The 72089-nt window shown below is 31.8% G+C and overlaps 4 protein-coding genes across 5 annotated transcripts; 2 read left to right on the top strand and 2 right to left on the bottom strand.

Moving 5' to 3' along the window:
- Positions 1 to 18031: 18031 nt before the first annotated feature.
- LOC142226388 (uncharacterized) lies at positions 18032 to 25963 on the top strand. The gene is made up of 3 exons (XM_075296386.1): positions 18032 to 18512; positions 18582 to 19118; positions 24427 to 25963. The coding sequence occupies exons 1-3, from the start codon at positions 18089 to 18091 to the stop codon at positions 25959 to 25961; spliced, it is 2496 nt and encodes an 831-aa protein (XP_075152501.1). The 5' UTR covers positions 18032 to 18088; the 3' UTR covers positions 25962 to 25963.
- On the bottom strand, positions 24410 to 63950 carry LOC142226391 (uncharacterized). Of its 2 annotated transcripts, XR_012719675.1 has the most exons (8): positions 63826 to 63950; positions 63494 to 63757; positions 59329 to 59471; positions 58777 to 59251; positions 26294 to 26694; positions 26104 to 26202; positions 24987 to 26037; positions 24410 to 24888 (listed from the first exon to the last, which is right to left on the bottom strand). XR_012719675.1 is itself a non-coding variant. In XM_075296388.1 (7 exons), the coding sequence occupies exons 2-7, from the start codon at positions 63626 to 63628 to the stop codon at positions 26010 to 26012; spliced, it is 1281 nt and encodes a 426-aa protein (XP_075152503.1). In that variant the 5' UTR covers positions 63629 to 63757; positions 63826 to 63950; the 3' UTR covers positions 24410 to 26009. The 2 variants fall into 2 exon arrangements, 1 of the variants encoding a protein (XP_075152503.1); XM_075296388.1 differs by having other exon boundaries at positions 24410 to 26037.
- LOC142226389 (thiamine transporter 1) lies at positions 39960 to 56292 on the top strand. The gene is made up of 2 exons (XM_075296387.1): positions 39960 to 40803; positions 55460 to 56292. The coding sequence occupies exons 1-2, from the start codon at positions 40131 to 40133 to the stop codon at positions 56155 to 56157; spliced, it is 1371 nt and encodes a 456-aa protein (XP_075152502.1). The 5' UTR covers positions 39960 to 40130; the 3' UTR covers positions 56158 to 56292.
- A 3064-nt stretch (positions 63951 to 67014) lies between the features above and the next one.
- spict (magnesium transporter spict) lies at positions 67015 to 71372 on the bottom strand. Its single transcript, XM_075296385.1, has 3 exons — positions 71183 to 71372; positions 70773 to 71088; positions 67015 to 68176 (listed from the first exon to the last, which is right to left on the bottom strand). Exons 2-3 carry the CDS (start codon positions 71062 to 71064, stop codon positions 67320 to 67322), a joined length of 1149 nt encoding a protein of 382 aa, XP_075152500.1. The 5' UTR covers positions 71065 to 71088; positions 71183 to 71372; the 3' UTR covers positions 67015 to 67319.
- Between the last annotated feature and the right edge of the window lie 717 nt (positions 71373 to 72089).

The following is a 72089-nucleotide window of genomic DNA, read 5'->3' as shown; positions in this document are numbered from 1 at the left end:
GACCACCCCCCAAAATTCAAAATTTTGATGAAAATCCTCGAAAAATCAAATTTTTCATATGAAAAACTTAAATTGGCCATATCTCCTTAAATATGCGTCCTAGAGCGAAAAGAAGGTTAATTCGTGACTACCCCCAAAAAATCAAAATTTTGATGAAAATCCTCGAAAAATCAAATTTTTCATATGAAAAACTTAAATTGGCCATATCTCCTTAAATATGCGTCCTAGAGCGAAAAGAAGGTTAATTCGTGACCACCCCCCAAAATTCAAAATTTTGAGAAAATCCTCGAAAAATCAAATTTTTCATATGAAAAGCTTAAATTGGCCATATCTCCTTATATATGCGTCCTAGAGCGAAAAGAAGGTTAATTCGTGACCACCCCCCAAAATTCAAAATTTTGATGAAAATCCTCAAATTTTTCATATGAAACACTTAAATTGGCCATATCTCCTTATATATGCGTCCTAGAGCGAAAAGAAGGTTAATTCGTGACCACCCCCCAAAATTCAAAATTTTGATGAAAATCCTCGAAAAATCAAATTTTTCATATGAAAAACTTAAATTGGCCATGTCTCCTTAAATATGCGTCCTAGAGCGATAAGAAAGTTAATTCGTGACCACCCCCCAAAATTCAAAATTTTGATGAAAATCCTCGAAAAATCAAATTTTTCATATGAAAAACTTAAATTGGCCATATCTCCTTAAATATGCGTCCTAGAGCGAAAAGAAGGTTAATTCGTGACCACCCCCCAAAAATCACAATTTTGATGAAAATCCTCGAAAAATCAAATTTTTCATATGAAAAACTTAAATTGGCCATATCTCCTTAAATATGCGCCCTAGAGCGAAAAGAAGGTTAATTCGTGACCACCCCCCAAAAATCAAAATTTTGATGAAAATACTCAAAAAATCTAATTTTTCATATGAAAAACTTAAATTGGCCATATCTCCTTAAATATGCGTCCTAGAGCGAAAAGAAGGTTAATTCGTGACCACCCCCCAAAATTCAAAATTTTGATGAAAATCCTCAAAAATAAAATTTTTTATATGAAAAACTTAAATTGGCCATATCTCCTTATATATGCGTCCTAGAGCGAAAAGAAGGTTAATTCGTGACCACCCCCCAAAATTCAAAATTTTGATGAAAATCCTCGAAAAATCAAATTTTTCATATGAAAAACTTAAATTGGCAATATCTCCTTAAATATGCGTCCTAGAGCGAAAAGAAGGTTAATTCGTGACCACCGCCCAAAATTCAAAATTTTGATGAAAATCCTCGAAAAATCAAATTTTTCATATGAAAAACTTAAATTGGCCATATCTCCTTAAATATGCGCCCTAGAGCGAAAAGAAGGTTAATTCGTGACCACCCCCCAAAAATCAAAATTTTGATGAAAATACTCAAAAAATCTAATTTTTCATATGAAAAACTTAAATTGGCCATATCTCCTTAAATATGCGTCCTAGAGCGAAAAGAAGGTTAATTCGTGACCACCCCCCAAAATTCAAAATTTTGATGAAAATCCTCAAATTTTTTATATGAAAAACTTAAATTGGCCATATCTCCTTAAATATGCGTCCTAGAGCGAAAAGAAGTTTAATTCGTGACCACCCCCCAAAATTCAAAATTTTGATGAAAATCCTCAAAAAATCAAATTTTTTATATGAAAAACTTAAATTGGCCATATCTCCTTAAATATGCGTCCTAGAGCGAAAAGAAGGTTAATTCGTGACCACCCCCCAAAAATCAAAATTTTGATGAAAATCCTCGAAAAATCAAATTTTTCATATGAAAAACTTAAATTGGCCATATCTCCTTAAATATGCGTCCTAGAGCGAAAAGAAGGTTAATTCGTGACCACCCCCCAAAATTCAAAATTTTGATGAAAATCCTCGAAAAATTAAATTTTTCATATGAACAACTGAAAATAGAGCGAAAAGAAGATTAATTCGTGACCACCCCCAAAAATCAAAATTTTGATGAAAATACTCAAAAAATCTAATTTTTCATACGAAAAACTTAAATTGGCCATATCTCCTTAAATATGCGTCCTAGAGCGAAAAGAAGGTTAATTCGTGACCACCCCCCAAAATTCAAAATTTTGAGAAAATCCTCGAAAAATCAAATTTTTCATATGAAAAGCTTAAATTGGCCATATCTCCTTATATATGCGTCCTAGAGCGAAAAGAAGGTTAACTCGTGACCACCCCCCAAAATTCAAAATTTTGATGAAAATCCTCGAAAAATCAAATTTTTCATATGAAAAACTTAAATTGGCCATATCTCCTTATATATGCGTCCTAGAGCGAAAAGAAGGTTAATTCGTGACCACCCCCCAAAATTCAAAATTTTGATGAAAATCCTCGAAAAATCAAATTTTTCATATGAAAAACTTAAATTGGCCATGTCTCCTTAAATATGCGTCCTAGAGCGATAAGAAGGTTAATTCGTGACCACCCCCCAAAATTCAAAATTTTGATGAAAATCCTCGAAAAATCAAATTTTTCATATGAAAAACTTAAATTGGCCATATCTCCTTAAATATGCGTCCTAGAGCGAAAAGAAGGTTAATTCGTGACTACCCCCAAAAAATCAAAATTTTGATGAAAATCCTCGAAAAATCAAATTTTTCATATGAAAAACTTAAATTGGCCATATCTCCTTAAATATGCGTCCTAGAGCGAAAAGAAGGTTAATTAAATTGGCAATATCTCCTTAAATATGCGTCCTAGAGCGAAAAGAAGGTTAATTCGTAACCACCCCCCAAAATTCAAAATTTTGATGAAAATCCTCGAAAAATCAAATTTTTCATATGAAAAACTTAAATTGGCCATATCTCCTTAAATATGCGCCCTAGAGCGAAAAGAAGGTTAATTCGTGACCACCCCCCAAAAATCAAAATTTTGATGAAAATACTCAAAAAATCTAATTTTTCATATGAAAAACTTAAATTGGCCATATCTCCTTAAATATGCGTCCTAGAGCGAAAAGAAGGTTAATTCGTGACCACCCCCCAAAATTCAAAATTTTGATGAAAATCCTCAAATTTTTTATATGAAAAACTTAAATTGGCCATATCTCCTTAAATATGCGTCCTAGAGCGAAAAGAAGGTTAATTCGTGACCACCCCCCAAAATACAAAATTTTGATGAAAATCCTCGAAAAATCAAATTTTTCATATGAAAAACTTAAATTGGCCATATCTCCTTAAATATGCGTCCTAGAGCGAAAAGAAGGTTAATTCGTGACCACCCCCCAAAAATCACAATTTTGATGAAAATCCTCGAAAAATCAAATTTTTCATATGAAAAACTTAAATTGGCCATATCTCCTTAAATATGCGTCCTAGAGCGAAAAGAAGGTTAATTCGTGACTCAAAAAATCTAATTTTTCACATGAAAAACTTAAATTGGCCATATCTCCTTAAATATGCGTCCTAGAGCGAAAAGAAGGTTAATTCGTGACCACCCCCCAAAATTCAAAATTTTGATGAAAATCCTCAAAAAATCAAATTTTTTATATGAAAAACTTAAATTGGCCATATCTCCTTAAATATGCGTCCTAGAGCGAAAAGAAGGTTAATTCGTGACCACCCCCCAAAATTCAAAATTTTGATGAAAATCCTCACAAAATCAAATTTTTTATATGAAAAACTTAAATTGGCCATATCTCCTTAAATATGCGTCCTAGAGCGAAAAGAAGGTTAATTCGTGACCACCCCCCAAAATTCAAAATTTTGATGAAAATCCTCGAAAAATCAAATTTTTCGTATGAAAAACTTAAATTGGCCATATCTCCTTAAATATGCGTCCTAGAGCGAAAAGAAGGTTAATTCGTGACCACCCCCCAAAATTCAAAATTTTGATGAAAATCCTCGAAAAATCAAATTTTTCATACGAAAAACTTAAATTGGCCATATCTCCTTAAATATGCGTCCTAGAGCGAAAAGAAGGTTAATTCGTGACCACCCCCCAAAAATCGAAAAAACTTAAATTGGCCATATCTCCTTAAATATGCGTCCTAGAGCGAAAAGAAGGTTAATTCGTGACCACCCCCCAAAATTCAAAATTTTGATGAAAATCCTCAAAAAATGAAATTTTTCATATGAAAAACTTAAATTGGCCATATCTCCTTAAATATGCGTCCTAGAGCGAAAAGAATGTTAATTCGTGACCACCCCCAAAAAATCAAGATTTTGATGAAAATCCTCAAAAAAATCAAATTTTTTATATGAAAAACTTAAATTGGCCATATCTCCTTAAATATGCGTCCTAGAGCGAAAAGAAGGTTAATTCGTGACCACCCCCAAAAAATCAAAATTTTGATGAAAATCCTCAAAAAATCAAATTTTTCATATGAAAAACTTAAGTTGGCCATATCTCCTTAAATATGCGTCCTAGAGCGAAAAGAAGGTTAATTCGTGACCACCCCCAAAAAATTAAAATTTTGATGAAAATCCTCAAAAAATCAAATTTTTCATATGAAAAGCTTAAATTGGCCATATCTCCTTAAATATGCGTCCTAGAGCGAAAAGAAGGTTAATTCGTGACCACCCCCCAAAATTCAAAATTTTGATGAAAATCCTCGAAAAATCTAATTTTTCATATGAAAAACTTAAATTGGCCATATCTCCTTAAATATGCGTCCTAGAGCGAAAAGAAGGTTAATTCGTGACCACCCCCCAAAATTCAAAATTTTGATGAAAATCCTCGAAAAATCAAATTTTTCATATGAAAAACTTAAATTGGCCATATCTCCTTAAATATGCGTCCTAGAGCGAAAAGAAGGTTAATTCGTGACCACCCCCCAAAATTCAAAATTTTGATGAAAATCCTCGAAAAATTAAATTTTTCATATGAACAACTGAAAATAGAGCGAAAAGAAGATTAATTCGTGACCACCCCCAAAAATCAAAATTTTGATGAAAATACTCAAAAAATCTAATTTTTCATACGAAAAACTTAAATTGGCCATATCTCCTTAAATATGCGTCCTAGAGCGAAAAGAAGGTTAATTCGTGACCACCCCCCAAAATTCAAAATTTTGAGAAAATCCTCGAAAAATCAAATTTTTCATATGAAAAGCTTAAATTGGCCATATCTCCTTATATATGCGTCCTAGAGCGAAAAGAAGGTTAACTCGTGACCACCCCCCAAAATTCAAAATTTTGATGAAAATCCTCGAAAAATCAAATTTTTCATATGAAAAACTTAAATTGGCCATATCTCCTTATATATGCGTCCTAGAGCGAAAAGAAGGTTAATTCGTGACCACCCCCCAAAATTCAAAATTTTGATGAAAATCCTCGAAAAATCAAATTTTTCATATGAAAAACTTAAATTGGCCATGTCTCCTTAAATATGCGTCCTAGAGCGATAAGAAGGTTAATTCGTGACCACCCCCCAAAATTCAAAATTTTGATGAAAATCCTCGAAAAATCAAATTTTTCATATGAAAAACTTAAATTGGCCATATCTCCTTAAATATGCGTCCTAGAGCGAAAAGAATGTTAATTCGTGACTACCCCCAAAAAATCAAAATTTTGATGAAAATCCTCGAAAAATCAAATTTTTCATATGAAAAACTTAAATTGGCCATATCTCCTTAAATATGCGTCCTAGAGCGATAAGAAGGTTAATTCGTGACCACCCCCCAAAATTCAAAATTTTGATGAAAATCCTCGAAAAATTAAATTTTTCATATGAACAACTGAAATTGGCTTTATCTCCTTAAATATGCGTCCTAGAGCGAAAAGAAGGTTAATTCGTGACCACCCCCCAAAAATCGAAAAAACTTAAATTGGCCATATCTCCTTAAATATGCGTCCTAGAGCGAAAAGAAGGTTAATTCGTGACCACCCCCCAAAATTCAAAATTTTGATGAAAATCCTCAAAAATAAAATTTTTTATATGAAAAACTTAAATTGGCCATATCTCCTTATATATGCGTCCTAGAGCGAAAAGAAGGTTAATTCGTGACCACCCCCCAAAATTCAAAATTTTGATGAAAATCCTCGAAAAATCAAATTTTTCATATGAAAATCTTAAATTGGCAATATCTCCTTAAATATGCGTCCTAGAGCGAAAAGAAGGTTAATTCGTAACCACCCCCCAAAATTCAAAATTTTGATGAAAATCCTCGAAAAATCAAATTTTTCATATGAAAAACTTAAATTGGCCATATCTCCTTAAATATGCGCCCTAGAGCGAAAAGAAGGTTAATTCGTGACCACCCCCCAAAAATCAAAATTTTGATGAAAATACTCAAAAAATCTAATTTTTCATATGAAAAACTTAAATTGGCCATATCTCCTTAAATATGCGTCCTAGAGCGAAAAGAAGGTTAATTCGTGACCACCCCCCAAAATTCAAAATTTTGATGAAAATCCTCAAATTTTTTATATGAAAAACTTAAATTGGCCATATCTCCTTAAATATGCGTCCTAGAGCGAAAAGAAGGTTAATTCGTGACCACCCCCCCAAATACAAAATTTTGATGAAAATCCTCGAAAAATCAAATTTTTCATATGAAAAACTTAAATTGGCCATATCTCCTTAAATATGCGTCCTAGAGCGAAAAGAAGGTTAATTCGTGACCACCCCCCAAAAATCACAATTTTGATGAAAATCCTCGAAAAATCAAATTTTTCATATGAAAAACTTAAATTGGCCATATCTCCTTAAATATGCGTCCTAGAGCGAAAAGAAGGTTAATTCGTGACCACCCCCCAAAAATCAAAATTTTGATGAAAATACTCAAAAAATCTAATTTTTCACATGAAAAACTTAAATTGGCCATATCTCCTTAAATATGCGCCCTAGAGCGAAAAGAAGGTTAATTCGTGACCACCCCCCAAAAATCAAAATTTTGATGAAAATACTCAAAAAATCTAATTTTTCATATGAAAAACTTAAATTGGCCATATCTCCTTAAATATGCGTCCTAGAGCGAAAAGAAGGTTAATTCGTGACCACCCCCCAAAATTCAAAATTTTGATGAAAATCCTCAAAAATAAAATTTTTTATATGAAAAACTTAAATTGGCCATATCTCCTTATATATGCGTCCTAGAGCGAAAAGAAGGTTAATTCGTGACCACCCCCCAAAATTCAAAATTTTGATGAAAATCCTCGAAAAATCAAATTTTTCATATGAAAAACTTAAATTGGCAATATCTCCTTAAATATGCGTCCTAGAGCGAAAAGAAGGTTAATTCGTGACCACCGCCCAAAATTCAAAATTTTGATGAAAATCCTCGAAAAATCAAATTTTTCATATGAAAAACTTAAATTGGCCATATCTCCTTAAATATGCGCCCTAGAGCGAAAAGAAGGTTAATTCGTGACCACCCCCCAAAAATCAAAATTTTGATGAAAATACTCAAAAAATCTAATTTTTCATATGAAAAACTTAAATTGGCCATATCTCCTTAAATATGCGTCCTAGAGCGAAAAGAAGGTTAATTCGTGACCACCCCCCAAAATTCAAAATTTTGATGAAAATCCTCAAATTTTTTATATGAAAAACTTAAATTGACCATATCTCCTTAAATATGCGTCCTAGAGCGAAAAGAAGGTTAATTCGTGACCACCCCCCAAAATACAAAATTTTGATGAAAATCCTCGAAAAATCAAATTTTTCATATGAAAAACTTAAATTGGCCATATCTCCTTAAATATGCGTCCTAGAGCGAAAAGAAGGTTAATTCGTGACCACCCCCCAAAAATCAAAATTTTGATGAAAATCCTCGAAAAATCAAATTTTTCATATGAAAAACTTAAATTGGCCATATCTCCTTAAATATGCGTCCTAGAGCGAAAAGAAGGTTAATTCGTGACCACCCCCCAAAAATCAAAATTTTGATGAAAATACTCAAAAAATCTAATTTTTCACATGAAAAACTTAAATTGGCCATATCTCCTTAAATATGCGTCCTAGAGCGAAAAGAAGGTTAATTCGTGACCACCCCCCAAAAATCACAATTTTGATGAAAATCCTCGAAAAATCAAATTTTTCATATGAAAAACTTAAATTGGCCATATCTCCTTAAATATGCGTCCTAGAGCGAAAAGAAGGTTAATTCGTGACTCAAAAAATCTAATTTTTCACATGAAAAACTTAAATTGGCCATATCTCCTTAAATATGCGTCCTAGAGCGAAAAGAAGGTTAATTCGTGACCACCCCCCAAAATTCAAAATTTTGATGAAAATCCTCAAAAAATCAAATTTTTTATATGAAAAACTTAAATTGGCCATATCTCCTTAAATATGCGTCCTAGAGCGAAAAGAAGGTTAATTCGTGACCACCCCCCAAAAATCAAAATTTTGATGAAAATCCTCGAAAAATCAAATTTTTCATATGAAAAACTTAAATTGGCCATATCTCCTTAAATATGCGTCCTAGAGCGAAAAGAAGGTTAATTCGTGACCACCCCCCAAAATTCAAAATTTTGATGAAAATCCTCGAAAAATTAAATTTTTCATATGAACAACTGAAAATAGAGCGAAAAGAAGATTAATTCGTGACCACCCCCAAAAATCAAAATTTTGATGAAAATACTCAAAAAATCTAATTTTTCATACGAAAAACTTAAATTGGCCATATCTCCTTAAATATGCGTCCTAGAGCGAAAAGAAGGTTAATTCGTGACCACCCCCCAAAATTCAAAATTTTGAGAAAATCCTCGAAAAATCAAATTTTTCATATGAAAAGCTTAAATTGGCCATATCTCCTTATATATGCGTCCTAGAGCGAAAAGAAGGTTAACTCGTGACCACCCCCCAAAATTCAAAATTTTGATGAAAATCCTCGAAAAATCAAATTTTTCATATGAAAAACTTAAATTGGCCATATCTCCTTATATATGCGTCCTAGAGCGAAAAGAAGGTTAATTCGTGACCACCCCCCAAAATTCAAAATTTTGATGAAAATCCTCGAAAAATCAAATTTTTCATATGAAAAACTTAAATTGGCCATGTCTCCTTAAATATGCGTCCTAGAGCGATAAGAAGGTTAATTCGTGACCACCCCCCAAAATTCAAAATTTTGATGAAAATCCTCGAAAAATCAAATTTTTCATATGAAAAACTTAAATTGGCCATATCTCCTTAAATATGCGTCCTAGAGCGAAAAGAAGGTTAATTCGTGACTACCCCCAAAAAATCAAAATTTTGATGAAAATCCTCGAAAAATCAAATTTTTCATATGAAAAACTTAAATTGGCCATATCTCCTTAAATATGCGTCCTAGAGCGAAAAGAAGGTTAATTAAATTGGCAATATCTCCTTAAATATGCGTCCTAGAGCGAAAAGAAGGTTAATTCGTAACCACCCCCCAAAATTCAAAATTTTGATGAAAATCCTCGAAAAATCAAATTTTTCATATGAAAAACTTAAATTGGCCATATCTCCTTAAATATGCGCCCTAGAGCGAAAAGAAGGTTAATTCGTGACCACCCCCCAAAAATCAAAATTTTGATGAAAATACTCAAAAAATCTAATTTTTCATATGAAAAACTTAAATTGGCCATATCTCCTTAAATATGCGTCCTAGAGCGAAAAGAAGGTTAATTCGTGACCACCCCCCAAAATTCAAAATTTTGATGAAAATCCTCAAATTTTTTATATGAAAAACTTAAATTGGCCATATCTCCTTAAATATGCGTCCTAGAGCGAAAAGAAGGTTAATTCGTGACCACCCCCCAAAATACAAAATTTTGATGAAAATCCTCGAAAAATCAAATTTTTCATATGAAAAACTTAAATTGGCCATATCTCCTTAAATATGCGTCCTAGAGCGAAAAGAAGGTTAATTCGTGACCACCCCCCAAAAATCACAATTTTGATGAAAATCCTCGAAAAATCAAATTTTTCATATGAAAAACTTAAATTGGCCATATCTCCTTAAATATGCGTCCTAGAGCGAAAAGAAGGTTAATTCGTGACTCAAAAAATCTAATTTTTCACATGAAAAACTTAAATTGGCCATATCTCCTTAAATATGCGTCCTAGAGCGAAAAGAAGGTTAATTCGTGACCACCCCCCAAAATTCAAAATTTTGATGAAAATCCTCAAAAAATCAAATTTTTTATATGAAAAACTTAAATTGGCCATATCTCCTTAAATATGCGTCCTAGAGCGAAAAGAAGGTTAATTCGTGACCACCCCCCAAAATTCAAAATTTTGATGAAAATCCTCACAAAATCAAATTTTTTATATGAAAAACTTAAATTGGCCATATCTCCTTAAATATGCGTCCTAGAGCGAAAAGAAGGTTAATTCGTGACCACCCCCCAAAATTCAAAATTTTGATGAAAATCCTCGAAAAATCAAATTTTTCGTATGAAAAACTTAAATTGGCCATATCTCCTTAAATATGCGTCCTAGAGCGAAAAGAAGGTTAATTCGTGACCACCCCCCAAAATTCAAAATTTTGATGAAAATCCTCGAAAAATCAAATTTTTCATACGAAAAACTTAAATTGGCCATATCTCCTTAAATATGCGTCCTAGAGCGAAAAGAAGGTTAATTCGTGACCACCCCCCAAAAATCGAAAAAACTTAAATTGGCCATATCTCCTTAAATATGCGTCCTAGAGCGAAAAGAAGGTTAATTCGTGACCACCCCCCAAAATTCAAAATTTTGATGAAAATCCTCAAAAAATCAAATTTTTCATATGAAAAACTTAAATTGGCCATATCTCCTTAAATATGCGTCCTAGAGCGAAAAGAATGTTAATTCGTGACCACCCCCAAAAAATCAAGATTTTGATGAAAATCCTCAAAAAAATCAAATTTTTTATATGAAAAACTTAAATTGGCCATATCTCCTTAATTATGCGTCCTAGAGCGAAAAGAAGGTTAATTCGTGACCACCCCCAAAAAATCAAAATTTTGATGAAAATCCTCAAAAAATCAAATTTTTCATATGAAAAACTTAAGTTGGCCATATCTCCTTAAATATGCGTCCTAGAGCGAAAAGAAGGTTAATTCGTGACCACCCCCAAAAAATTAAAATTTTGATGAAAATCCTCAAAAAATCAAATTTTTCATATGAAAAGCTTAAATTGGCCATATCTCCTTAAATATGCGTCCTAGAGCGAAAAGAAGGTTAATTCGTGACCACCCCCCAAAATTCAAAATTTTGATGAAAATCCTCGAAAAATCTAATTTTTCATATGAAAAACTTAAATTGGCCATATCTCCTTAAATATGCGTCCTAGAGCGAAAAGAAGGTTAATTCGTGACCACCCCCCAAAATTCAAAATTTTGATGAAAATCCTCGAAAAATCAAATTTTTCATATGAAAAACTTAAATTGGCCATATCTCCTTAAATATGCGTCCTAGAGCGAAAAGAAGGTTAATTCGTGACCACCCCCCAAAATTCAAAATTTTGATGAAAATCCTCGAAAAATTAAATTTTTCATATGAACAACTGAAAATAGAGCGAAAAGAAGATTAATTCGTGACCACCCCCAAAAATCAAAATTTTGATGAAAATACTCAAAAAATCTAATTTTTCATACGAAAAACTTAAATTGGCCATATCTCCTTAAATATGCGTCCTAGAGCGAAAAGAAGGTTAATTCGTGACCACCCCCCAAAATTCAAAATTTTGAGAAAATCCTCGAAAAATCAAATTTTTCATATGAAAAGCTTAAATTGGCCATATCTCCTTATATATGCGTCCTAGAGCGAAAAGAAGGTTAACTCGTGACCACCCCCCAAAATTCAAAATTTTGATGAAAATCCTCGAAAAATCAAATTTTTCATATGAAAAACTTAAATTGGCCATATCTCCTTATATATGCGTCCTAGAGCGAAAAGAAGGTTAATTCGTGACCACCCCCCAAAATTCAAAATTTTGATGAAAATCCTCGAAAAATCAAATTTTTCATATGAAAAACTTAAATTGGCCATGTCTCCTTAAATATGCGTCCTAGAGCGATAAGAAGGTTAATTCGTGACCACCCCCCAAAATTCAAAATTTTGATGAAAATCCTCGAAAAATCAAATTTTTCATATGAAAAACTTAAATTGGCCATATCTCCTTAAATATGCGTCCTAGAGCGAAAAGAATGTTAATTCGTGACTACCCCCAAAAAATCAAAATTTTGATGAAAATCCTCGAAAAATCAAATTTTTCATATGAAAAACTTAAATTGGCCATATCTCCTTAAATATGCGTCCTAGAGCGATAAGAAGGTTAATTCGTGACCACCCCCCAAAATTCAAAATTTTGATGAAAATCCTCGAAAAATTAAATTTTTCATATGAACAACTGAAATTGGCTTTATCTCCCTAAATATGCGTCCTAGAGCGAAAAGAAGGTTAATTCGTGACCACCCCCCAAAAATCGAAAAAACTTAAATTGGCCATATCTCCTTAAATATGCGTCCTAGAGCGAAAAGAAGGTTAATTCGTGACCACCCCCCAAAATTCAAAATTTTGATGAAAATCCTCAAAAATAAAATTTTTTATATGAAAAACTTAAATTGGCCATATCTCCTTATATATGCGTCCTAGAGCGAAAAGAAGGTTAATTCGTGACCACCCCCCAAAATTCAAAATTTTGATGAAAATCCTCGAAAAATCAAATTTTTCATATGAAAATCTTAAATTGGCAATATCTCCTTAAATATGCGTCCTAGAGCGAAAAGAAGGTTAATTCGTAACCACCCCCCAAAATTCAAAATTTTGATGAAAATCCTCGAAAAATCAAATTTTTCATATGAAAAACTTAAATTGGCCATATCTCCTTAAATATGCGCCCTAGAGCGAAAAGAAGGTTAATTCGTGACCACCCCCCAAAAATCAAAATTTTGATGAAAATACTCAAAAAATCTAATTTTTCATATGAAAAACTTAAATTGGCCATATCTCCTTAAATATGCGTCCTAGAGCGAAAAGAAGGTTAATTCGTGACCACCCCCCAAAATTCAAAATTTTGATGAAAATCCTCAAATTTTTTATATGAAAAACTTAAATTGGCCATATCTCCTTAAATATGCGTCCTAGAGCGAAAAGAAGGTTAATTCGTGACCACCCCCCCAAATACAAAATTTTGATGAAAATCCTCGAAAAATCAAATTTTTCATATGAAAAACTTAAATTGGCCATATCTCCTTAAATATGCGTCCTAGAGCGAAAAGAAGGTTAATTCGTGACCACCCCCCAAAAATCACAATTTTGATGAAAATCCTCGAAAAATCAAATTTTTCATATGAAAAACTTAAATTGGCCATATCTCCTTAAATATGCGTCCTAGAGCGAAAAGAAGGTTAATTCGTGACCACCCCCCAAAAATCAAAATTTTGATGAAAATACTCAAAAAATCTAATTTTTCACATGAAAAACTTAAATTGGCCATATCTCCTTAAATATGCGTCCTAGAGCGAAAAGAAGGTTAATTCGTGACCACCCCCCAAAATTCAAAATTTTGATGAAAATCCTCAAAAAATCAAATTTTTTATATGAAAAACTTAAATTGGCCATATCTCCTTAAATATGCGTCCTAGAGCGAAAAGAAGGTTAATTCGTGACCACCCCCCAAAATTCAAAATTTTGATGAAAATCCTCACAAAATCAAATTTTTTATATGAAAAACTTAAATTGGCCATATCTCCTTAAATATGCGTCCTAGAGCGAAAAGAAGGTTAATTCGTGACCACCCCCCAAAATTCAAAATTTTGATGAAAATCCTCGAAAAATCAAATTTTTCGTATGAAAAACTTAAATTGGCCATATCTCCTTAAATATGCGTCCTAGAGCGAAAAGAAGGTTAATTCGTGACCACCCCCCAAAATTCAAAATTTTGATGAAAATCCTCGAAAAATCAAATTTTTCATACGAAAAACTTAAATTGGCCATATCTCCTTAAATATGCGTCCTAGAGCGAAAAGAAGGTTAATTCGTGACCACCCCCCAAAAATCGAAAAAACTTAAATTGGCCATATCTCCTTAAATATGCGTCCTAGAGCGAAAAGAAGGTTAATTCGTGACCACCCCCCAAAATTCAAAATTTTGATGAAAATCCTCAAAAAATCAAATTTTTCATATGAAAAACTTAAATTGGCCATATCTCCTTAAATATGCGTCCTAGAGCGAAAAGAATGTTAATTCGTGACCACCCCCAAAAAATCAAAATTTTGATGAAAATCCTCAAAAAAATCAAATTTTTTATATGAAAAACTTAAATTGGCCATATCTCCTTAAATATGCGTCCTAGAGCGAAAAGAAGGTTAATTCGTGACCACCCCCAAAAAATCAAAATTTTGATGAAAATCCTCAAAAAATCAAATTTTTCATATGAAAAACTTAAGTTGGCCATATCTCCTTAAATATGCGTCCTAGAGCGAAAAGAAGGTTAATTCGTGACCACCCCCAAAAAATTAAAATTTTGATGAAAATCCTCAAAAAATCAAATTTTTCATATGAAAAACTTAAATTGGTCATATCTCCTTAAATATGCGTCCTAGAGCGAAAAGAAGGTTAATTCGTGACCACCCCCCAAAATTCAAAATTTTGATGAAAATCCTCGAAAAATCTAATTTTTCATATGAAAAACTTAAATTGGCCATATCTCCTTAAATATGCGTCCTAGAGCGAAAAGAAGGTTAATTCGTGACCACCCCCCAAAATTCAAAATTTTGATGAAAATCCTCGAAAAATCAAATTTTTCATATGAAAAACTTAAATTGGCCATATCTCCTTAAATATGCGTCCTAGAGCGAAAAGAAGGTTAATTCGTGACCACCCAGCCAAAATTCAAAATTTTGATGAAAATCCTCGAAAAATCTAATTTTTCATATGAAAAACTTAAAATGGCCATATCTCCTTAAAATCAAAATTTTAATGAAAATACTCAAAAAATCAAATTTTTCATATGAAAAAGTTAATTTGCCATATTTCCTTAAATATGCGTCCTAGAGCGAAAAGAAGATTAATTCGTGACCACCCCCAAAAAATCGAAAAAACTTAAATTGGCCATATCTCCTTAAATATGCGTCCTAGAGCGAAAAGAAGGTTAATTCGTGACCACTCCCCAAAAATCAAAATTTTAATGAAAATCCTCAAAAAATCAAATTTTTCATATGAAAAACATAAATTGGCCATATCTCCTTAAATATGCGTCCTAGAGCGAAAAGAAGGTTAATTCGTGACCACCCCCCAAAATTCAAAATTTTGATGAAAATCCTCGAAAAATCAAATTTTTTATATGAAAAACTTAAATTGGCCATATCTCCTTAAATATGCGTCCTAGAGCGAAAAGAATGTTAATTCGTGACCACCCCCCAAAATTCAAAATTTTGATGAAAATCCTCAAAAAAATCAAATTTTTTATATGAAAAACTTAAATTGGCCATATCTCCTTAAATATGCGTCCTAGAGCGAAAAGAAGGTTAATTCGTGACCACACCCCAAAAATCAAAATTTTAATGAAAATCCTCAAAAAATCAAATTTTTCATATGAAAAACTTAAATTGGCCATATCTCCTTAAATATGCGTCCTAGAGCGAAAAGAAGGTTAATTCGTGACCACCCCCAAAAATCAAGTTTTGGTGAAAATCCTCAAAAAAATCAAATTTTTCATATGAAAAACTTAAATTGGCCATATCTCCTTAAATATGCGTCCTAGAGCGAAAAGAAGGTTAATTCGTGACCGCCCCCCAAAAATCAAAATTTTAATGAAAATCCTCAAAAAATCAAATTTTTCATATGAAAAACTTAAATTGGGCATATCTCCTTAAATGTGCGTCCTAGAGCGAAAAGAAGGTTAATTCGTGACCACCCCCATCAAAATTTTGATGAAAATCGTCAAAAAATCAAATTTTTCATATGAAAAACTTAAATTGGCCATATCTCCTTAAATATGCGTTCTAGAGCGAAAAGAAGGTTAATTCGTGACCACCCCCAAAAAAATCAAAATTTTGATGAAAATTCTCAAAAAATCAAATTTTTTATATGAAAAACTTAAATTGGCCATATCTCCTTAAATATGCGTCCTAGAGCGAAAATGATTTTAATTCGTGACCACCCCAAAAATTCAAAATTTTGATGAAAATCCTCGAAAAATCTAATTTTTCATATGAAAAACTTAAATTGGCCATATCTCCTTAAATATGCGTCCTAGAGCGAAAAGAAGGTTAATTCGTGACCGCCCCCCAAAAATCAAAATTTTGATGAAAATCCTCAAAAAATCAAATTTTTCATATGAAAAACTTAAGTTGGCCATATCTCCTTAAATATGCGTCCTAGAGCGAAAAGAAGGTTAATTCGTGACCACCCCCAAAAAATTAAAATTTTGATGAAAATCCTCAAAAAATCAAATTTTTCATATGAAAAACTTAAATTGGCCATATCTCTTTAAATATGCGTCCTAGAGCCAAAAGGACTTTAATACGTGATCACCCTAAAAAATTAAAAATTCCATCCAAATCGTAAAAAAATTAAATTTTTTATATGAAAAACTTCTTCTTTGGGCCATATCTCTGAAACTAAGCGTCCTAGAGCCAAAAGGACGTTAATTCGTGATCACCCTCAAAAAATTGAAAATTCCATCCAAATCCTAAAAAAATCAAATTTTTATATGAAAAACTTCTTTTGGCCATATCTCTAAACTAAGGGTCCTAGAGCCAAAAGGACGTTAATTCGTGATCACCCCCAAACATTGAAAATTCCATACAAATCCTAAAAAATTCAAGTTGTTATATGAAAAACTTCTTTTAGCCATATATCCTTAAATATGCGTCCTAGAGCCAAAAGGACTTTAATCCGTGATCACCCCAAATTAAAAATTCCATCCAAATCCTAAAAAATAAGTTTATATGAAAAGCTTCTTTTGGCCATATCTCCTTAAATATGCGTCCTAGAGCCAAAAGGACGTTAATTCGTGATCACCCTCTAAAAATTGAAAATTCCATCCAAATCTAATTTTTATATGAAAAACTTCTTTTGGCCATATCTCCTTAAATATGCGTCCTAGAGCCAAAAGGACGTTAATTCGTGGTCACCCTCAAAAAATTGAAAATTCCATCGAAATCCTAAAAAAATCAAATTTTTATATGAAAAACTTCTTTTGGTCATATCTCCTAAACTAAGCGTCCTAGAGCCAAAAGGACGTTAATTCGTAATCACCCTCTAAAAATTGAAAATTCCATCCAAATCCTAAAAAAATTCAAATTTTTATATGAAAAACTTCTTTTGGCCATATCTCTAAACTAAGGGTCCTAGAGCCAAAAGGACGTTAATTCGTGATCACCCCAAACATTGAAAATTCCATACAAATCCTAAAAAATTCAAATTGTTATATGAAAAACTTCTTTTAAGGCCGGTATGCACCTCTAGCGAAATTTTCGGTAGCAAAAATTTATTTAAGTCTACAACAAAAAACAGGGCTGTGTACACAAATTTTAAACCAGCTAATCGCTTTTAAAAATTGTTAATATATGTTCCAAATATTCCTCAAATAAATTGTTTATTATTTACAGACCTTTTAAAACTTTTACGCACACAATGATTGTAATAAATTAAATGTTTGCTGCCAAAATATGCTTTTGACAACCCTGTTATTTTCATTAGAGGTGCGTACAAGCTTACGAAATTGAACGCTACCGAAAATTTCGTTAGCATAAATAGCAATGCATTTCTTATGGGAATGAAATTTTTCGCTAGAGGTGCATACCGCCCTTTAGGGAAATACCATTAATTTATTACAGCCCATTTATTTAGCCAATAAGAATTTGGAAATACCACTTCATTAAGATTATTTTTTTAAGTGAAAGCTAAACTATAATATTTGCCTAGATTAAGTTGATGGTAGGGTTCGTTACAAAATATTGTACAGAAGTCCGGACAATTTAGTAATTCGGAAAAATGTCAATTTTTTGCAGAAGAAACAACCCCATCTGCAGTGTAGAGACAAACTACAGCGCTGTGATTTCTTTTGAGACACCTATACATTGCTTAGTCTATGGCAACAGCTGATTGACAAAATCAAAACAAAAACACATGGTGTGGTTTATGGTGTGGTAAACACAAACATAGTGCAACACATTTGTTGAGCCGGTTGGATAAACTCTGTGCAAGATGCCTCCAAAATCGTCCAGTAAGAAAAGTGCAAACAAAGCTGCCGCTATATGGTATTATTGTGAAAATTGTGAGGCGCATATAACAGCTAATGATAGGGATAGACATGAACAAATTTGTCCTATTGGAGATGGCCAAACCGAAACAGAAAAGGGAGAATCCATTGAGTATATACGAAGAGGAATTTTCTACACGAGCAGCTTGGAAGTCAGGAAATTCGAGATCGAGTTTTTAAAAGAGATGCCACAAAAATATTTAAATAATTTGATATACTTATCCGAAGGTGCAATGCGTTTGTCTGGATTACATATTGGCCAAGAAATACTAATCAGTTCCAACGATAAAGTACAGCAAGTGAATTTTATACGTAACGTATGGCCAATTCCAGATAAGTTTTTAACCACTGTCTTCATTAACGATGATGGTATGTTGTTAATATGCTAATCTGAGAAACCGTGGGTTTAATATCTCTTTGGTTTTCGATATTTTCCAGATTATAAAAATAATTGGCTTGGATTTAAGGGGCACATGTGGCAAATACAGGCATTGCCAAAAGGTCAGCCTATAACAGCAAAATCAATCCTATTGCAAATCCTAACAGAGGATCAAGAAAAGGGATGCAATTTAAATTTGCAACAAATCACAGATTTGGAGCGTCTTCTGAAATTTGAACTAAAAAATCTTTGTTTTGTGAAAGACTCATTGATAAAATATGATTTTTTCAATAAAAGTCTCAAACTTAAAGTTCTTAATGCAGCGAGTGTCTGTGAAGATAATGCCTGCGATCTTGATAAAGCTTTTGACAAATTAAGTTTGGATAAAAATATAAATCGAGGAGATATATTTAAAATTACAATTTCTACTGATATTAGGATAATTTACGAAAATTTAGAAACATCAGATGAAACCAGTGACGGAGGCGGCATGAGTCACTTAATTACAAAAGATGACATTGGAGGTCTAAGCAAACAATTGGAAATAATCGAAGAGTCTATGGATTTTGCTTTGGGATTACGAGCTGTTCCAAAGGGTAAGTATGCGGCGAACAATTTTCACTCAATTCCTATTTATAATAAAATACCAAATAAATCAAACAATATCAGTATGATATAAGACCATCCATCATGATATATGATCATCTATTATTCTGCTAAAGTTAATCGGAAATGCAAATTAGTTTCATGTCGGACTAGCCCTCTTTAAAACGATTTTAAATTGAGAACATTCCATCCAAATCCTAAAAACATCAAATTTTTATATGAAAAACTTCTTTTGGCCACATCTCCCAAACCAAGTGACTTTTGTATCTAGAAATACAGAATACGGAAATCAATTTTCGGCCATTAGACGTTTCGCCCAAAAAAAGTAGGAAGGTGTTTAGTGATTAATCAATTTTTTTAGGATATTTAAAATCGAATTTGATTTGGCAAAAATCTATGAAACAATTATTTTTTATGTAGATTTTAAGAATATGAAGGTCGTTATTGAATTGAGAGATCTTTAAATTACTATGATGATTTGGAAAGACAAAATAAACAACTGCAAAAACTTTGGAAACCCCGAAATAACACTTTTTAAATACTCAATAACGTGCAATTTAACGCCTATGTCCTATGTCGTTTTTTCTAAGTTATAAGAATAGACGTATCCAAAGATTTTCTAAAGATCTGTAGTTAACAAAATGAATTATTTAGTAATTTACTTTAATGCTATATACTTTAATTGTAAATAAGAAACGGAAAATTAGTAAAGATTTTTCAATGAACACAGAAGTAGATTTTTAAAACTTTAACTATGTTATTCCAAACATCAACTTTTTCTCTTTTTTTGTAAAATCGAAATCAATAGTTACTTTTTTGAAATGCTGTGGCTTTCCGTTTTTTTTTAATTTTCTTATTTTTTTTCAATGTTTCGCAATGTTTGATGTATGGAATTTATTAAATTATAATTCAAAGTTTAATATTGTCCTATTTTATACATATTTATTGACACAGGGGCCGCGAGGCTCAGTCAAGTAGTTATTTCGATTATTCACATGAAAATTTGTAAATTATGGCCTGCATTACAGGGTAGTTGAACACCACAATAAATTTAAAATTTAGTGTTTTTCACAGTCGGGGATTTCAATTTTTCAATTTCAATTTATTTTGAACAAAGTTTCACCCACAATAAGATATTGTAATTTTTAATCACAATATGTGATTTGATGGGGTTGTATTGCAATTTTAAATTTTAAAATACAAAAAAAAACATTACAATTTGGAGGTATTTTATGACCATAAATAGGTGTGCCACAAATGGTGAGTATCGGTCCATGTTTACGTATAGCCCCCATATAGACTGATCTCCCGATTTTACTTCTTGGGCTTATAGAAACAGTAGTTTTTATCCAATTTGCCTGAAATTGGAAATCTAGAGGTATTTTAGGAACATAAAGAGGTGTGCTGAAAATGATGAGTATCGGTCCATGTTTTGGTATAGCCCCCATATATACCGATCTCCCGATTTTACTTCTTGGGCTTATAGACACCGTAGTTTTTATCCTGGAGTAGTTTTTATCTGGAGGTATTTCGGATCATAAAGAGGTGTGCTGAAAATGATGAGTATCGGACCTTGGTATAGCCCCCATATAGACCGATCTCCCGATTTTACTTCTTGGGTTTCTTGAATCCGCAGTTTTTATCCAATTTACCTGAAATTGGAAATCTATAGGTATTTTAGGACCATAAAGAGGTGTGCTGAAAATGGTGAGTATCGGTCTATGGTTTGGTATAGCCCCCATATAGACCGATCTCCCGATTTTACTTCTTGGGCTTATAGAAACCGTAGTTTTTATCCAATTTGCCTGAAATTGGAAATCTAGAGGTATTTTCGGACCATAAAGAGGTGTGCCAAAAATTGTGAGTATCGGTCCATGTTTTGGGATAGCCCCCATCTAGACCGATCTCCCGATTTAACTTCTTGGGCTTCTAGAATCCGCAGTTTTTATTCAATTTACCTGAAGTTGGAAATCTAGAGGTATTTTAGAACCATAAAGAGGTGTGCCAAAAATGGTGAGCATTGGGCTATACCAAAACATGGACCGGTCCATGTTTTCTTGCACACTTTTGCACACGCGATTGGTAAATTGCAATCGTAAAACATTTTTCACTTGTTGTTTACATTGTAAATAGTAAATATATTAGTTTAATTGTTGCTAGTTTGTGGTAAATCTACATATAATGAACATATTTTGAATATTTAGGACTAATGCAACTCCAATAAAAGTTAAACAAAAATTGGTCATATTCGAGTTCGGCAGCGAGCATCCTAGCTTGGCAAAGAACCATATATAAAGTGCACATGATAGATCGATATCTAAGAGATTGTGATCAACCAAATACCGTACCATTCTGTGACAACATAACGCCTCTGGGCCACCTTGTAAGAATAGTGAATTATGAAGGCTTCCACTCGCAAAAAGTTTTAAGACGGCAGACAATTGTAAAGTGATAGAATTGACGTTGACATGCCACCAAAAATTATTTTCCATTTGAACGCCACATTCGTCAGCCGAAATCGTCTATTGAGCCAGTAAAAACTGGCTTTCTAACAGTGCACACCATTTCAATCCCATGTACTTACACCAATAACAATGTGAACTTTTATTCCTTATTTGTCGCCGAATTATTTTATATTCATCTCATCCTCCAATTAGGAAGGAATTCGGAGGAATGTAAAAAGAGATATGGGTCCATAAGATACAATGCAATACAATTTACTTTAAAACCTCCAAAAACATGTTTTTTCTACATTCTATTTTGTGACGCTAACTAATTTTGTCATTTCATTTTGTTCTGCTTTTTTTGTTTTTTGCTGTTGGCAACGCTTGAGAAATTGCATCAAATTTCGATCGAATCCCGTGATCCAAACTTTTAATCGTATCGACATTTTTTCGATACGATTCTGAATTCGATATCGAATGCCGTGATTAGCGCCCTGCTCTGCTTGATCTGTCCTCAAACCCCCCTGAAATTTCAAAGGAAATCCTAATTTTGATTCATGATGGTGGGTATTTAAGATTCGGCCCGGCCGAACTTACTGCTGTATATACTTGTTTTTTTTTTCATTTTTTCAAGGGTTTCGCAATATCCACTTCATGGCATAGTTTTGAACCTATATTGCTCTTATTTTATAGAGTCATAATGATACAACGGTTAACTATCCCACCTTGTAAAAGAAAATGTTAAATAGACAGTGAGAAAGGGGAAACAGTCAATGTTTGCTGAAATATAAAACATTGTTTGCTATTGTTTTAACCCTTCTGTGGTCCCGCTGGACCTTTTTGATTTTTATTCATACATAACTTTATCTTTTATATGAATTTCAGCTTGATGGTTTATGACTTCTTGTACTGAAGTGTTTTAAGTTGAAAATTTTAAATTTTTATGTGATTGAATCATTAAATCGGTTTTTATAGGTATTTGAAAAAGTTTAGTGCGATTCTGCGTGATGAGGTCCAATGGGACCTATTAATAATTACATTAGTGGTTTTAGCACAGTTTAAAAAGCAGTGTAAAGATATTGCGATTTTCGTATTTGGAACAATTAATAACACTAACATCCTTTCAGAAAATACCGTTATTTGGAAGAATTTGTCATTTTTGAAGTTTCCATTGGTTTCGTTGCTTGGTAGTACATAATTTTATGTCTTCCGTTGATATATCCAATATAGTGAGAGTAAAAGTGCAAAAAAAGTTATTTGAACTTCATGGAAATCGTGGTCGAAATAAGTTTTTATATTTCTATACATTTTTCAGGCCTATCGGCTCCTGGAATTTGGCAAGATGTGCCTCAATTTGGACCAAGTTTGAAACAACCACTGTGCACATAATACTGCGAGCAAAACGAACGCCACTAAAAAAAATCGTATTGTTTTTCCTTCAAAAATCCAGTTTGTTAACAACATTCAACTACAAAAACAATATATTGTTGCTTGGTACGTATAAGGATACGTATAGGTACCACGCCTGCGTCAAACATCAGGGCCACTAGTATACTAATCAAAAATTTTAACATTATCTGTATCCTATTAAAAATTAAATAAAACTCTATATTTACAACCAAATGTTTATATATGCAATTTGTGCATTATAGAAGAGTCCACCTACAGTAAATGATCGAAAAATATCGTAGGGATAACCTCTCTACCATCCTTTTTTTATTGTAGGTCCCACGGGACCTCATCACGCTGGTATCGCTTCCAGTGTTATCACATACACAAGGGTTAAATCGATTAGGTTGGCTGAAACAAACAAAAACTTTATCTAGGGATTATACGATAGCATTAAAAACACAACACATTAAGAATATTACTTGTATTTATGTATGGGTATTAACAAGAAGTTTACTGAGCTTTGGAGGATATTATATGCAGCAATATATAAAAAAAAATATTTTTGGTTCTTGAAAATACTTTAAGTAACTTTTCAGACCATAAACATTGAAGATTTATTGTACACTCGATCGATTTTCTTTTTTCTGTACTTCTTGTATTTGTATGTATGTCAAAGATTCACAAAAGGGGTTTGGGCAGCACTCACTGATAAGAGTGAAGTTCAAAAGATATTATATAGCCTAAATATGTCTACAGGGGCTATCTATCTAATCTATCTTAGTCTCGACCAAACACTAAAAAATTTTTCAAAGGTTGTCCGCTTTTAGAACAGGGCAATACTAATACCCTGTTTCTGTATATCGAACGAAACCTCATTCGAAAGAAAAGCAGTCACTCGAGTTCGAATCATTTGGGGTTCTCTATTTTCGAAAATTCATTTCGTTTGTATGAGAATACATTGATTATAAAAAATTAGTATTCTCGATTTTTTGGCCTGAGAATTCAAATTTTAACAATGTTTTTACTTTGTTTTTGACACATATTGTATACGTTTGTTTCCTACTCGACAACAAAATATGAAATTGCCTTTCGAAATAGAGAAACAAAAATCAATTTTCTTTTGAAAATGTATTTCAATTTGAAATACAAAAATAGCTTCTGTTCTATATACAGGACCAGGGCGGGCATTAGTTCTTTCTTCACTATGTTATTTTAAAGTAAGAAAACTAAACGAATTATTCTCTGGATCAGGTACATGAACTGCAAATTTCATCTAAGTGTTACAAAAAGGGAATCCCTTACCATTGGACTTAATATGTATTGATGACACTACAACGGACCTACAAATTACCTTACTTGAATATAAAGTTGTTTTTATATTATTTTTTTTTTTCTTTTTATATCTTTTTACAGAAATCAAAAATAATTGGATACATATACATATCTTCTTTTTGTTTTTCAGGTGTAAAAATTTCTCGTGCTTTATTGATTTATGGTTCTTCCGGCTGTGGTAAAAGCCTTATTTGTGAAGCTATGGCTACTAAACTTCTACAAACTCAACATCAAATGAAGTCGGTATATCAACCATTAATATTAAAATTAAATACCAGCGAATTATTTAGTAAATTTCTGGGAGAAACTGAGAAAAATTTAACAGCCCAATTTGATAAGGTATTCAATCACTATCCACAAGCATCCTTGGTGATTATCGAAGATGTTCACAATCTTTGTCCAAAACATGAATCAAATGAAGTTGTAAAACGAGTTGCAATTGCATTTTTTAATTTACTCGATACGTTGGCCAATAAGAGAGAAGCACAACGGTGTTTTGTCTTGGCCACCACATCAAATGTGGAATTATTGAATCCTAGCCTAAGACGATGTGGCCGTTTAGATTGTGAAGTAGAAGTGGCTGCTCCATCACCTGAGGGAAGAAAGGAGATATTACATTGCATATTGCGAAAAATGGAAAATCATAAACTAAGTGAGGAGGACATAAAAGAAATTGCACAAATTACTCACGGTTTTGTGGGAGCCGATTTGGCTAACCTTATCTACAATGCCACCTTGAAAGCAATGAAAAAATCTTCCAGCTTAGAATCACTAGAACTTCGATTGGCCCATGTCAGTGAGGCCCTAACGATTGTGAAGCCCTCAGCTATGCGTGAGGTTTTAATAGAATGTCCCAATGTAAGGTGGTCCGATATTGGAGGACAAGATGATTTGAAATTAAAATTGAAACAGGCCATTGAGTGGCCTTTGAAACATGCCGAACAATTCAAACGTTTAGGCATTAAACCTCCCAGAGGTCTTCTAATGTATGGTCCTCCTGGATGTTCAAAAACTATGATAGCTAAGGCTTTGGCCACAGAAAGCCAATTGAACTTTTTATCCATTAAAGGTCCCGAGTTGTTCTCCATGTGGGTTGGCGAATCGGAGAGAGCTGTTAGAGAAGTTTTCCGTAAAGCTCGTCAAGTAGCTCCTGCAATTGTATTCTTTGATGAAATTGATGCAATAGGTGGTGAACGGGCCGAAGGATCTTCAGGTGGTTCAGGGAGCTCAGTTAAGGAACGAGTTCTTACACAACTCTTAACCGAAATGGATGGTGTGGAATCCTTGGAAAATGTTACCATTGTAGCTGCTACAAATCGACCCGATATGATTGACAAAGCTCTTCTCCGTCCTGGTCGTATCGATCGTATAATCTATGTAGGCTTACCAGATGACGAGGCAAGACGACAAATTTTCCAAATCAAGCTACAAAAAATGCCTTTATCGGAGAATGTTGATCTCCGAAAATTGGTTGATTGCACTAAAGGCTATTCGGGTGCCGAAATCCAAGCTGTGTGTCATGAGGCTGCCTTAAAGACACTGGAGGAAAGTTTCGATGCTACCGAAGTGACAATGTCCGAATTCGAATATGCCTTAAAAGTTGTTCAACCGCGAACAAGTCCAGATTTGTTACGTTTATATGAAGAATATATGAAGAAAACATAAAACCTCGGTCTATATTTTTTTTTCATTCCAGGGAGACGGACATTCATTTTATATTTTCTCGTTATTGTTTGGTGAACTACAAATATAAGATAGCCATTATTAAAAATGTAAATAATTTTGAATTGGAAAATTCTTTTCTTACCTTTTCAAATGTGTTTTCATGTGCCTTTTCAAAGCAGATGATTGTGTAAATTTCCAATAACACAATCCACATTCAAACGGTTTCTCCCCACTGTGAATTCTGAAAGTGAAAGTATGAGAAATTTCATCATCATCTCACCTCTCTACTTGGTTGTTATATGTGATGTCTCTCGCTTAGAATTCCAACCTACCTCATGTGATTTATAAGATTTGATTTTTTGCCAAAAATCTTATCGCACTCGGTACATTTGTGTTTCCTTATTCGCCGGTGAACCATCGCCAGATGGGCATTTAACGATGAGTGCTTAGTGAACGATTTTCTACAAATCTCACAAAAGACATCACGTATTGTTTTGTGCATTGGTTCATGACGTTTCAGATCTCTTTTCGATTTAAATGTCATTTTGCATTGTTTGCAATTGTAATTGCGTTGAGTAGAGTGTGTGAGCCTATGCGATTTTAGATTTGATGACGTGGCAAAAAATGCCGAACAGAATTCACACTGAAAACGTTTGTTTTGTGCTTTATCAGTACTATGTATTCGTTGATGTAATACAAGTTTATTTGATGTAATAAACTCTCGTGAACAGACCTGTAAAACAAATGAAAGAGAAACGAGGCGGTTAATGATGAGTCTGTTTTCTCTACCATTTAATTGGGGGGAATTTTAATTTTTTCATTGTGTTTGGGTTGAAATATAGCTTTGAAATCCCCTATAAAAGAAAAGTTATATTCATGATCGTGATGAAATTATGAGTATATCTAGCCATGTGCGTCCGTCTGAATGTATGTTTAAATCACGCTAGCACTTTCGTCCGAAAAGAGATAACGGATCGAAATTCCGGAATTATGGGTCAAAAGTTCGTTTGTTTTTGTACCACGATAAATCCCAAAAGAAACCATAAAAACTTCGATCTGTAATTGGATATAGTTTAGTTGTTTTTTGACGAAATGACAATTGTGCGTTTATATATCAAGACTGATTTCTCTTTATCTCGGCAGACATATTCAGAAATATACAACTTTTTTACATCCAAGGAAATTTGTTAGTATAAAGTATGCTAAAACAGCAGAAATCTGCTGAGAAAGTGAAAGTTCTTACATTTAAACATTAAACATTTTTCAAATTTATTGAGAAAAAATTATAAGATCTGGTCAATCAAAGTATTGTCCATCGCCACTAGCCACTACTCTACTTTCCCATCTTTATGACAACATATGGATACCGCGACAGAAAAAAACTTGTCTTTTGATACAATTCGAATTGACCAAATTGTTGGCTTCCTCAAAAGAGCGTAAATGATGATCAGCCATGGCAAGCGTCATGGATCGGAGCAACTCATAATCAGTGTTTCCAAATAAGAAGAAGCATAGGCTTCTCTCTATGAGTGTTGTTGTTCTAGCAACTTGGAGAAGCTGATGGGATAATCCTTAACTACATATTGACTTTGCTCTGGCTTCCTCGCATAGATTATCGCGGGAGTGGGTGTTGGTTGAGTTTCGCCACTATTCTCCATTGAAAGTGCTGCTAGTTAGTTCTATTTATTGCTTCTATGTTGGTTACCACTGGAGCTAAAAAGCATCTACCAACATTTGGAGAAAGTTTTACCAAAAAACTACCAAACAAAATCTTGTTTTGCAAAATTGTATTTCTACAGAAAATTTTGTCAAATTTTTATTTCTATAGAAAATTTGTCAAAATTTTATTTCTATAGAAACTTTTGTCAAAATTTTATTTCTATAGAAAATTTTGTCAAAATTTTATTTCTATAGAAAATTTTGTCAAAATTTTATTTCTATAGAAAATTTTGTCAAAATTTTATTTCTATAGAAAATTTTGTCAAAATTTTATTTCTATAGAAAATTTTGTCAAAATTTTATTTCTATAGAAAATTTTGTCAAAATTTTATTTCTATAGAAAATTTTGTCAAAATTTTATTTCTATAGAAAATTTTGTCAAAATTTTATTTCTATAGAAAATTTTGTCAAAATTTTATTTCTATAGAAAATTTTGTAAAAATTTTATTTCTATTGAAATTTTGTCAAAATTTTATTTCTATAAAAAATTTTGTAAAAATTTTATTTCTATAGAAAATTTTGTCAAAATTTTATTTCTATAGAAAATTTTGTCAAAATTTTATTTCTATAGAAAATTTTGTCAAAAATTTATTTCTATAGAATATTTTGTCAAAATTTTATTTCTATAGAAAATTTTGTCAAAATTTTATTTCTATAGAATATTTTGTCAAAATTTTATTTCTATGGAAAATTTTGTCAAAATTTTATTTCTATAGAAAATTTTGTCAAAATTTTATTTCTATAGAAAATTTTATCAAAATTCTATTTCTATAGAAAAATTTTGTCAAAATTTTATTTCTATAGAGAATTTTCTCAAAATTTTATTTCTATAGAAAATTTTCTCAAAATGTTATTTCTATAGAAAATTTTGTCAAAATTTTATTTCTATAGAAAGTTTTGTCAAAATTTTATTTCTTGTTTTGTTTTTTTATTGTGGGTTTGTACTTCAATCATATTTGTTGTTTTGATCTCAGCTTTAAAATCATTGTGTTGACTAAACTACAAGAGTAGCTTAACCCAGCCAACTGTACTCAAATCGATGATTTGATGGTAGCAAAGGAAAAGAGAAATGTTTGTATGAATTTATTTCGGCCTAAGCCGGCTATCATAAAACTTTTTTCGGAAGGTTCAAGTGTGGTTCACCATGGGTTTAGTGAACTGCCTGAATTTAGTCTGATAATTGGTTGATAGTTTTGCTGCAAGTAGAGGATGCTGATGAGGAATGTGGTAGTTCTGAAACGTGCGTCCATCCAACCATCTTGCAGTCTATAGGGCTTTGCCCAAATAAATTTGACAAACATTATTTTCCTCTGTTGGTTAAGCTACTCTTGTAGTTTAGTCAACACAATGGTTTTAAAGCTGAGATCAAAACTACAAATAAAATTTTGTTTCTATAGAAAATTTTGTCAAAATTTTATATCTATAGAAAGTTTTCTCAAAATTTTATTTCTATAGAAAATTTTGTCAAAATTTTATTTCCAAAGAAAATTTTCTCAAAATTTTATTTCTATAGAAAATTTTGTCAAAATTTTATTTCTATAGAGAATTTTATCAATTTTTTTTTCTATAGAAAATTTTGTCAAAATTTTATTTCTATACAAAATTTCAATAGAAATTATTTCTCAAAATTTTCTTGCAATAGAAATTTTTGTTTCTACAGAAAATTTTCTCAAAATTTTTTTTCTATAAAAAGTTTTGTCAAAATTTTATTTCTATAGAAAATTTTGTTAAAATTTTATTTCTATAGAATTTTTTTTTTTTCAAAATTTTATTTCTATAGAAAAATTTCCAAAAATTTTATTTCTATATGGAAAATTTTTGTCAGTATCACTCCGGCCGGGAAGCGAGCCCGGTACTTTCGTCATGCAAGACTAACGTACTTCCACTGTGCTACCGAGGGTCACCGTTTCATTGATATTCGGCTGTTCGTCAATGTTGAGGTAACCATATGATTTTCTTTTCACTTGGGATTGGCGTAGTGAATCCACTTTTTATCTTCAATAAGTATGCAAAAGACCATTCCTTTTTGCCTTTGGAGCAGCTGTTCCGAAGCTGTTTATACTTCGGGCTAATGACACATACTGAAAACGAAATCTATGGAAAACAGTGCTTTGAATATAGTTTTAGTATCTGTTGATGGGTTTATTCCAAACTATGCTATCTGTTGTCAATACCGCAATATTAATTTGTATACCCAATACTTGATTAAAATAATAATTAATTTCTTCGGTACTTTCAAGTAATTTTTTTATTGATTCAAATAGAAATGTAATTGATTTTGTCCCAAAACTCAATTATTTTATTTTTATTTAAATAAATAAATAAATTGGAATATGTAATTAATATTTTAATTGCAAACGTAAATATATGCAATAATTGTTTAACTCAATTTATTTTTAATTTGACTAAAAAGATAATGGTATCAGTTGTTTTTTTAAAGATTGATATTGTGGTGATATTTTTTTCTGTGTACGCACGAATGTGTTTCGCCTGGAATTTTTTTTTTATAACTGAACATATTATATTGCTCCAATAATAAATACAATGAAAGATTTGTTGTTAATTAATATTTTACAAAGACAGGCAAAGTGATCGCATTTACAATGTTTTATAAAACTATACAACTTTAACCCATTTAGATACGTAAGTGAATAATCATCATATATTTGTATTGCATTTTGTTTTTTATGACGAAAATGTTTATCCAGATAAAATTACAAATAATACTTGTATAAAATCATGCAAGTTCATCAGGTAAAATTTATAAAAAATTTAAGAAGCCAATGCAGTTTATGCAAATGTTCATATGCTCCAGTCTTGTCTCTGGCGAAAAACAAATAATTTGTTTCTTTGGAAGAAAATCAAGATTGCTTCCAATTTGTGTGAAAACATCAGAAAGGGTTCTGAAGAACTCTAAGGATTGAATTAGTTCACTTTAATTAGTGATATATTTCCGCTTGCACTGAAAAAACAGCATGTCCGGTTCCAAAGATTTTATTTTATTTATTTATTTTTATTTTCATCATGTAATTTGAAGCCACATAGCGGCCAATTTATATATAAATTACAACGGACTACTAACTATGAATAAAGTACAATTCAAGCTATGACAATGTGAGAACATATGCGTGTACATACACTGAAAAAAAGCATACCCGGTTCCAAAGATTTTGTCTTTACTCTAAAAATTTTGGTAATGATTCCAAGCCAAAGAAGCGGAGAATGCAAGTAAGGACACTTTTAAGACACAATTATCTTTTAAATTTTGGTTTTGTGAACTTGTTTCTAGGAAGCAAATTTAAAATTTTCGTTTTTTCAGGTTTTTTTCTTCATATGCTATCAAAGTCCTTTAATAACGAGTTAACGACAACTTTATTTTCCAAATTCAAACTCGACTTCCAGTAGAAATTATGCTATGTTTGAACGATTTTTTGCTTTGTAGTAAAGATGTAAGAAGACAACAAATTTAAAGAAAATTTCATTAATTTTCAAGAATTTTTCTGAATTATTAAAGTCAAGTTGACCTTAGCCCAAAAATTTTTTCTTTCATGTTATGATACCTATTTTTAATTCAAATCACTTAATTATAAGGGCAATACGACTTCATTGAAAAGTTTATCGTCTTGTGGACAAGGAAAAAACTTTATATTAGAGAAATGCGTCTTCTATGCTAAGCAAAATTTGCATTCGTATTTTAAAGACATGAAATCTTTGACCTCACGACAATATTTTTTTCAGTGTAATAAGTATAAATATGTATATAAGATAGTATAAAAATAAATTAATTAATAATATGAAATATGACAAAACATTTTCCAATTCCCAATATAATTAAAAGAAGACAAAATAAGAAAAGATTATTTACAAAACCAACCACAAGAAAGCAACACTACTAACACTAACAGATTTTGTCTTTAGACTAATAATTTGGTATTGATTCCGAGCCAAAGAAGCGGAAAATTGAAGTAAGGATACTTTAGAGACACAATTCTATTTTAAATGTGAGTTTTGCGTACTTGATTCTAGGGAGCAAATTCTAATTTTTCGTTTATTCAGCTTTTTTCTTCATATGCTATCAAAGTCCTATAAAAACGTGTTAACGACAACTTTAATTTCCAAATTCAGACTCGACTTCCAGTAGAAATTATGCTATGTTTCAAGTAAAAACGCCTTTAAAATAAAGTATTTGAAAAACATGTCCTATTTTGAGCACTTTTTTGCTTTGTAGTCAAAGATGCAAAAAAAAAAAACAACAAATTTAAAGACAATTTCATTAATTTTAAAGAATTTTTCTGAAGTATTAAAGTCAAGTTGACCTTAGTCCAAAAAAATTTCATTCATGTTATGATACCCATTTTTAAGTCGAATCACGTAACTATACTGACAAAACGACTTCTTTGAAAAGTTTACAGACTTTTGGACAATAAAAAACTTTATATCAGAAAAATGTGTCTTCTATGCTAAGCTAAATTTCAGTTCGTATTTTAAGGACATGAAATCTTTAGCCTCATGACAATTTTTTTTGTCAGTTTGGTGACAAAGTAAATTTTTCTGGCTTTTTGTATAGTAAATGTTCAAATTATATATATATATATATATATATATATATATATATATATATATATATATATATATATATATATATATATATATATATATATATATATATATATATATATTTTTTTTTTTTTTTTTTTTTTTTTTTTGAGATCTTTTTACAATAAAATGTAAAAGTGGCAGCCCGATTAAGATTCAGGCTCACTTAGACTATTCAGTCCATTGTGATAATCTTTTTACAATACTCACAAACCACAACGGGTTTATATCGAATTAATTAAATAATATGACATTTGAGTAATTGATCGCGTTTTCTATTATCACTTAGAATTAAATGGCATTTATTGGCCCTTAGTATATGAGACGATTAAATGAAATCAATAATTGCATAGTAATAACCAAACAGATATATACGTACTGACAAGCATACAATTGTACATTCATGTGGAAGCATTTAAAACCAATTTAATTTATTTCTCAATAGTTTTGTTATTGTTTAAAGAAAAGGAAAGCGATAATAGAATGACGAGGATTATTTTCTGAGGGAGTTTCGTAAATGAAAATATTTATTTGGGTTTGATTATTTTAAAACTTCTGGCAGGTGTTTCTTTTCTTATGAATTAGTTGATCGAATTGTCTGTAGAATTCATCTGTAAATACTCTACGACAATGATTCAAAACTAAATAGAAAACAAGCCGACAATACTTACATACATACTCGCATAGCAGCAAAATCTGCTAAAATCAGCACTCGATACACGCAAAAAAAACGTTTATCGAAAACGTTGAGTTTTTTTAATTTCTTCGAAAAATTTTAAACTTTTATCACGCAAAAAATGTTTGTTACAAATTTTTTGGAATGTATTTAAAATTACATTGTTTCCGTTTCCAAAAATTGTATTTTTAAGAAAGTGGTCAAGTAACTGTGTGTTTCCGTAAAATAAAGTTCCTTTACACCGGCTCGTGCACGCAAAGAAAAAAAACGTTTGGAAAACATGTACCGAAAACGTTTTTCTTTTGTTAGAGTTTTTTGAATTTCTTCGAAAATTTTAAACTTTTATCACCAAAAAAATTCGATTGTTACAAAATTTTTATTTTTTCAATAAAAAAATATTTTTGAACCAACAACACAGTCGATTTCGTTTATAACAAGCACTGTTCTTTTCTAACTTTAAGTCTTTAATAAGACACATTTTACAGTTCATGGTAAAAATTTAATATAGTAGTATGTAACGTTGAACATCTTTTCGGAATTTTCCGAACATATCCGGAATATATGTAAAAAAAAAAGTTCGGTCGAAGTAGGGCTCGAACCCACGACTCTTGGCATGCAAGTTGGACGTAGCAAACACTGATCCACGGTGCCAAACTAAATGTTTGTTTCTGTTAAATAAACTTTGTTTATTCGGTTCGTGGGCGCCGCAAGCTATGCTATATAAATATAACTTATATGGATATTTATCTATTGATGACCATAACAGGTACATAGCTCAGTGGTTAGTGTGTTGGCTTACAAAGTGTATGGCCCGCGGTTCGATTTTCCGTCCAGGTGAAAGGTAAAATTTAAAAAAATTGTACAATCTAATAATTTCTTCAACATTGTTTGTATTACAGAAAAAGGGGCCCCGTGGAAGTGAGAAAAGCCCCGTGGAAGTGAGAAAAATGTGAGGGAAAATGCAATTAACCAGAAAATATTGTTTTTTGACTTAGTCTTTATGAAATTGTTTATACATCCTGGAAAAGAATAAACGTTTATCACAAAAAGTATATACTTTTCTACCAAAGAAACTTCCTTACAGCGAAAAGCAAATGAGAAACGAACTATGTTTGTCTAAATTTTCGTTTGAGAGGAAAGAATTATTTTTTTTTTTTTGCGTGTGGGCTCCCTAAATTATGTCCCATAAATATAACTGCTAGACTATATGCGTTGCATGAGCTCTAATGGCTATAGCTATAATTGTCTGTTGATGACAATAAAAGCTGCACACAAAAAAATTTTTTTCTGATTCAATCACGAAATTAATTGATCCAATTAATTTTTTAATTGAAATGTCTTCAATCACGAAAATGATAGTATCAATCACAGTTTTAATTGGGCATAGAAAAAATTTTTGATTAAAAAATTAATTGATTTCATTGCCAAATTTCAATTAATTTTTTAATTGATTCAATTAAAAATTTAATTGATGTTGATTAATTAAAAAAAGTAACTATTTTCAATTACATTCTGAATTGGCTTAGAATTTTTATTTGGATTAACAATTGATTGTTTGAAAAAAAATCTTAATTAAAAATTTAAAAAATATGTTCATCATCATCATAAACTGACTTAGTCTTCCGAATTTGATTAAAAGTTAATTGTATCAATTAACTTTTTAATTAAAAATTTTAAAATGTTCAATCATTGACTTAATTAACTTAATGTTTCTATCTTGATTAAAAAGTTAATTGTACCAATTAATTTATTAATTGAAAAAAATTTCAACTTCAATTAACTTTCTAATTGGAAATATTTTGGTGATATTTTTTTCTGTGTGCATAGCGCAGTGGATATTGTGTCCGCTTAAAGACTGCGTGGTCCACTGTTAAATTCAATTTATTCGACAAATTAATCACAATAAATTGTTATTATGAATCGAGAATCGACTCATAATCGATTTGCGCTGATGAGATGTTCTGGATAGACACCAGTGCAACGATGTTCTGGATAGCTCAAACTAATGTTGCATCGAGTACTAAAAGAAAACAGGCCTATTGTTGACTTTATTTCATTCGAAAATGTAAACAAACTGCATATCAATCATGCATTGGAAAACGTTATTCTGCTAATGCAACAGAGCAGCTGATACCGACATGAATTACTGTGCATAAATGCAGTGCCGTGCTACATTACAGAATAGGGCCTTTATTACCCAGCAAAAAAATTTGGAAGTTCTTCTAAAGGCACAACTTTAAAAGCACTTCCAGAAATGTCTTTCCAAAGATGTTCTTCATTTGAAGTGCATAGGTAGTTCATTTGAGTAATTTTTATGACTCGCTTTTTTCAAATTTGTAATGGGAAATTTTAACTTTTTTATTTCAAATTAAAGACAAATTAAGAATTAATAAATGGTACAAAATATTTTAATTTTGCAGAAAAAATGCTAAATCAATTCTAGAAAAATTACGAATTTTTTAAAATATTTGCATTAGCGTTAGAATGTATTAAAAATCATAAAATTAAAAATTATTTATTTGTCAACATATCACAAAATTTCTTAATTCACATCCAAAATATTGAATTCGCATCACAACTTAAGAAGTGATGCAAATTCAGTGCAACGGGTATGCCTACCCAGCAAAAAAGCGACGTCAAAAAAATAATGAAAATGTTCTTTTTGTATCCGGAAGTGTAGCAAAGCGATACAACATGGGCTTGTGATAGGACGGATGTCCACCATTTCAACAGGCGTTGCACTGGATTTGCATCACTTTTTTAAGGTGTGATCCGAATTAAAGAAAATTGTCATATTTTGCCAATGAAATAACTTGTATAATTTTTTTATGATTTTTAATTCATTCTAGCTTGTTAACGTTTGCCTCAAATATTTTAAAAATTCGCAATTTTTCTAGAATTAATTTTGGATTTTTTTGCGACAAAATTAAAATAATTTGTATCATTTTAGTAAATCTTACTCTGTTTTAAACCTTTAAAAAATCAAAATAAAATATAAAAAATTAATTAAACGAACTTCCTGCGTACACGAAAAAAAAATAATTCTCTCCTTAAAGTGGAAACAATAACTTAGTGTGCTAATGGAAGGAAGCTGGAAGTTAAGTTATTTTGCAAAAATCGTCATTGTACGGAGAGTTTTTTTTGATGTAGAAAACAGTTTCCGCTATATGGTTGCTCAATTATATTGTTGCCATCAAACTGAAATTGTTAACGCAAGATAATGCTTTATAATGTAATTACTTTCATTGTAATTTCCTTTTTTTTCGTGCACTTCTTCTACGGAGACTTTTTTGATTCAGTGTAGGTCGAACAAAATTCGTTTATACCTTTCCCCCATACTATGGAGAAGGGTATAAAAAAACTTTAAACCAGAGATACAAAATTCAATACGTCTTAACCTATATTTGATGTGTTTTTATCTCAAATATAAAGAGGCTATACACGCAAAGAAAAAAAAAACGTTTGGAAAACGTGTACCGAAAACGTGTTTCTTTTGTTAGAGTTTTTTGAATTGCTTCGAAAATTTTAAACTTTTATCACCAAAAAGTTCGTTTGTTACAAAATTTTTACTTTTCAATAAAAAAGTTATTTTTGAAACAACAACACAGTCCATTTCGTTTATATCAAACACTGTTCTTTTCTGACTTTAGGTCTTTAATAAGACACATTTTACAGTTCTAAATTTAATATACTACAGTGTAATGTTGAACATTTTTTCGGAATCTTCCGAACATATTTGGAATATATGTAAAAAAAAAAAACAAAAAAAGCAGGGATCGAACCCACGACCCTTGGCATGCAAGTCGGACGTAGCAACCACTGATCCACGGTGCCAAACTAAATGTTTGTTTCTGTTAAATAAACTTTGTTTATTCGGTTCGTGGGCGCCGCAAGCTATGCTTTATAAATATAACTTATATGGATATTTATCTATTGATGACCATAACAGGTACATAGCTCAGTGGTTAGTGTGTTGGCTTACAAAGTGTATGGCCCGCGGTTCGATTCTCCGTCCAGGCGAAAGGTAAAAAAAATTTAAAAATTTATAAAATCGTATAATTTCTTCTACATTGTTGGTATTACAGGAAAAGGTGTTAAGAACTAAAAAACCTCGTGGATATGAGAAAGATGTGAGGAAAAATGCATTTAGCAAGAAAACAATGTTTTTTTTTTTTGAGTTTGTCTTTATGAAATTGTTTTTACATCCTGGAAAAGAATAAACGTTTATCACAAAAAGTATATACTTTTCTTCCAAATACACTTCCTTACAGCGAAAAGCAAATGAGAAATGAACTTTGTTTGTCTAAATTTTCGTTTGGGAGGAAAGAATTATTTTTTTGCGTGTATTTAGTTAATTTAAGGACAAAAAGACACTTCACTTTACGACAAATTTGCTTGGTCCATACAACGTCAATACGTCTTAACCTATATTTGAAGCTTTTTTACCTCAAATCTAAAGATTCTATATTTAGTTAATTTAAGGACAAAAAGACTCTTCACTTTAAGACAAATTTGCCTTGGTACATACAACCTTAATTTCAAAAAAATGAAGCAAAGATTAAAAACTTTTTTTTCATTAAAACGTCACTATTTTAAATAAATTTGTGCTTAATATTTAGGTTGAATAATCTTCAATATAACGTAAATATTTTTTTTAGTGTACGAATAGTTTTTTGATCAAAAAAAAAACAGTTTTCGAAGCGGGTATTTAATGGGCCGGAGCCGATTATTTTCCTGAAATTTTTCATTAAAGAAATTTGGAGTATTTTAGTTCAAAGTTAGCATATTTTATTCAACAAAGCCATAAAAATAACAATAAAATGTAACTCAGTCAAGTCTTACAATATTCTTTTAGAACTGACAGACTTTTTAGTATTCAAAATTCAGTAGTTTGATATTATATTGACAAACAAGGATTTTTAATATATTTTTTAAGTTTTATTTGGGTCATTTGACTGAGACAAATTCAACACTGGGATAATTCAATATGGAATAAATTATTCAAAAAAATATTATTCGCCACGTCTTCGGCGTGAAGAGGCCATATAAACGAAGCTTTTGCTTTAGACAATATTTCAATAATAATTTAGTACAATCGAAAAGGAATAAGAAAATAGCAAAATAAATTAGAGGTGTGCGCGTAACACGAAATATTCGTGACACGCGTGATTCACGTGAATCACGTGAGTCGTGAACAAAATTTGAAAGAACTCTCGTGAATGGGACTAAAATGAATATGTCATGCGTGAGCGTGCGTGTGAAATAAAATCGGTTCGTGAGTGTGCGTGAATAAAATGTCTGCAAAATCAAGCTCACAAAAAAAAAAAACAATATTTAATTCATACTCGTATGTAAACTGAAATTAATTTAGCTCTCGAACTATATTATATTTTTGTTACCTTTGCTGATTTCCGTTTGGAAAATGTCGTGAGTCTCGTGAATTTGTCGTGAATCACGTGAATTGTTCGTGCGTGAACGTGCGTGAGTACTGGTTTTCATTTCGTGAATGTGTGTGAGTGGGATTGGCTACCACACGTATCGTGCGTGAGCGTGTGTGAATAAACATTTTGCTTCGTGAATGTGCGTGAGTGTGAGTGAAATTTCAGTCACGCGCACACCTCTAAAATAAATATTGTCGGCATCAAACCAATACCTATAAGATCGATGCGCTTTTCCTACAAGTATTTAGGTCGCCTCGGTTTATGTTGTTTCGATTTACGTCGTCAACTTTTTTATTCCATCCAACTTCGATTTACTTCGCCATTCGATTTACGTCATCGATTTTTTGCCAACTTTATCAGAAACTCCTTCCATAAGTTAAATAAGTACCAACGATGATGGTTAGGTTAGGTGGCAGCCTGATGTATCAGGCTCACTTAGACTATTTAGTCCATTGTGATACACATTTGTGAACTTCTCTTATCACTGAGTGCTGCCCGATTCCATGTTAAGCTCAATGACAAGGGACCTCCTTTTAAAAGCCTAGTCCGAACGGCGTTTCACATTGCAGTGAAACCTCTTAGAGAAGCTTTGAAACCCTCAGAAATGTCACTAGCATTAATCCACCGCTGAAACACTTTTTGGTGTTCGGTCGAAGCAGGAATCGAACCCACGACCTTGTGTATGCAAGGCGGGCATGCTAACCATTGCACCACGGTGGCTCCCAACCAACGATGATGAAACTCAAAACATTTATTTCTGAAATTCTTACCGAAAATTCGTCAAATTCTGATTGATATTGAATATATAACGTAATTGTCGAAGTTGCGATATTTTTTTATGTACACAACGTTTTTCATTTGTTTATGAACTTAAATTGTAAACCCTGATATTTTTGAATAATGAATTGTTTGTTTTTTTTTGTTTATATGTTTGCTTTAAGTATATATATTAATTTATTTATTTTTTATGAATAAAAGACTGAATTACCTTTATTTTTGAAGTTTTTTATTATGACTTAGGAGTGTATGAGCAATTTCTAATTCGGTTTACGTCGTTTCGATTAACGTCGTCAAATTCCGGAACCAATCACGACGTAAATCGAGGGATTATTGTACTAATCTTTGTTTTCTGATACTAACACAATCATACCAGATTTCACATCTTCCTAATCTATGGTCTTTGGCCATTACTTTTATTTATAATTTCATTTTTTCTCTATTTTTTTTTTCTACGGAGACATTTTTGGTATAGTGTAGGTTGTACAAAATTCGTTAATACCTTTTCCTCATTTCAATCCACAAATCATTTTATTAGAGGAATGAGTCGGTTAAATAAAAAATAAAGAAACAACAACTTTTTAACAAACCAAATAAAATAGATCAACTAAATACGTGAGAATCAAAAACACATCAACAAAACATAAAGAAATCAAGAGAGCGTCAGAGAGAGAGAGAGAGAAGCAAACGATAAATTAGTGCGATTTACAACAAACATAACACACAACCGATTATAGCTACCCTCAAGTGTTAAAGTGGTAAGCGGCATTTTTTTTTTATTTTCTTACTTGAGAATGGTTAAATTTAGAAGAGAAACAATTCATTCAGAAGTGGAACGGGTTTGCTGTAGGAAACACCTTAAACGGAACAAAAAACTAATTCAATATAATTAAAAACAACAAATTATATATAATTAAAAATCAAAAAACATAAACAAATTAAAAAAAAAATAAATAAACTATGCAAGCATGGTTACGTATATCTTTACTCTTGTGTACATTTGGATTTTTTCGGGAGATGCGTCCCTCAGAACCATTTGTGGTCGAATATTTAACGGGTCCTGATCGTAATGTCACCAATGAAGAATTATACCGTCAAGTTTATCCATTCGGCACATATTCACACCTTATACAATTGGTTATCATATTCCTGATCACTGACATTTTACGCTACAAATTAATTATTATTGTATCTGCCCTATCGGGTATTACCCTATTTGGTATTTTATTATGGACTTACACTCTATGGGAGTTGCTAATAGCTCAAATATTTTATGGTACCTTTATGGCCAGTGAAGTGGCCTATTACACGTATATTTATGCCAAAGTTGACAAATCTCATTATCAAGTGGTTTCGGGTCATACACGTGCTGCAATATTATGTGGAAAATTTTTGGGAGGTGTACTCGCTCAGGTGCTCGTGTCAACGGACACATTAAATTTGCGTCATTTACATTATATGTCATTCGGATCACAAATTGTATCGTTGGCAATAGCGGTAGTATTGCCAAAAGTGAGCCAAAGCATTTATTTCTATAACGCAGAGGAGATTAAAGCCTCACCCGAAAATATAGAAGATGGACGGGTTAATCAGCCTATAGAGGAAAACGCATTTGGAGGACATAAAGAAAATGGTAAGTTTTTGTTTATTACACTCAAAACAAAAAGTTCACTTGAATGCAGAAATTTACACTAATATAAAACATTGAGTTCCACAATTGTGAACGGACGGTGACAAAATGAAATGGAAATGTTCACAAAGAATCAAAACGGAACGTTCACGATTTCGTCCACGGGAGTTCACGATTTGATGAACGGCTTTCGTTTATGGTCATGAAAAGTCTTAAAATATTCCTTAGACGTTGTTATGTCCACTCAGCCGGTGGTGCAATGTGCAAGGCGAATGTTAACGAGTATGGTGCAGACAATACAGGTTCGAATCACGGTAGCGGAAATCTATTTATACCCTGCGCTACACTGTGGAACAGTGGATATGTTTGCAACACCCAGAAGGAGACGGGATAGACATATGGTGCCTTTGGCAAAAATGCTCAGGGTGGGCTCCTGAGTCGATATAGCCATGTCCGTCTGTCCGTGAACACATTTTTGTAATAAAAGTCTAGGTCGCAGTTTTAGTCCAATCGACTTCAAATTTGGCACAAGTATGTGTTTTGGCTCAGAATAGAACCCTATTGATATTGGTTCAGATTTAGATATAGCTCCCATATATATATATTTCGCCCAATATGGACTTATATGGCCCCAGAAGCCAGAGTTTTACCCTAATTTGCTTAAAATTTTGCACAAGAAGAACAATTAGTACTATAGTCAAGTGTGCCAAATTTTCGGTTCAGATTTAGATATAGCTCCCATATATATCGTTCGCCCGATTTACACTCATATGACCACAGTGGCCAATCTTTTACTCCGATTTAATTGAAATTTTGCACAGGGAGTAGAAGTAGCATTGTAGTTATGCGTGCCAAATTTGGTTGAAATCGGGTCAGATTTAGATATAGGTCCCATATATAGCTTTCGCCCGATTTACACTCATATGACCACAGAGGCCAATTTTTTGCTACGATTTAGTTGAAATTTTGCACAGGGAGTAGAATTAGCATTGTAGCTATGTGTGCCACATTTGAAATCGGTACAGATTTAGATATAGCTCCCATATATATGTTTTTCTGATTTCGAAAAAAATGGTCAAAATACCAACATTTTCCTTGTAACATCGCCACTGCTTAGTCGAAAAGTTGTAAAAATGACTCTAATTTTCCTAAACTTCTAATACATATATATCGAGCGATAAATCATAAATAAACTTTTGCGAAGTTTCCTTAAAATTGCTTCAGATTTAAATGTTTCCCATATTTTTTACTAACATTGTGCTCCACCCTAGTGCATTAGCTCACTTAAATTTTGAGTCTATAGATTTTGTAGAAGTCTATCAAATTCTGTCCAGATCGAGTGATATTTGGGACAAACCTTTATATATAGCCCCCAACACATTTGACGGATATGATATGGTATCGAAAATTTAGATCTACAAAGTGGTGCAGGGTCCCAGCAAAAAAATTTGGAAGTTCTTCCAAAGGCACAACTTTAAAAGCACTTCCAGAAGATGCACTCCCAATGAAGTTCTTTATTTTAACTACCCAGGAAGTTCTTTTAATTCAATTTTTTATAACTTGGTTTTTTTCATACTTTTAATGGGTATTTTTTTTTTGTTTCAAATAGGTTAAAAACAGAGTAAGAATTCATAAAATGGTACAAATCATTTAAATTTTATAGACAAAAATACTAAATACAATCTGAAAAAATTGTGAATTTTTGAAAATATTTGAGGTCAAACGTTTCCGACAAGCGTTAGAATCCATTAAAAATTATAAAAAATTTTTATGTGACGAAATATCACAGAATTTTTTAATTTACATCCAAAACATTGAATTCGGATCACACCTAAAGAAGTGATGCAAATTCAGTGCAACGACTGTTGAAATGGAGGACTTCCGTCCTATGGCAAGCCCATGTTAAATGCATTGCTTCTGCGTCAATTTTTCACCACTTCCGGATCCAAAAAGAATATTTTCACTACTTTTTTGGCGACGCTTTTTTTGCTGTGGTATAATATAGTCGGCCCCGCCCGACTTTAGACTTTCCTTACTTGTTTTTTTTTTTTTTTTAATTTTGTTTATAAATTCGTAACCATACGTTTTCAGATCAAGAACGCTGGTTGTTGATTTGACAACGCATGGTGTCATTTTAACGTTGTCAAATTGACTCGGTCCGTTCTCAGTTTGACAACACATTTGTACTCAAAAAAAATTATTTGGATCCAAAAATTTTGACCTTCCCTTAAGGATTTTGGTATTGATTCCGAGCCAAAGATGCGGCTTCTTTAAAATAAAGAAATTTTTTAGTGACCTATCTGGCTTTAAATCTAGCACCAATAAAATTAAAATTAGGATACAGATCTCATTTATCAAATTTTCATTCTCTTTTCGCTGTTTATTAATAAAGGTACCCAGGTACAAACAAATACCAGTTTAAAAATCCAAAATATAACTGATACTTCAAAGTAAAAAATGTTTTCTTAATTCAAAAAAAAACGTTAAACCAAAGACGCTAAATCCTCAAAATAAGTCTTGGCCTATATTTGAAGCGTTTCTATCTTAAATCTAAAGTTTCAATATTTCAGTTAATTTAAGGACAATTTCTTTAAATCAAAAATGTGTTTCTTTACATTAAGGAAAATTAGCTTTAATTCAAATACATGCGACTTTAACAGGGGGACTCAAATTTACAAAATTAGTTTCCTAAATTTAATGAAACAAATTTTTGAAGCAACGATTATAAACTTTATTTTAATTAAAGTTTCATTATTTTAAAGAAATTTGTCCTTAATATTTTGTAAATTTCGCATCCTAAAATTTAGATTGCGTAATCTTTAATATCACGTAAATATTTTTTTCAATGTGGGTTGATTCACTTTCATGAACGGATCGTTTTGAAATGACCACGCCGTTCAGATGTTTTCTTCCCTCCTTATCTTCCCTTCCTTCCTTCCATTCAAAGATTTTGGTATTGATTCCGAGCTAAAGTTTCTGCTTCTTTTCTTTAAAATAAAGATTTTCTTTAAAATAAAGATAAATTTAAATCTACCTATTAAAGATTACATAACTGACATTTTAGGATGCGCAATTTACACAATATTAAGGACAAATTTCTTTAAAATAATGATAAAGATGCTATTTTGTTTTTTTTTTTTCTTTAAAGTAATTATATTCATTAAAATAAAAAAATTTAAATCTACTCTAAAAAAATTACGAGGTCTTAACACTAGAGAGTGATCCTTCGTCAAAATGACGACGCGTAATTTCATTATCGATCTAAAGCATTTTAGTGATTGGTAAATTTAAGTTATTCTAATTCAACAATTTCGTGAATTTTTGTTTTATAATAAGCCAAAATGACGAAGGGTGACGTTAGTTTACACAAAAAAAAGGATGACTTTTCAGGGTTAAAGATTAAGCAACCTAAATTTTAGGATGCTCAATTTACACAATATTAAGGACATATTTCTTTAAAATAATGAAATTTTAATTTAAAAAAGTTTGTAAAAATTTTTTATTTTTTTTTTAATTGAGGACACAAATTTTGGAAATTTTGCTGCCTCCCTCCGTTAAAGTCGTATGTCTTTGAAGTAAGAACAGTTTTCTTTAAAGTAAAGAAACACATTTTTGATTTAAAGAAAACGTCATTAAATGAACTGAAATATTGAAACTTTATATTTAAGATAGAAACGTTTCAAATATAGGCTAAGACTTATTCTGAGGATTTTGCATTTTACACTCTCAAAAAAATCGCTTCTCTAACATATGTTCCAAACATATTTTGCAGGAAGCACATATATTATTGGATATTGCCGAAATTATGTTTGTTTTATGTGAACAAATTGTATGTTTGGAAGCACTTTGAGCCCAAAAATATTATATACTTTACAGAAAAAAAATCACCAAAATATTTCCAATTGAAAAGTTAATTGATGTTGAAAATTTTTGATACAATTATAATAAATTAATTGATACAAATAACTTTTTAATCAAGATAGAAAAATTAAGTTAATTGAGGCAATGATTGAAAATTTTAAAATTTTTAATTAAAAAATTAATTGATACAATTAACTTTTTAACCAAATTCGGAAGGCCAAGTCAGTTAAAAAAAAAATGATGAATATTTTTTTTAATTTTTAATTAAAATTGTATTTCAAAAAATCAATTGTTAATCCAAATAAAAGCCAATTCAGAAAGTAATTGAAAATAGTTTCTCTTTTTATTTAAAAAATTAATTGAGTTTTGCGATTAACATCAATTAAATTTTTAAATTAATTGAAATTTGCTAATGAAATCAATTAATTTTTTAATCAATAATTGTTTCTATGCCCAATTAAAACTGTGATTGTTTCTATTATTTTCGTGATTAAAGACATTTCAATTAAAAAATTAATTGGATAAATTACTTTCGTGATTGAATCAGAAAAAAATTTTTTTTGTGTGTTGGAAGAATTTTCTCCCAAAGAAGAGTTTGCTCAATAAAAAAATTATTTCTGTCCAATTGCATATTCCCTCACATCTTTCTCACTTCCACGAGTTTTTTAGTTCTTAGCACCTTTTTCTGTAACACATACAATGTTGAAGAAATTATTCAATTTTATAAATTTGATAAATTTAACCTTTCGCCAGGAGGGAGAATCGAACCAAGGACTATAGAGTTTGTAAGCTAACACACTATCCACTGAGCTACGTAGCTGTTATTGTCATAAATAGACAATTATCGTTACAAGTTATATTTATATAGCATAGTTTGCGGCGCCCACGAGCCGATGCAAACAAAACATTATTTAACAAAAACATACATTTGTTGGCCACGTGGAGCCATGGTTAGCATGTCCGCCTTGCATGCAAAGGTTCGTGGGTTCAATCCCTGCTCCGACCGAACTCCAAAAAAATGTTTTACACTTATTTTTACATATATTCCAAAAATTCCGAAAAAATGTTCGACTTACATATTACTATATTAAATTTTTACAATGAAACTCCGAAATGTGGTTTATTAAAGATTTACAGTCAGAAAAGAACAGTGCTTGATATAAACGAAATGGAGTGAGCTTTTGGATAAAATGTTTTTTTTTTTTTTTTTGCAAAAATAATTTTGTAACAAAAAATTGTTTTTGGTATAAAAATTTGAAATTTTCGAAGAAATTCAAAAACTGTAACAAAAGAAGAACGTGGTCGAGTATAAACATAAACAATTTTACAACATAAACATAAATTTATTTAGGCGTAAACTATTTTTTATTAGCATTTAACACCATTTTAAATGTATTTAAAATTTATCGTATTTAGAAATAATAAAAATAAATATGAATTTTTTATTAACGAATAATTTCATTCATTTTAAAGAAATTAAACTTTTTCAATTGTTGCTTTGGATCATTCCCCACCAAGTTATAATACAATTTGCCAAAAAGTTATAATGTTATCCTGCATTTGGAGATTTGAGTTTTTTCGCCAAAAAGAAAAATAATTTTAGCGGCAAAACGGACATTTTCAAAAATAAAAGCGCGTATTAACGCTTTTATTTTTGAAAGTGTCCGTCAACTCTTCTTGGGCTACTTATTAATAAAGAGGAATTAAACTATGTTTTTATATATTTTAATGTTTAATTTTTCGCTTCCCACATTGTTCATTTTACTGTCCCAACTCTAAAATGAGTATAAGTACCCTTTCGTTATTTTTTTATGAAGATCCCTTTGTAATTTTTATATATTTTCCCCTGTTTTTTTTTTTTTTAATTTCCTTTGTCTGAATATTTTGGCTAACTCGTCGTACGTTCCGATTTCTTTTGACATAAAATGCTGCTCTCAAGGCAAAAACACATTCCATTTTTTTCAAATGTCCATTCTCTTGGTTCCTAACCTTTATTCTCTTTACGCCGAAGCCTTAAGGTTGAGTTACATATCATGCGTTAATCCGTGAGTTGATGGAAGGATTGATAATTTCAGTTTGAAGCACTCTACACAGAAAAAAATTTCACGAAAAATTTTCCAATTAAAATTTTAATAGGGTTTTAAAAAATACTCAATTAAAAATTTAATTGAATCAACAAATTTTTTAATTGAAACAAAAATCAATCACAAAAATTAATAGTATCAATTAATTTTTTAATTGGATCAATTAATTTTTTAATTGACCTTCAATTAATTTTTTAATTGATACTATCATTTCTGTGATTGAAGACATTTCAATTAAAAAATTAATTGGATCAATTAATTTCGTGATTGAATCAGAAAAATTTTTTTTGTGTGTAACAACGGACGCATTAACGCATGGTATGTAACTCAACATTTATTAACATGCCAAGCGCATAGCAAAAACAAATAAACCGTTTTCTGCTCTCTTTTGATTCTCTCTCTCTGTCATGTTGATATCTTTCGTCAACCCTCCCGGATTCCATATCTATTTCTTTCTCTATACTCTCTCTCGCTCTTTGAATAAAATATCACAACATGAATATGTTTACTTCAAATTTGTAAATTTATATATGTTTACATTCACACATATAATTTTTATGAAACACTCATGTACCAAACATAATATATTCTAACGTATTAACAAAGGTGTCCCAAACATTTAATGCTACTTTAGGAACATTACAAAAAAAATTCTGCCCGAAACATATTTTGTTTATATCGGAACATATGAAAAACCTATTTTTGTAACAGTGTAACCATTGCGTTTTCACACCATGAACGCTGGTTGTTGTTTTGACCATGCATGGTGTCATTTTAACGTTGTCAGATTGGCAATACATGTGTGTTGATTCACTTTCATGAACGGGTCGTTTTGAAATGACCACGCCGTTCATGATTTTTTCTATGGGTGTACTGAGATGAGATAATCCATTGCTGAAAAACTTTATGGTGTTTGGTGGTAACTGGGATTAAATCCAAGACCTTTTGGCATGCTAACAATTGCATCACGGTGGCTTATTTTGATTGGCCTAAAATTTGGTTTGGGAGCAAATCATTTTTGTTTTGTTTTGTTTTTTTTTTTGCGTGTAATGACGAGTAAAACATATAATCAACGAATTTTAAAATAGTGTAACTATTATTCTCTTTTATGCGCAACAAGTACTATATTCCTTAACGATAAGAGTGGGTAAATTGCCATAAAAGATCAATGAAAAAAGGTTTAATCATGTTTTATGGGCGCGGGCAATATGAAAAACTATATATCATAAAATTATTTAAATTTTATTAACTTGATAACCATGTAAGAAGTAGTTGTGATGAGCGGATAAGTTTGAGATATAGGTCGCCGGAATGTGTTAATCGAACACTCAAATAATTATATAAGTCCTTTAACAAAAATTAATTGTGCTGCCCAAATAAATATAGTAAAAACTCTTAATCACTGCCTAAAACTATAATTTTCGAAAAATGTTCAATTTGTTTGCCACGCTCTTATTCATAATATACTAACAAACAAGTGGAAAAAATAGAGGCATCGATTAATATTTTGAAAAATAAGCGAACCTATAAGCACATATACCCAGAAAAAGGAAAGCCACTATGGAAGAAAATGTGTTTTTTTTTTTTTGAAAAATTTAACTAAAATATTTTACTAAATTTAATAATTGTACACACAGAAAAAAAATATGATCATCTCAAACACGTTTCAAGAGCAAAAAGTTATTTTTGGATGGTGACCATGCAACATATTTGTTTACTCTATTTAGACATTTACCCCGCATTTTCATGAAGTTCCATTCGTGCTACGTTTGCTAACGAACTACCCACCCGACCAAAGTGCCGAGAAATGGCGAAGGTTCGCTAAAGCGAACATTTTTCGAAATAAATTAACACGCACATTATTCGAGAAAAGTTCGATAATAGAAAAATTTCGAACGTTCGTTGTTTCGAAGTAATAACGAATATTTTTCGGTTTATTTGTTGGTGTTCCGCCATGTTTGTTTTTGACAAAGACAGAGATTAAAAAGTCATTTCAGTTTAAGAAATTGTTAAGTGCGGGTGAAGTGTCTAAGTGATTCTAAAAGAGGTAAGTAATTTATTTATATATCTTTGAAAAAACTACCAATTTTCTTTCTTATTTAATTTACAGAAAATTTTACTCATTGATTATAGTCCTTTTCAATGGCATAGCCACGACCGGCTTAATAAGAAATTCCGCGCAAAGAAGTCAATGCCGAGCCTTAAATCACTTTAATGCCCATATTCATAATAATTTACTGACAGTTTATGGAAGGAATTCGTATGGTAATAGTAGGATTAAAGTTTACTTTAATTTTTATGAATATGGGGGTAAATATATAGTACTAAATGTAAATATTTTAAGTATTTTGTTCGCAACACAACTATCTATATTATTTTGTATTATAATTATCTATATTGTGTTGTAATAAAAATAAAAACAAACTTGAAAATTCTCTTTTACTACACAACTTATAATAGGAACAAAATGGGAATAAAACAGTATAGAAAACCTTCGAAAGCAGAATGATATCGAATACGAAAACGAATTCGAAATAGATTCGTTAACGATCAATTATAGATATCGCGAAAACTTCTTTAACGAATCACTAGCAAGCCTTCGAAAACGAAGAGTTTGCTGGCAGTAACAGCACGACAGATGAACGTTTTTCGAAATTTTTTCGAACCATTCTCGATATTGTTTTCGATAGTTTTCTTCGAGAAAAAACCGAGTATATTTCTATATCGAATACGATAACGAACGTTGTGGTCAGGTGGGTATTGACATATCTGTCATCTTGCCTACACAAAAAATATCACCAAAATATTTCAAATTAAAAAGTTAATTGAAAACTTTTTCAATTAAAAATTTAATTAATACAATTAACTTTTCAATAAAACTCGGAAATCTAAGTCAGTTTAAAAAATTATTGAATATTTTTTTTTTAGTTTTTAACAAAAACAAATTAATTGATACAATCAAGTTTTTAATCTAACTGAATTAAGAAAGAAAGTGATTGAATTAAGAAAGTGATTGAAAATTAGTACGTCTTAAATTAAACAAATAATTGATACAATAATTTTTAATCAAACTAAGAACACAAAGTTAGTTAAGAAAATGAGTGTACATTATCGCGGTTTTTATTAAACAATTAATTGTTACAGTTAACAATTTAATTTAAATATTGAATCGATGTCGATTGCAAAACTCAAATAATTGTTTGACTGATTTAATTAAGAAGTTAATTGAAAATTGGATTGAAGTTTAACTAAATAATTAACTAAATCATTTAAAAAATCGATTGAGTTCTCCAATCGACATCAATTAAATTTTTGATTGAATCAATTTATAAATTCATTGAAATCTTCAAATCAATTCATGTTTTAATCAAATATTTTTTTATGACCAATTAAAATTGTGATTTTCGTGATTGAAGACATTTCAGTTAAAAAATTAATTCAATCAATTAATTTAGTGATTGACTCATAAAATTTTGTGTGTACATTCTATATACTAAAATAAAACAAATCTGGATGCAAACATTTGGAATTTTTGTATAAACATATATAAGTTTAGAGACGTCAAAGAGAGCGACAGAGAGTAGAGAAAAATATAAATATGGCGATGGAGGTAGATAACGAAAGACATGTATAGATATGCAAGTTCAATTACAACAAATAAAAGTGTAGGTTGCTGAGTACACGTTCATGACTGATTATTGACTTACATATGTTTTATATAAATAAAAATTTTGGTTTTTTTTCTAAAAGGTTAGGTTAAAGTGGCTGCCCGATTAAGTTTCAGGCTCACTTAGACTATTCAGTCCATTGTGACACCACATTTAACTAAAAGTACCTATTACACTTCTAGTTTTAACCACTGAACCTTCTCTATTATTTTCTTTTGTTGAATCAACTAGATTGTTTCAAAAACATTGCTTACATAGAGGAGGTGTACAAGAGGTGTTTAATTGATTTGTTTTCCTCCGCATCATGACAGCTCATACAATACTCATTATACTTCACACCAATAGTTTTTGCCTATCAGGCAGCGACCCGTTATAGCAGATATCAGAAGTGATATCTGACGTCTTGAGAACACTAGCATATCTAGTGCGCGGTTCATGTTTAAATGGGGCCATATTTGCTTGGTGTCGTTACAACCCTTGCAATTCTCCCATCGAACATTTGCCATCATGACAGCCTTCTCACGCAGTAAGAGCTTGCAGGTTGCCAGAGACATACCAACAGATTCTAGTTCCCCTAGAATATGTATGGTGGTTCCTAGCCTTGCTAACTCATCTACTTCGCAGTTCCCGGTATGTTCCTATGGCCAGGCACCCATATTAGGTGAATATTGTACTGCTCAGCCATCTCGTTGAAATAAATTACAAACATACGTTTTTATTTGGATTCCAACACAATTATATTTAAGACATTTTGCTGCAAGCTGTTTAGTGCAAACAATTTTTTGTTTGAACACATTCTGAAAATATATGCTGGATGTGAAGCTTCTCTACATAGTTTCACTGTATTGTTAAAGGCCGTTCGGACTCTTCTATAAAAAGGAGGTTCCTTCATAGACATTATGATACATATAGATGAGCCATGGGTGTCAAACTATGTTTGACAGTTCCGAAGATTAGGTTAGGTGGCAGCTCGATGTATCAGGCTCACGTAGACTATTCAGTCCATTGTGATACCACATTGGTGAACTTCTCTCTTATCCCTGAGTGCTGCCCAATTCCATGTTAAGCTCAATGACAAGTGACCTTCTTTTTTATAGCCGAGTCCGAACGGCGTTCCACATTGCAGTGAAACCACTTAGAGAAGCTTTGAAACCTTCAAAAATGTCACCAGCTTTACTGAGGTGGGATAATCCACCGCTGAAAAACTTTTTGGTGTTCGGTCGAAGCAGGAATCGAACCCACGACCTTGTGTATGCAAGACGGGCATGCTAACCATTGCACCACGGTGGCCGAAGATTAAGAATAAACGAGAAAAATAAGAACACACTTACAATCTCTTTCGTTTTCCTTTTTGTAGTTTGCCAATTTTACACAAAATTAGAACGTTTATGATGCACCAGAGGATTTATAAATAAATTAATATATTAAAAGTTCATATTTGAACAAAAAATTGTGACCAAAACCACGAAAATACGAAATTAAATTTTGAGCAGCATTACTATTTACGAACAACACAAAAGCAAATGCATGAAAATTAATGTTTGGGACTGAAGAAAATTAATGTTTGGAACTGAAGAGAATAGTGGATCATCTATGTATTATGATGTCTTGTCATTGAGCTTAACATGTAATCTGGTAGCACTCCATGATAAGAGAGAATTTCAACAAGTGGTATCACAATGGACTGAGAAGTCTAAGAGAGCCTCAAAAACCTACCTGCTTAAGTGATAATGATACAATAGTTTTTTTTTTGTTATTTTATGTTGCTTTAAGACTAGATCAACAAAAAAATGTTTGCAGTTAATAAAGTTTGAAATAAAGTATGTATAGCTTTGTCAACACGACCAGTTTTAGCTCATATAGATAGACGACAATTATCTATCTGTATATGTACCTTTTGTGTTTATATAAAAAATTCATTATGAACTGATACTTGAATTTATTATCTACCATTATCTATTATATGATTATACTGATCGTATTGCTAATTATTAGTTTCTAAAAAATTTTTTGAGTACATCAACAGCATTAACATTATGGTTTTCATTTCTCACTCTCGGCGCTCTATTTCGACTATGTTTGAAATCACCACTATAACAAGTGTTTTAATTCCCTTATTTCACTCATATTAAACATTAATATTGGGAATTTGATTTTCATATCCTTCGCCTATGCGACCCTATATAGTAATGATGGACAAAAAATAATATCACCAAAATATTTTCAATTAAAAAGTTGATTGAAGTTGAAAACGTAAACTAAGAAAATATAAAATGAAACAACAAAATAATTAAAACTTGGTTAAGAAATAATTTTAGGAGTGGTTGAGTGTACACGTAAGAAAGTAACACATAATTCATCGACGGAATTTTAAATAAAAAGTAAATTTTTGCTCTTAGCGATATAGCAATTTTTCTATAAAAATTTTGTGGGCTAATTAAAATTCATTCATTAGAAAGAATTCCATTGATTAGAGATTCGTTTCATTTGGTTTGAAAAAGTTTTCATTTGGTGTGAAAAATGTTTTACTTGATTTGAAAAAGGTTTCATTTGAAATAAAATGCTATATATAGTGCCCTTATACATAATCGCTCAAAAAATGTTTATTAAATTTTGAACAAATCGTTTTTTTATGAGTGGTAAGCACTTCTATACACAGATAAAAACTTCCGTAGTTAAACTAACGTTAAATTAAACTTATTTTTATTGCAAAAAGATTATTTCTTTGTAGTTAAATTTTATTTTTTTTTGCGAAATTTTCCACGGCCCAATGAAAATTTCGTTTTTTTTTTAAGTATGTCTCAAACATTTTAAACGTGAGTATATGACCGTACACAGAATATGCACGAAAGCAAATGAAAATTTTCGTACGATTCCCAAAAATAGTAAGAATGAACTACTGTATGGTTAAAATGGTAATGATTTGGCGCCAATGATTTTCTTCTTTAATTTTAATTAATTTCTTCTTCTAACATATGAGAGGATGTAATTTCGAGAACTGCAGTTAAAAAGTACAACGGGGCATTAAATTTTCCTGGTTTTAACAACACTTTGTGGAAATCTCAAAATGTGGAGTAAAATTTAGTTCAATTTTCGTACGAGTTAGTTTATTCTTCCTATAACACAGTTTACTTTGTTTTCGGTGTATGAAAATATGATGCACAGTGGGAGTAAAGATGGTTAAATTTGTAAGAGGAAAATTCCTAAATGTTTTCTCCATAAGAAGTTAGCATAAAGGGCCCAAAATTGAGTTATCTATCCCAGCCAGATCTATACTAAAGGCTGTGGAAAAGATAGAGATCTGTATCTGGCATTTTCTTTTCAATGGTTCTATTGATCAAGTTCCTTAATATGATTTGTCCATAAAGCTCGAATGATAATTAATTGTTAATTAAAATCATGGAAAAAATTACAGTTTTAATTGGAAATAAAAAAATATTAATAAAATAAAACAAAAATTTTAAAATTGTCAATAATTGACTTAATTAACTAAAGGTATCAATTAATTTATTAGCACGAAACAACATGAACAGGATTCATGAGGATACTGCAGCTGAAGCGGTGAGAAGCTACAAAATTAATCCTGTTCTCGGAGTATTTTTTTAATTTTTTGTTAATTTTATTGTTCAAAAGCAAGACATGTAGGGATCAAACTGCACCTACACTGAAAAAATATTGAAATTTTATGAAAGATTAAATATGCAACTCTATCCTTAGGATAAGGACAAATTTCTATAATACAAAGAGTCTTCAATTAAAAGAAAATTTAATATATTTACTTGAAGTTAGGCCAAATTCCCTTAACATATAAAGAAAGAAATGTTTTAAAGGAATAATTTTTAAATTAAAATTGATATTGAATCTTTGGATGAAAGCAAACAAAAAAATCACCATCTTGCATCTTTACTTTAGGGAAAATATTTTTTTGCTTTGAAATATCTGTTATAATTTGGATTTTTAAATTGACATTTTTTTTATACACATTCAAAAAAAGTGAATCCTCTATTTCACTAAAGCCAAATTAACTTTATTTTAGTTCATGAAATTATAATGTTTGGAGAAAGTTTCCTTTACTCTAATAATTTTTTGCGTACGTTAGTTAAATGAACTAAAAAATGAGAATAAATTATACACAAATGAAGAAAATAGTTCATTATTTCTTTAAATTTGTAAATTTTGCTCCAAATGCGCCCATCATGAACTTCGTATGGCACTAAAGACATTCTTGCAATTTTGAACTCCAAATTTTTCCTTGAAACTAAAAAATTTGCTTTAACAAGTGAAAAAAGTTAATTATGTCTAATAAATTTTCTTGAATTTGTCGAAAAATATTTACTTATTTTTGTGATATCAGCGTGATGTCAGCGTTTGCAATACTGTTTAGTTAAAATTTTCTAAAAATAATCTAAATTATCTAAAATTAACCAAAATTTTAAAAAAATTTTGTTTTCAGTGCATGAATACCTGCGTTGATATGTTGCAAAAAGTGAACAAAAAATCGATAAATGATATCTTTATCCTAATTTGGATTTACAGAGCCTAGATTTTAAGCTAGATAGCTCCCTAAAAATGATTTTATATTATAAAAAAGCAGCGTCTTTGATTCAATACAGTGCACTCGCAGTAACATGAACACACTTTTTCTTATACCAACTACTCCGTTACGCTGGAAAACATGAAATTTATTTTTTTTTTTATTTATTTATTCACAATGCCAAACACAATTTCAATTTACGGAATATTTTAGTGATCTAGTTTGACTCTTTTCGTGAAATTTAATTATCGATTTAAATTGCTTTATAATTCCAAGAGAATTCTTTTATAAATTTTGTTTGCGATTGATTTACAAACATTTTTGTCATACTATTGCGCCATTTGGAAAAAAACTTTTTAATTAATAAAGTATTTTTGTATCGTATGCAATCAAGTGTTATTTGGTTTGTTAATAATGCACCATTATACTTTTAACATTCCCAAGGCCCAAGAAAATAAATATAATTTTTAATGGTCCTAATTAATATAATCAAATGTTATTCTATCTTACAGGTTCTACACAAAATAATAATGTGATAAAACCAAAATTCTCCTGGAGTAATGCCTATCGTTTAATTGTAAAACACATTGTGAGTGCCTACACAAATCCAACAGTATTGAAATGGAGTATTTGGTGGTCATTGGCCACTTGTGGTCAATTACAAGTACTTGCTTATGCCCAAGTTTTATGGAAGGATATTGATGACAATAATGAAAGCCTTTACAATGGAGCTGTAGAAGCCACAGTCACTATATTGGGCGCTGGTGCAGCTATGGCCGCAGGCCTAATGGAATCCGTCCGCCGACAACATTTACACATTTGGATTTTAAGTATATGTTCCATATTAATGGGAGCATTTCTGATAATATCGGCAGTTACGAATCTATTATGGATTGCCTATATTATGTACATCCTATTTGGAGTTATTTATTTCTTTGTCATAACCATAGCAAGTGGACAAGTGGCACATAATTTAAGTGATGATAGTTTCGGTTTAATATTTGGCATAAATACTTTAGTAGCATTAATTTTACAAACCATATTGACGCTGGTCGTCGTTACAGATGCTGGTTATGCTTTATTGCCCAGAGATCAATATAAAGTCTATGGTGGATATTTTCTTGTGTTGGCTGTGATATTTGTCGTTGCCTTTGTTCACGGAAAATTAATTAAATGTTGTAAAAGATCTAAAGTGAAATCTGTAGAATAATAGTTTGTTTTTTAGATCTTAGTCTATTTAGTCTACATTAGAACAATATACAAAAATTCAGGGATGTTAATAATGTTCAATATATATATATTTTTTTTTACAATTTATTTAAATAAAATTTGTTAAAAATTTGGATTTGTATGATCTTTGTTTTAGGTAGAATTTGTATGAACTGAATCCCATTATATTTGGAAACGATTAAATAATTTAGTCGAATTCACAGAGAAGTTATAACGAAAAAATAGCAAATTCCCGGGAAAACCATAATCCAGATTAATATAGTAAGTAAATTGATTGATCGTATAGATGATATTCAAGCCCACGATTCGCCGCATTATAACTCAGCGTAAGTTGCATATAACCATAAGCGTAGGAAAGCCTCTGGGGAGGGGGCTTAGACCCCCCAGAAAAATTTTAGCCCCCCCCCCCCCGAATTTGAAAAGCTATTTATGATTTTCCATTGTTTTTATAAAAATTATAAACAAGTATATACAACCGCACAAAGTTCCGCTAAAGACTTTCATGCACAATCGAATTACTCGGGTTGTGGTAGCTGTTGCCGATGGCAATATATAGTTTTATATCTTAACATTATCTTCTAAATTGTGAGTTAGTTTCTTTATTATAAGTGAATGTTTGAAGTTTGATATTTATGAAATAAAGCTGTGGTTGAATTTATGATTTAAGTTCCCAAATTTATGTTTAGTTTAATAACTAAAGCTCCTTTATTATTTTATTTAGTCTGGTTTAGTCAATTTAATTAAAAATAATTGATATTAAAACTATTCTTTCATAAATGAAAATTTTAATAATGCTGCAAAAAGGCGTCGCCAAAAAAGAAGTGAAAATTTTCTTTTTGTGTCCGGAAGTGGTGCAAAATTGGCGGAGAAGCGATAAATGTAATATTAACTTGTTAGGACATATGTCCACCGTTTCAACAGCCGTTGCAATGAATTTGCATCACTTCTTAAGGTGCGATCCGAATTCAGTGTATTGAATGAAAACTTTTATGATATTTTCCCAAATAAATAATTTTTATATTTTTATGTTTTTATGATTTAATGCATTCTAACGCTTGTTTGAAACGTTCTCCCTCGAATATTTTCAAAAATTATCGATTTTTCTATAATGGATTTAGCATTTTTGTGGCAAAATTTGAATGATTTGTACCAATTTATTTATTCTTACTCTTTTCTTAAACTATTTGAAAAAAAAGAAAACAAAAAATTACCCATTAATATATGAAAAAAATTTAAGTAAAAAACTTCCTGTGTAGTTAAATAATTAACTTCTTTGTGAGGACATTTTTGGAAGTGCTTTTAAGGTTGTGCCTTTAGAACAACTCCCAATTTTTGCAGGAAAAAGTGTGGAACTACTTTTAGTTGGTTTATTATAAATTAATTGTCTAGTTATTTTGATGTCTGATTTTTTATTCATTTTTATGAAATAAAACATTAATTGAACCTATAAGTACAGTCTATAAAATCTTAGCTAGGGGGTGCCATAGCCGCCTAGCTGGAAAGTAATAGACTGAAGTTATAGGTTTATTTAATGTTTTATTTTATAAAAATGAATAAAAAATCAGACTTCAACATAACTGGACAATTCATTTATACTAAAGCAACTAAAAGTAGTTGCACACCTTTTCCCAGCAAAAACGTTGGTTGTTCTAGAGGCACAACTTTAACAGCACTTCCAAAAATCGTGAATAGATTTTCAAATCCTGTGGGGCTAAAATTTTTCTGGGTGGGTCTAAGCCCCCTCCCCAGAGGCCTGTCTACGCCTATGATGGCGGCTATACCAAAACATGGACTGATCCACACCATATTCGCTACACATATTCACGGGCTTAAAATACCTATAAATTTTGAATTTCAGGCAAATCGGATAAAAATTACAGTGTCCCAAGAAGTCAAATCTTGAGATCTGTCTGTATGGGGGTATATCAAAATTTGGTGCGATACGCCCCATATTCTGCTTACTTATGTGTGGACCAAAAATACCTCTAGATTTTGAATTTCAGATAAATCGGATAAAAATTGGGATGTGTAGACGCTCAAGAGGTCAAATCGGGTGTTCGGTCTATATGAGGGTAATACTAAAATATGGACCGATGCATACCATCTTCGGCATACATATGTGTGGACTTAAAAAACCTCTAGATTTCCAATTTCAGGCAAATCGAATAAACATTGCCTTTTCTAGAAGCCCAAGAAGTCAAATCGGGAGATCGGGCTACATGGACCGATACAAAGCAACTTCCGCACACTTGTTTATGCAAACAAAATACCTTTAGATTTTGAATTTCAGGCAAATCGGATAAAAATTCTTGAGGGTCTCAAGAGGTATGGGGGCTATACCGAAACATAGACCATATTCGGGACACTTATTTATAGACAAAAATACCTCTAGGTTTTTAACTTTAGGCAAATCAGATAGGTCTGTAGTAGCAATTTGCACTAATTTCCCTTCGAGTAGTGCTGTTGACATTTCTGAGTATTTCAAAACTTAACTTTATAATTTACTCAAATGTTAATTTCTATTTGGTCTCTATATTGTAGGAGTCACCTTACATACAAAAATATTACAAAATTAAAATACCATATTCATTATATTTACCTGACATTTAAATGGCTTTTCTCCATGTATACGTTTGTGTATTCTCAAATAGCCTTTATAGTGAAAAACCTTTCCGCACTCGGAACATTCATCGGGAGTTTTCAATTCTGTTTTCTTCACCAACTTCATGGGTACACCTTGTAATGGAGTAAATTTTTCCATTTTCGCTGATGTCTCCGAATCAATATCAAATGATCCACTTTCCTCGATTTTTTGGAAACTTTCATCGTATCTTTTGGTAATTGCTTCAAATGACAATGTATTATCATCAGCCTCCGAGCGTGTTAAACTACTAACATCAATTTCAACATCATTTAATAGTTCTACATCACCAACAACTTCAACCATATCATTGGTAGTGCCATCCTGACGATAAAACATCATATCGCATATATTCGACATGGACACAGACGAATCGCATATGTCATTCGTTTTCGCTGTATTCACTGCTGCTACATCGACATCTTGCGTTAAACTGCAGAGATTAAAGTGAATTTGTCGGTTAAATTTCATTAGAAAAAATCATAAGAAATGAATTCACTTTAATCTCACCTTATGTTGGGAGAGGTAACACCGTAAAAATACTCTCTTAAGCGTCGCTCAGAAGCTTCCGCCAGCTGTTGTAGATTATACGCATCCAAAACGCGGTACAAACATGACTGGCACATCAGTGATGGTAAGGTATCTTCGGCTGTCTGTGGATTAGAGTAAGAAAACAAGATGAACTAATTCGATCTTTTATTGTTGTAGATTCATTACGAGAAATTTTTAAATTTCTATATCATACCCTAAACCCACCCCTACTGAATTAGTAAACATAAGCATTTGTGGGGTATCATTGAAAGAGGTTTGGGAGATAAATCGCATTTCTATATTTAAGAACAACCTGAACAGAAATGTCTGATCTGACGAGCTGTAGTTGATTTGCACCTATAGTCCTTCTTAACATCGCCTTCTAAATAGTAAGTTGGTCCATAATGGATATATATTAGACCAAAAAAAGTCCGATTAAATATGTATATAATTCAGTTCTTGATCGGTATATATAGGGAAGTCTATAAATATTTACAAACCGATATAAACTGTTGCGTGGCAATTAGAGAGCCTGAAGTGAAATATGGGGGTCGATTTATATTTTTGCATGGGTGTTAGAGTCCATATGCTAACACAACATACAAAATTTCAACCGGATCGGATAAAATTTGCTCCTCCAAGAGGCTTTGGATGTCAAATCTGGGGATCGGTTTATATGGGGGCTATATATAATTATGGACCGATATGAAGCAATCGGATTGGATGAAATTTGCTCATCCGTGTCTCACATCTGGGGATCCGTTTCTCTGGGAGCCACCGTGGTGCAATGGTTAGCATGCCCGCCTTGCATACACAAGGTCGTGGTTTCGATTCCTGCTTCGACCGAACACCAAAAAGTTTTTCAGCGGTGGATTATCCCACCTCAGTAATGCTGGTGCCATTTCTGAGGGTTTCAAAGCTTCTCTAAGTGGTTTCACTGCAATGTGGAACCCCGTTCAGACTAGGCTATAAAAAGGAGGTCCCTTGTCATTGAGCTTAACATGGAATCGGGCAGCTCTCAATGATAGGAGAGAAGTTCACCAATGCGGTATCACAATGGACTGAATAGTCTAAGTGTGCCTGATACATAGGGCTGCCACATAACTAACCTAACCATGGGGGCTATATATAATTATAGACCTATTTGAACCAATTTTTGCATGGGTATTAGATGCTATATATCAACACCACCTACCAAAATTTCAACCGGATCGGATGAATTTTGTTCCTTCAAGAGGCTCCGGGGGTTAAATCTGGGGATCGGTTTAAATGGGGGCTATATATAATTATGGACCAATTTTAGCGTGAGTGTTAGAGATTGTATACTAACACCACGTACCACCACGTATCAACCGGATCGGATGAAATTTGCTTCTCTAATAGGCTCCGCAAGCCAAATCTTGGGGTCCGTTTATATAGGGGCTATACCTAAAAGTGGTCCGATATGGCACATTTGCAATACCATCCGACCTACATCAATAACAACTACTTATGCCAAGTTTCAAGTCTATAGCTTGTTTCGTTCGGAAGTTGGCGTGATTTCCACAGACGGACGGACATAGCAAGATCGACTCAGAATTTCACCACGACCCAGAATATATATACTTTACGGGGTCTTAGACCAAGAGCTACACGTAAATCGAAATACGATCGACTAGACATCTAAATTTGAAATTTGAGTGACATTGGTTAATAAATGTTTTATGGCCAAATTTGGGAAGGTCGAGCGATGAATATATATGGAAGCTATATCCAACATAAATCTGATCCAATTTGGATAACATTTTGCATATTTGTGATTGATACCAGAGAAGGTTACCTTGTGCTAAATTTGAGTAAGATCGGTTAATAAATTAGACCACTGTGATCAATAGTAAGGTTATTAGGGGAAATTTCTCAAAATCGGGCGATACATAAATATGGGAATTATATCTAAATTTGATCCGATTTTTTCCAAATTCAATAGCGTTCGTCCTTGTTCCAAAAAAAACGTTCTGTGCCAAATTTCATCATAATCGGTTAACAATTGCGACCGAAATCCTGGCAACAACATACACATGGACATGGACACCAAGGGCTAGATCGACTAAGGGGGTGATCAATAAGATAAATTTTCGGGTAGGCACATTTTTTGAAAGATCAAAGTTATTATACCCTGACCACAATGTGGTTTAGGGTATAAAAAATACGAATTGGGATTTTTGAGCTGTTTCCTACGAAATTTTTAAGTCGCTTTTTTTTAAATAAACCCAACAGTCATTTTATCTCCACTTCATCGAAAATAAATCCTCGACTCAGGGGAGAACCCGGTTTACCTACTACCCTGCCAACATTTTTTGAATTTGGGGACTCTTTTGAGAATCCCCACTACGTCGAAAACAATCATATACGACATCAAAAACTCGTCGGAAAAGCGCCGTCACTATTGAGAAGTTGTACCACGACAAGTTACTACAAAAATGTTTCGCATGAGTGCAATTATTAGGTGCCTTTATAGATCAATTTAGAACGACGCCAATAAGGGACCCTCCAAACAATCAGAAAAAGTGCATTTTAAGATAGTTGTAAAAGAATCATTGTGGTCGAGTAAAACACGTTTGTTTAGATATTTATTAATTTGATTAAACATTTACAAATTCTTAAAAATATAACATTTATACCACAATCACATTACATTTAACATAATTTTTGGCATTAATGATGATGTTGAGTTACAAGTAGCGAGTTACATGTTGCTGCGTCTATCAACCAGTGTTTTTATTCCATGGAGGCAGCGTGTCTGTAAAATATCTGAAAAACAATCACTTTATTCCATTTGGAAAATCACCAAATTGTTCACCAATATACCTTTCACAATTTTAAGCGTATAATCTATGTTTTCAGAACTTTATTTTCGTTTTTATTTAATTAAAATATAACAAGCTGGTTGCGCTTGGCGTTTCACAAAAAAAATGGCTTTTTTAACAGTAGGGATGGCAAATTACTTGCATGTACTTTTTGATGTACCTTTTCATGATGGTTGAAGTGACATTTACGAGTCTGTGGTAACGATGAGGTTGAAATGGAACTTTGAAATGCTGGCAGGGTACAGACAATTTTCTTTGCATATCTTCAGGCGTCACAATTGTCAGTTTGATAACGCTATGATATGAGAAGGAAAATGTGCTCATGTTTACAGTATTGTGGCATGTATTATTATAATATGAAGGGAAATAATTCTAAGCAATAATTCAAATACAGTTTTTGAGTTTAAAAAATGTTTGTGTATAATCATTCAAAGAAATTGGAAAATATTAGGCAAACGGCAAAAAGGCACTGATACAATCACTTCCGATCAGTATAAAAACCAGTTATTAAAAATCTTCTGAATTGCAGTAATGCAGCATAAACGAAACAGAAATGTATTCCCTATATAAAAAACGAAAAAGATAGGTACCCAAATGTATGTGTTAGATAGATCTTTTAGTCCTACATCCGAGTGTAAAAAGGGATATTGCACAATGTGTTTGGGATTCCTAATATACATATAGCCTATAAAAATGTGTGGGAGGTGCTCCTCGAGAGCAATGTGTTGACTATGAACAAATGGAAAAGGATGTGCATCCAGATTTATATTCAAAAAAATTTGGATTCTATCCCCAGATCCATCTTTCACATATAATTTTGAATACCCATCAGTTTCTATTTGGCCATAGTAGGATACACTTCTCTTTATATGCTACATTACTGCGATTCGGAAGAAGAATCGTTTTTTATACAAATAAAAGGTACATATTTTGTTTAAATTTGGTTTTCCATCTGTTCTCGTTTAGAAAATTTCTGCCAATTTTAAAGGACTATTATATTGTCATTTTTTATATTTGTAAATAACTCCTTTTTCACATATTGGAGAAGCTGAAACCAACATTACTGATGTCCATCTACATCTACAGTGCCTTCAATAGTTCCTGATGAGAGGTGTGATACAGATAAATATAGGGGAAAACAATGTACCTATTGCTTTGGAACGGATAAAGTTGCAGCCGTTAGGCAAGGAGATACCCCTTGTGTCGAATATTTTACTTCTTCTTTTGGGTATTGTTTCAAATGTTTTATTAGAATATGATGGGATTCCAAAACCTTATAGATTTTTGTACATACTCACTTTTGCGATATTTAATTTCTGCAGCATATCGATGGGTCGTATTAGGAACGTAGGACTATATATGGAAACTAATATGTCATTTTTTAAACAAATACGACAAATTTTGTGCAATTCATGTAATGATAACGTTTCCATATTATATTCTAATATTTTAGTTTAGTAGCTTTAAGCAACTCCTCGGAGCACCAGATGTTATGAACTGACTTCACTGTTTTTTTCATCTATTCTCGGGCTCATAAATTAGATACCCATATCATGAGCAGCCTGTGACAAAAATATGTAAATATCTAAGTTACTCTAAATAAAACAAATACAAAATTCACAAAATATACCAAATATAATCAAAAACCTGTGATTATTCCTGACACCTTGCAAAATTATATTTTCAAGGACACTTCTCTTCGTTCACAAAACTTCTGTCGACGCGCAAATAATAACAATGGAGAGTTGGAAAATGTTATTGCAGAGATGGAAAATGTCTCTCAATTCTAAAAACAGCTGTTGTTATGTTTCAACAACAGACATAATCGCAACGTTCGTCGTCTGGTAGAGTTATATCGCTTGTTGCAAATGGACGATATAAAATGTAACAATTTCCGATTAAAGATGGGTATTCAGTTCGAGTTTAGCGGCTAAAAAGTAAATCTGTAAAAGCCGAATGAAATTATAACAATTTTGACAATTTTCTTATAATCCCTGCCAAAATTTTTTGAATTTGACGTCGCTTCTGAGAATCCCCACCACAACGAAAACAATCGGATACGACATCCACAACTCGTCGGAAAAGCACCGTCACTATTGAGAAGTTGTACCACGCCAAGTTACTACAAAAAAGTATCGCATGAGTACAAGTATTAAGTGTCTTTTTTAATAAATTTAGAACGACGCCAATAGTATCAGTTAATGTTTTAATTGATTATATCTTCAACGTCAGTCAAATTTTTAACTGGAGATATTTTGGTGATATTTTTTCTGTGCGTAAAGGTAGAATTACATACCATGTGTTCAATGCGTCCGATGATTGAAGAGTTGAAATTTCTCTTTGAAATCAAAAGCTCGAATAGTCTGCCGCAAACAGAAAAAATCATCATCCCTTCCATCAACGCACGGAGTTGCGTTGTACATACAAAATAAATTTTTTCTGACTCAATCACGAAATTAATTGATCCAATAATTTTTAATTCTAATTGCTTCAATCACAGAATAGATACGATTAATCACGGAACTGTTTAATCTCTACATGTCCTCGATTCCACCCCCTCCTGACGGCGTCGAGATTGTATCATATGCGGATGACTGTACAATCTTGGCATCTGGGCCCAATGTTGATGACATTTGCGATCGGTTGAACGTCTACATAGCTAATCTTACTCTTATCACTGCGAGAAACTTGAGGATATCCCCCACCAAATCCTCAGCCACACTATTTACTACATGGACGGCAGAAGTGCGCAGGCAGTTGAATATCAGAGTCGATGGAGTAATAATTCCGACCACAAATTACCCCAAGATTCTTGGGGTCACATTCGACAGCCTTTTTAGGTCATCTGCCCATGCCACTGCAATTTGTAATAAGCTCCGTGGTAGAAACAAGGTCCTCAAGTCACTAGCCGGCAGTACTTGGGGTGCGGACAAAGAAACCTTGCTAACTACTTATAAGGCAATTGGCCGGTCAGTGGTAAACTATGCAGCGCCAGTGTGGACACCGCAGACCAGTGATACGCAGTGGAATAACATACAAACCTGCCAGAACGCTGCTCTTAGAACTGCGACTGGGTGTCTCCGCAGCACACCCCTGGATCACCTTTATGTGGAGACAAAGATCATCCCTGTGCGAAGACACAACTACATGTTGTCAAAGCAGTATCTCCTGGGTTGTTATCGCAGTAATCATCCAAACCACCATCTTATGGATACACAACCACCACCCAGGAACGTAAGGGTTGATATACATAATCTAGAGCGCGAGATCCTCTAGATCAAGCAGCGTACCAGGCAGGTTTGAACAGGATTCATGAGGATACTGTAGCTGAAGCGGTGAGAAGCTACAAGGTTAATCCTGTTCTTGGAGTCCGACCACCGCCCATAGCACCGGAGGAAAGAGACCTCCCACGGCAGACTAGGGTAGTTTTGGCCCAATTAAGATCAGGCAAGTGCAGCCGCCTCAATTCCTACTTATCGGTGATTGATAGCAGCGTACACACAAAAAATTTTTTCTTTGATTCAATCACCAAATTAATTGATTCAATTAATTTTTTAATTGAAATGTCTTCAATCACGAAAATGATAGTATCAATCACAGTTTTAATTGGGCATAGAAAAAATTCTTGATTAAAAAATTAATTGATTTTTTCAGCAAAATTCAATTAATTTTTTAATTGATTCAATTAAAAATTTAATTGATATTGATTGCAAAACGCAATTAATTTATTAATTAAAAAAGGTAACTATTTTTAATTACTTAGTTAGATTGGCTTAGAGTTTTTATTTGGATTAACAAATGATTGTTTGAAATACATTTTTAATTAAAAAAGTAAAAAAAATCAGTACTTTTTTAACTGAATTAGTCTTCCGAATTTGATTAAAAAGTTAATTGTATCAATTAATTTTTTAATTAAACATTTTAAAAATTTCAATCATTGACTTAATTAACTTAATGTTTCTATCATGATTAAAAAGTTAATTGTATCAATTAATTTATTAATTGAAAAAATTTTCAACTTCAATTAACTTTTTAATTGGAAATATTTTGGTGATATTTTTTCCTGTGTAGCTGACGTTTGTCCAATTTGCAACCAAGGGTCACACGACACGCGTCATCTTTTCTCTTGCCCAGCCAAACCAACCCGACTTACCACCAGATCACTCTGGACACACCCCATCTTAGTCGCAGAGTTCCTTGATCTGCCAACAAGCTGATGTACCAAGCGTATAACATGAAATGGATGAGATCACAATAAACTGTTACAAAAACAACAACAACATTAATCACAGAATTATGTTAATTAAAAAAAGCTATAGTTGATTAAAAAATTAATTGATTTCTTCGGCACTTAAATTAGTTATTTAAAAACTTAGTCGTTTTTGGTTGCAAAACTCAATAAATTTGCTAATTGAAGCAACCAATTATTTATTGTATTATTTTTTATTCATAATTATTTTAATAAATTTTTTTAATTGGATAATTTTTTTTATTTAATTGAAATATTAATTTGATTAATTTAATTGAAATATTTAATTTGATACAAAAGTTAATTGTATCAATATTTAAATTGGTAATATTTTGGTGTTTCCGGCTTTACCGGTAAGGGGCTATTGCACATATTCGAGGATTGGAAAAACGCTTATGTAAGTGGGGATTACTTACCCTACCCCAAGTAATCAACTTATGAACTATTTTTATAGAAAAAAATTCAGGCGAACATTTTGACGTATTTACAAGATATTTATTATTTGAAAATATACATTCATCTGTTGAATGTATATATTGACCGTTAGTAACGATTAAGAAAATATATTCATTGACCTTTTCTTAAAATAGTCTTTATTCTCATAAAATTGTTTATTCGTATCTAACTTATGCAACTAGATATGGGATATAAATAAGATTAAGGCTTTGGATATTGCATATTCTCCAAATGTAGATAAATTAAAATAGAGTTTAATTACCGATGACACATGTACCCTAAATCACACATGTTTTTTTTCATTAACCAACAAACAAATAACAAATAATAACAATAAAAAAATATTTGGATAGCGAGATGAGGAACGAACCCGGTTACTTAATGTTGGAAGGAAATTACACCTGATAACGTTGTTTATGTCATGCTTTGCGATAAATATCACCAGCGGATCCATATGTATAACGACGTTCCTTAGGTAATTGTTCGATCATCACTTCATCGTCATATTGATTAAGTTTTTGCATTTTTGGCCGCATTATCCCTCGAACATCATTCAATGATACATCAAGATCTTTAAAGGCATTTAGCATAAACACAGCACTAATTACAACAAGAAAACCACATATATCACCCAAAATATCTTCAAAACGCATATGGGTGAATTCTTTGAAGAGTATAGCCGATGCAGTTATCACAAGGGTAGTAAACATAACATAATAAATGGGTGTTACTATCCCTGTATTGAATATGTCTAGAGCTTTGTTTAGATAATTCATTTGGATGGCTATAAATGTAACAGTCACTATGATTAAGAACCAAGGCATCCATGTGGCAAAATCATTATTGCCGGCTATAGTATCACGTATGGCTAGGCCCAAAGCTTTACATGACATAACCGTCAGCGACCCTATGCCGGAGCAGAGAAATATATAGATGACCACATTATTATGTCCATGTCTGGGAGCTACAAAGAATGCCACAAATACTGTTGATCCAATTATCACAATGACATAGAATATAAATCCAGGATCTTGTAACTTTTCAAAGAGTACGTTTAAATCTTCAATTTCTTTTTCTTTGGGTGAATGCAGAACGATAATGGTGGATCCAACAATACATAAAAAGCATCCTAGTTTTCCCAGAAGATTAAGTTTCTCATTTAGAAACTGTGAAGCCATTACAGCTGATATGATGACACTTAAAGCACCCAAAGGTGTGACTAGAGATGCTGGGGCAAATGCATAGGCTGCAAAATTTGCTGCTTCTCCGAGACCCACTAGAAAGAAAAGGCAAAAAAGATATAAGAAGATCGAATAGAATAGTTTCAATTATTCTATTTAAAATAATATTTTTAATAAATTGTAAAAAAAATCTAATTCAAAAAGTAGTGGATTCAACAAAAATTGTTACTAAAACAAAAATATGTGGACTCTACTATAGAGACGTCTATAATGCACGGAGACTACAAACTGGCGGCGTTTTATGACATTTAATTGATCGGGTAGTATTGGCATTAGAAGTGTGAAGATTTTATTATAATGTAGATTACAAGGAACGAAGTTGAGTCCTTCCAAATCAGCAAGATACTTGGGACTCTAAACTGTTGTATGTGAAACTATACCAACTTAAAGAAATGTCAAAAGTTAGTCGGGGAACGATGGAGAATGCGACCTTCGGTTTTTAATTGGCTTTGTACCGCGGTTATAAGCACGGTTGCCACTCGAGCCAAAAATAATCTACCAAAACTAGTAGGAAATTTTACCAAAAAACTATTAAACAAAAAAATAGAAAATTTTTTCAAAATTTTATTTCTATGGAAAATTTTCACAAAATTTTATTTCTATAGAAAATTTTCTCAAAATTTTATTTCTGTAGAAAATTTTTTCAACATTTTATTTCTATAGAAAATGTTCTCAAACGTTTTTTTATAGAAAAATTTCTTAAACTTGTATTTCTATAAAACTTTGTAAAGTACCTCTTAGAAATATTTTGTAAAGTCTACCAAAACATCAAGAATTCTACCAATCTACAAAACAATAAAAAAAAATCTATTATTTATGGTAGAATTCTACCTGTTGTGGTAGCCGTGGTTTTGTTTACCCAAAAATAAATATTAACAAAAGCTGAAAATATGATTAACAATAACTAATTAAAAATAAAAATGTTAATGAATATTAATATAAAAGAGTTTATCAATTAGTGGGAAATTTGGCAATTGTTCCTTTCATTAGCTAGATTTTTAATATTTGGTACTATTACTGATAAAGTACAACATGAAGGCAAAACAGATATTTTGACTTTATGTCTAGAAGTGACGAAAATGGTTTCAAATTTTTTAAAATGTGTGAATACAAAAGTGGGTACTGGTTCTGATGTTTTCAGCAAGAAATTTAGCAGTTGCAAATAAAGTGAACAACTAATAATGGAAAACCTACAATAAATTATAGAATTGCATGTAACTTTTATTCTTTTCTCACTATGGTTATAAATGAACATTTCGAAATGTACGAATGGTATGCTCTTTTGTAGTATATTATTGTAGTATATTTTGTTGAACTTAACAATTAGTGTTGTTTTAACAAATTTAATGATACAAAACCTATTCAACCAAAAATGACGCTGCGCCCACCTTGGGAACTCTTACTGTGTCAGTGTGCAGCATTATTCTTTAGAAAAGATAAGATACTGGATTCCTTTTTCTTTCAGGCTTTCGCCGATCTGCGTGGGAGTAGCTTGAGGAACATACTCGGACAAATGAAAGTTCTTGAGCGACTTTAAAAGAAACCACCTGAGGAGGAAGAAGTTGATAAAATCACATCGAGGAATGACAATGGACTCTACAACCTAAAAAATTGAAGAAATTGGATCAATTAATTTCTTGATAGAATACAACAAATATTTATTGTGTGCGAAGAGTGCTATGGTCGGCTTTCGTGGGCTGCAGATGCGACTCATTTATATTGATCGACGCTACATATGCCATCAACGTCTACAAGGTCCCCAACGTAATTTCTGCTAAAAAAAAAACAGGATTTACTCAGAGTTGTGTAATTGGCCACATAACTAAATTTGTTCTTTGATTCATTCATTATATTCCATCATTGGAAAAACAAGAGTGCTTTCGCTCTGGAAGCCAGGGGAAAACTCGAGTATTTGTACATCCGGTTTCGAAATAAATATGGGCGACATAAGACACGAATGAAACAAAAATCCGAGTGTAGATTTAGGGTTATAGTGGCAGACGCTTTCTGCTTATTGAGAAATTTTATAGTTTTATATTTTCATATTTTTATACCGCAGATGGTACACTTTTCTCCTAACAATAACTGATGCCTTATTTTTTGTTGAACTCAATAATAAGGGACCCAAGTTTTTAACTGAGCCTATATACATACAATGTGCTTATAAAACTCTACTGAAAAATGTTTCAGGGTTCGGACGAAAATGGAACTGAACACATGACCCTTTGTATGCAAAACGAACATGCAATGCTAATCATTGAATAATGATGGCTCTCCAGTCCCTAATCCAGGGTATTTTTGGCCCAACTTAGATGAGACAAGAGCAGCCACCACAAATTTTACACTTTACACAAACTTTAAAGCAGCATCGTAAATGAGTTTTCAACCTTTAACAAAAGGCGATCAATACATAGCTAAAAACACTATGGGAATAAATCACTTTACAACGCCTAGAATGGTTCAGGTATTTCTTGATTACCCGCATAAAACTTAAAAATAGCGATCATCACTACACAACAACACAACATTTCTCCATCTTTTACAATTGCTATGGGTCATGAGTTTACCACGTATCATTAGCCGTCTTAGTGCTTTCCCCCTCGATTATATTAAATTACATTCCATACTCACTTGTTAACAATCCGGCCCACCATATCCATTCTTTCAAATAACCAAATCCACCAGCAGATGCTCTTACTTCACCATGACGATTGATGCGAAGTAATGCCTTTTTCTTAATAATAAAACTGGAACCAATGAAAAAACATGAACTTATTGCTAACCCGACCCCTATATAGAAATCAGTTTGTCCATAAAGTTCTGATAGAGACGGTGGCGATGAAGAGGAATTCTTAATGGTGTCATCGGTCAACGGCACCGTTGGATTGTTTGCACCAACTACTTCAAGGGCTTCCACTGTCATTTGTAAAACACACCTTCCACCCCTCTGCAATGATGATAAAACACAAGTAATTATACTACCGAGATAAGAAACATCAGTCATTCTCATAAGTTTTCCGCACTATGTAAATATGACTCACCTTTGACAAATGCAGCAACAGTAATAGTAAAACTTTTAATGGATACTGGCGAAAATGAATGCACCGCTTTGTTTTGGCAAAGAAACCCTAAGGAATGAAGCTACGCAAATTTCTGTTTGTTTACTGTTTATTTGTGCGAAGATGTTTTCTGTCCATCAACTTGAATTGATATGTCTATGGCCAGTGTTGCCAATATATTTTATTTTTATGTTGAGTAAACTCCCGTCTCTGATTATACACGCTAAAAATAATTCCATACAGTAAATTTTCGTTCAACATATGGATCGTTAAAAAATGGATACAATTCTGTATTTCTGACAACGGTAAACTATTTCCCTCTTTATGGGTTTTGTAGTAAGGCATATTTTGTTGTTGCTTGATAAAAAATTGCATATATTAACGATTTTAATAAGTTAGGGATGTCATTGTTAGATTTTAACTCCCAAAAATTGCACAACAAAATTTTTGTACATAAATAACGTGAGTGAAATCCTAATTGTTGACGACTTCGGTTTGTGGGGAATTACCTTGTAATTTCATATTTTTAATTATGCGTTTACTCCCTGCCAACATTTTCTGAATTTGACGGCGCTTCTGAGAATCCCCACCATGTCGAAAACAATCGTATACGACATCCCAAACTCGTCGGAAAGGCGCCGTCACTATTGAGAAGTTGTACCATGCCAAGTTACTACAAAAAAGTATCGCATGAGTGCAAGTATTGGGTGCCGACGCCAATAAGAGCCCCTTCAAATTATCAGAAAAAGTGAATTTTAAGGTAGTTGTAAAATAATAATTGTGGTCAAGTAAATACGATTTTTTAGATGTTTATTAATTTGATTAAACATTTATAAATTCTTATAAATATTACATTTGTACGACTATCACATCACATTTAACATAATTT

This window comes from Haematobia irritans, chromosome 2 (genome assembly GCF_050003625.1).
Source record: "Haematobia irritans isolate KBUSLIRL chromosome 2, ASM5000362v1, whole genome shotgun sequence".
NCBI lineage: Eukaryota > Metazoa > Arthropoda > Insecta > Diptera > Muscidae > Haematobia > Haematobia irritans.
The sequence above is the reverse complement of the archived record's forward strand: the minus strand, read 5'-3'. Positions and strand labels throughout refer to the sequence as shown.

What these genes read in the sequence shown, in the direction of transcription:
- LOC142226388 (XM_075296386.1), top strand. Translation starts at nt 18,089, where the DNA reads ATGCCTCCAAAATCGTCCAGTAAGAAAAGTGCAAACAAAGCTGCCGCT. An exon ending in TGTCTTCATTAACGATGATG is followed by an intron (nt 18,513 to 18,581) that starts GTATGTTGTTAA and finishes GATATTTTCCAG; the next exon opens with ATTATAAAAATAATTGGCTT. An exon ending in ATTACGAGCTGTTCCAAAGG is followed by an intron (nt 19,119 to 24,426) that starts GTAAGTATGCGG and finishes TTTGTTTTTCAG; the next exon opens with GTGTAAAAATTTCTCGTGCT.
- LOC142226391 (XM_075296388.1), bottom strand. Translation starts at nt 63,628, where the DNA reads ATGGAAACGTTATCATTACATGAATTGCACAAAATTTGTCGTATTTGT. An exon ending in AAAAGCCATTTAAATGTCAG is followed by an intron (nt 26,695 to 58,776) that starts GTAAATATAATG and finishes TTTGTTTTACAG; the next exon opens with GTCTGTTCACGAGAGTTTAT. An exon ending in ATGAAAACACATTTGAAAAG is followed by an intron (nt 26,038 to 26,103) that starts GTAAGAAAAGAA and finishes TTATATTTGTAG; the next exon opens with TTCACCAAACAATAACGAGA.
- LOC142226389 (XM_075296387.1), top strand. Translation starts at nt 40,131, where the DNA reads ATGCAAGCATGGTTACGTATATCTTTACTCTTGTGTACATTTGGATTT. An exon ending in TGGAGGACATAAAGAAAATG is followed by an intron (nt 40,804 to 55,459) that starts GTAAGTTTTTGT and finishes TCTATCTTACAG; the next exon opens with GTTCTACACAAAATAATAAT.
- spict (XM_075296385.1), bottom strand. Translation starts at nt 71,064, where the DNA reads ATGACAGTGGAAGCCCTTGAAGTAGTTGGTGCAAACAATCCAACGGTG. An exon ending in GTGGGCCGGATTGTTAACAA is followed by an intron (nt 68,177 to 70,772) that starts GTGAGTATGGAA and finishes TTTTCTTTCTAG; the next exon opens with TGGGTCTCGGAGAAGCAGCA.